The following is a 61,087-nucleotide window of genomic DNA, read 5'->3' as shown; positions in this document are numbered from 1 at the left end:
TTGCCTCTCTCTCTTCTGTCTCTATCTTCCTGCACCGTCCCCCTTCCTCTCTCTTCTGTCTCTATCTTCCTGCACCGTCCCCCTTCCTCTGTCTGTCTTCTCTCATTTTCCACCCCTCCTTCGCTCTCGTACCTCCATCCCCTCATGTTGGGTCATGCTGCCCCCCTCAGACAAACATAGCGGCAGACACTCAACGTGCTGAGAGAGAGAGAGAGAGAGAGAGAGAGAGAGAGAGAGAGAGAGAGAGAGAGGGAACACTAAGAGAGAGAGAGAGAGAGAGAGAGAGAGAGAGAGAGAGAGAGTATAGTTACAGAAAAGAGGGCAACAAGAAGGAGATTGAAGAACGGAGAGAGTGTGAGACAGTAGTGAGAGAGAGCAGAGCAGAGCGACATCTCTAATGGACAGTCACCCAGCAAACTCAGGGTTTTCCTCACACTCACTCAGCCATGAAATACTTTAAGGACAGAAGGCATGTCACTGAGGACACTGAGGACTCACTGAGCCTCTTTGTATCAGCGGCCAATCTGTAGATTATTACTAATCTTGGATTATTTCACAAATCACCACTGTTGCAATGAATGGGGACTGCAACACACAAAAAGGAAGATGGTAATATGCTTTGTGTTAATAGAGTCACTTTTCAATGTACTAAAATGTTTATCATAATATATAATATCTGAAATTATTTTTAGACAAGATTTGGATATTTTCAGAAGTAGTCATCTCTGTATATAATATTTGAACTGTGATGCTGTCCTATTTGAGAGTGTATGTTGAACAACTACTAGGTGTGTTGGGTGTCATGTCCGTGCCCTCGAGTTCACCATGATATCCATCCATGTTGTAAGTGTGATCCTTGTTTAATTCCAAATTTCTATATCTTAAAATCTAATTATAATATGCAAGTCTTAAATTGACAAAGGAGTTTTCATATTCTGTGACTTTAAATATCTCAGATATCTTCTAATGTTATTGCGGGTGCAAATGCAAGATATGATCCCATATATGATGCAATGTAATAATGTATTAGTATAGCCTTAGTTAAATTTACATAAGAATGTACTTTCATTTGATTCCATTTATAAAGTATCCAAAATCATACTGTATTTTGGGATACTACAAACACATATTTTTACATTCCATTTCAAAATATGATGGGAGGATGATGTTGTTTCCCTTTTGCAGACAGTCTTATAGAGACCATCCTTGTAGAAATTGTGCTTATATCATATATTTATTTATTCATATTACGTTTCATGTCGGACAACATAGTATACATTGTGATTCTAGCATAGCTTCCATAGAAGACTGCACCCCACAAGTCCTTTTGGGATTTATAAGGGGAGGGTTTCAACACACTAACACGCTACTGCTTTAGAGTTAGAATTCGGGCCAGACAATTATTGGTTGAGCCATTATTTGACTTTGTTTTATTTTATTATCATGTCAGCAATTAAGCAGCCGATGTGTCGTAATTATAGCGTCCCTAATTTGGGCATGTCATTATAGTTAAAGTTAAACCTTACGTAATCAAATAGAAACATTACTTTTTCGGTTAAAATAATCTGTAATCCGTGGTCTAGACTCTATAGGTCTCCGAAATGGGGATCAGCATTGGAACCAAAATATCTGCCATTGGTCTGGCTCTAGCAAGCACTATGATGTCTCCCTACTCTATCCCCACACACTGGCATGATGTAATTTTGAGTTAGAATGCATATTACATGGAGGAAACAATCTGAAATGTAAGTGTAATTTCCAGTGAAGGCGAGGAATGGAATGGAATTTTCACCACATCATCATGAAAACATCATGACAGTTGCATGGGATTGGAAATGGAATGGAACTTGGAATGAGCATAACATTTTGTAACCCCTTATACTGAGAATGTGTTGGCCATTGATAAAGCCAGACTGGAATTTCTCATGAGAAACCGTCTGAATGAATCTATTTTCCCTCAGTTCCCTGTGTTTAACAGCTACTCAGTTCCAACTTCCTAGCATGGGTGTGCCTTGTGGATAATATTGATTTTGTTGGGCCGCTGACTAAGGGGACATTATGTAAAGTTGTCAGAGTGCAACTGAATTTTAAAAAAGCCCGCCTAGAACACTTGTACATTTGATTTGGCTGCAAGTAAGGCTATACTATATGTATCTGCAGTGATTTTCCCGCCTGGCTTCCTGCATATTTGCCATGTCGTTGAAGCCAGAATCCATTAACCTTTACACCTAGTCTATTCCTGTTTTGAGTGTGACCTCAATGTTTGGGAGTTAGCTCCCGTGTTGACTGGGTTAAACACTGGATCTCTTCTCTGGCTGCAGAAAAGGCAGACTTGTACTCCGTTGGTGATTCAATGGAAATACACAACAGTCAGCTCAACAGCAAATCACCACTTGGCCTTTACATATGGACTGTTCCTCTACATTACGTGAGCTTGGATTTTAAAGACAGGTTTGAAAATATTTAGTGTTTTTTATTTATAATCTATCATTTAAGTATAAACTATTAGATGTTTTAGATGTTTAGAGGTTTATATGTGATTATTTAGGCCTAAAGCTTCATGCTCAACCATATGCAACAACCTGTCAACAATGTACTAGATGTTCAGGTCCACACATATGGGCAGGATCCCTGGGCATGTTATGGTTGTGACACCCACCCACTGTCCACAGTCCGACAACCCACAAGGCAATTTTAAAATAAGATACATAGAAATTGTCATTTCGAACTAAAATGCCATGGTCAAGAGTTGTGTATAATATAGTGTATAGTATACTGGAAATAATTATGTGTTTGCCAGTGTATCTTACAGGATTGAGATAATAGTTGCAGTATATTTATTGTGATTTCTGAAATGTATTCTCACCAAGTTGTGTAACCTATGACATCAAGTTGTTTTGAATCAGTGGGCGACAGTGTAGCTCAGTCTAGATGTCTGGAATCTCAAAGTGTTTTCACCTGTTATTACTGTAGCTAAGTGATCATTTCTGGTTGTTTGTTATGAAATCTCCTGGTGTGAGTTACATTAAGCACAGCTGTGGGCTAATTACAGATGGGATGAGTAAGCTAGTGAAAGCTAATCCACACTTTGATATAATAACACTCCTCTCTCTCTCACACACACACACACACACACACACACACACACACACACACACACACACACACACACACACACACACACACACACACACACACACGTGCAGCATTACGTGCACACACACACACACTCATTCATACATGCACAGTTAAGACATGCGGTAACACATACACATGCCTAATTAATGGTTCGTCTTACAGTGGTGTCGCATGCCAAAAATGTTGCTGATCTACTCGCCCTGGTCCAGTGCTTATACAGCGAGTCTCTCACTGACGCCCTGCCGAAGTCCCATCCACTGCTCACTAGCAGCTTTTCCCACTGTGTGCGAGGGTTTACAATTCCCCAAAACGATGTAACTATTCACCGACGCAAAGCCTGCTAGACCTTGGTAAAAGTCTATTCTCAAAGCGTCTCATGTCCCCAGCTTCTCTCTAAAATGCACTATTTTAGTCATTAAATAATATGAATCCAACCAGATCGGCGCAGGCAAAACCCGGAAATGCCGTAGCAGAAGGCAGAAGGCTTTAACCTTTTCCCATAGCATGCTCATACATAAACGCAGGGCTCCCTCCGTAACTCCTCTGACGTGTTAATGACATAAACACAGGCCCAGTGACTGCCTGATGACTACTTTGAAGCCACCTTCAAAACCGTCTGCCGATCAAGGCTGTCACGATAAGAGTTTTCTTGCCACAAGGGCTGTTTCCCTGATCCCAGTGAAGCTACTAAATATACTGTTTGGCTGCCTCGGTGCCTGAGCGGTCATGTACAGTAGGCCTTGTGTTTATATCCGACCCCAAGTGCAATTTGGCACAGGCCCATACCCGGGCGTCGATGTGTGTGTGTGTGTGTGTGTGTGTGTGTGTGTGTGTGTGTGTGTGTGTGTGTGTGTGTGTGTGTGTGTGTGTGTGTGTGTGTGTGTGTGTGTGTGTGTGTGTGTGTGTGTGTGTGTGTGTGTGTGTGTGTGTGTGTACTGTGGTAGAGAAACGATTACCTCAGTTAAAATGCGTGTTGTGTTTGTCATGTTGTGACTTTTCTCTTTCAATCAAGCTGAATTATGGTCTGAATCTACAGGTTTCAAAGCAGAAGCACCCATCCATGCATTTTGGCTCAGGCAAATTGTGTTTCCCACTGAGCTGTTGTATAAGACTCTTTAACAATCCGTATTGTCTCTGTCAGGACAAAATATCCCCTGGAACTGATTCCAAAATACATTATTTCCAGTTGAATTATTTTCCTGTTTGACTCAAAAGGAATTTTCTGGCTAATGTTTCCTGGACTATACCAGCCCTGATTTCCTTTCCATCTCCCCAGTTGACACCTCCTACAGTACAATTGTGGTTATCTATACCAGACCAGTCAAATTAAATCACTCTCGGTTATTCTGGCCAACTGTAGACTATAGTGGTTGTATACTCCTGTATAATTCCCTGAACATATCATATACCTTAAACTTGAGAATTCATATTCAACATGAGATTACTTTCTCTTACCATGAAGGAATCTCATATGTTTTATCAGTATTGGAACATTTGTCACCAGGATTCCCCCTGAATGTGACAATGCAGGGTGTGTGCCATTCCAATTCCTTATCGATTGTTCACTGGATGGTCACAGTGTTGTCTGCGTCAATAATCTACTTACTATAGAATTAAATTATCCCTCAGATGACCAAATCACTGAGGTGAGCTAACTTTGTCCTGGTCATCATCAGTATATCCTGGGTAGGGAACTACAGATTTAAAAATATGTGGTAGTAGTGATTATGACACCCACACCCCATCACCCACTCTGCTGATTCTGACTGTATATAGTGGTTATGACACCCACACCCACACCCCATCACCCACTCTGCTGAGTCTGAATGTATGTAGTGGTTATGACACCCACACCCCATCACCCACTCTGCTGAGTCTGAATGTATGTAGTGGTTATGACACCCACACCCCATCACCCACTCTGCTGAGTCTGAATGTATGTAGTGGTTATGACACCCACACCCCATCACCCACTCTGCTGAGTCTGAATGTATGTAGTGGTTATGACACCCACACCCCATCACCCACTCTGCTGAGTCTGAATGTATGTAGTGGTTATGACACCCAACCCCATCACCCACTCTGCTGAGTCTGAATGTATGTAGTGGTTATGACACCCACACCCACACCCCATCACCCACTCTGCTGATTCTGACTGTATATAGTGGTTATGACACCCACACCCCATCACCCACTCTGCTGAGTCTGAATGTATGTAGTGGTTATGACACCCACACCCCATCACCCACTCTGCTGAGTCTGAATGTATGTAGTGGTTATGACACCCACACCCACACCCCATCACCCACTCTGCTGATTCTGAATGTATATAGTGGTTATGACACCCACACCCCATCACCCACTCTGCTGAGTCTGAATGTATGTAGTGGTTATGACACCCACACCCCATCACCCACTCTGCTGAGTCTGAATGTATGTAGTGGTTATGAGACCCACACCCCATCACCCACTCTGCTGAGTCTGAATGTATGTAGTGGTTATGACACCCACACCCCATCACCCACTCTGCTGAGTCTGAATGTATGTAGTGGTTATGACACCCACACCCCATCACCCACTCTGCTGAGTCTGAATGTATGTAGTGGTTATGACACCCACACCCCATCACCCACTCTGCTGAGTCTGAATGTATGTAGTGGTTATGACACCCACACCCCATCACCCACTCTGCTGAGTCTGAATGTATGTAGTGGTTATGACACCCACACCCCATCACCCACTCTGCTGAGTCTGAATGTATGTAGTGGTTATGACACCCACACCCCATCACCCACTCTGCTGAGTCTGAATGTATATAGTGGTTATGACACCCACACCCCATCACCCACTCTGCTGAGTCTGAATGTATGTAGTGGTTATGACACCCACACCCACACCCCATCACCCACTCTGCTGAGTCTGAATGTATGTAGTGGTTATGACACCCACACCCCATCACCCACTCTGCTGAGTCTGAATGTATGTAGTGGTTATGACACCCACACCCCATCGCCCACTCTGCTGAGTCTGAATGTATGTAGTGGTTATGACACCCACACCCACACCCCATCACCCACTCTGCTGAGTCTGAATGTATGTAGTGGTTATGAGACCCACACCCCATCACCCACTCTGCTGAGTCTGAATGTATGTAGTGGTTATGACACCCACACCCCATCACCCACTCTGCTGAGTCTGAATGTATGTAGTGGTTATGACACCCACACCCCATCACCCACTCTGCTGAGTCTGAATGTATATAGTGGTTATGACACCCACACCCCATCACCCACTCTGCTGAGTCTGAATGTATATAGTGGTTATGACACCCACACCCACACCCCATCACCCACTCTGCTGAGTCTGAATGTATATAGTGGTTATGACACCCACACCCACACCCCATCACCCACTCTGCTGAGTCTGAATGTATATAGTGGTTATGACACCCACACCCACACCCCATCACCCACTCTGCTGAGTCTGAATGTATGTAGTGGTTATGACACCCACACCCCATCACCCACTCTGCTGAGTCTGAATGTATGTAGTGGTTATGACACCCACACCCCATCACCCACTCTGCTGAGTCTGAATGTATGTAGTGGTTATGACACCCACACCCCATCACCCACTCTGCTGAGTCTGAATGTATATAGTGGTTATGACACCCACACCCCATCGCCCACTCTGCTGAGTCTGACTGTATATAGTGGTTATGACACCCACACCCCATCACCCACTCTGCTGAGTCTGACCTGCCGTATGGGAACAAATCCCTGCTGTGCTGACCAATGTGAACAAATCCTTCTGTCCTTTGTGCCATATGCTCGCTCCTTAGCTGTCCTACTTTTTGTCTGAGTAAAGACAATGCAAAAACTTGCTTTCAACACACCATTGTCAGAGTGACTGATTACACTGGTCAGTTTACAACTTTACATTTTGATTTAGATTTTAGATTTTGATTTTGATCTCTTTTAGCCTTTCGGCTAATCTTCCAAGAGTCCAGAAATAAATTATAACATTACGAAATACATTATATTACATTACAAAATAGTACATTGCATTTCAAAAATACATTTCAAATTGCACTGATGCTAAACGACAACAGTGAGTCAAATATTACAGCGTAACAAAAATACCTACACCTCTAATCCTCAACTCATACAGCCGCACACACTCACGCACACACAGGCACAGCATATGCCTGCCCACAGACAGATACAGTTCATTCACCTATCTATCGTGGACTATGCATGGCAGGGTCGTCCTCTTCCCTGAGCCAGCTGAAAACCTGACCGCATACCAAAACAGAAATTGGAACTGAAAAACAAAGCTTAACAGAAATCACAACATAATAGTGAATCAATAAAAGCAATCCCAGCTATAATGATGAGTTCCATAATTTAACTGCCCTAAAAATAAAAGATCGGCTTCCCATACTAGTTTTTATTTTTGGTAGAACATAAATATCTTTGTGTCTTGATCTTGTGTTGACCTGATGTTTCTCGCGAACTAATGTTAATTTATTCTTTATGTTTACTGGTTTATTAGATGTTTTTATTTTAGAAATCAATGCAAGAGACTGTTTTCTTATGCATTCAAGGGCTGTGGGCCATCCCATTCTGTTATGCAGTTCACCCGTGTCTATTTTATACCCACATCTTAAGACCATTCTAGTGTGATCTGTAGTCTTCTCATATCAGTCTGAGCTGCATTTCCCCATACTGCACAGCAATAGTTTACGTGACTATAAATCAAACTACAGGATATTAGCCGCAACGTCTCTTCAGATAGAAGCCCTGCAATTCGCCCAACCATTCCTGCCATTTGCATTACTTTTTTTAGAGATATCTGTTGTATGAGCTGTCCATGATAAATTGTTTTGTATTTTAATTCCTAGTAGTTTGACTTCTGTGACCTCATTTATCTGTACCCCTCCATAAGATAAGTTCCATGGCCCTAACCTATTCCTTTTTCTGTTGGTGCATATGACCATATTCTTAGTTTTATCAGTGTTCAAATTTGTTGTTCTCAACCCATTTAACAACGTGTTTAAAATCATTCGCCAGGTGCTCGTGCAACTGAGTTTGTGATTCAGCTACTGCAGTGATGGTTGTGTCGTCAGCGAACATGTGTGCATTTGAGTTGGTTAGTACTACTAATGGAAGATCATTTGTGTATATAATATATACATAATATAATATAATAATACATTATCCCTCATCAGACTGCTAGCATCAGCTGCCAAGGCATCAGAGCCTATGTTGCCTATGGTATTCTAATTCTAATATTTCAGCTCACAATTACGTATCTAAAAAATCACACCTGTGTGAACTGTGAAGTGAGGGGCGCTAATATAATAAAGTAACTCAAAGGACGATGTAATGGTAATGTAAAATAAACGGTGCCAACACAAACATTAAATTCTCTTTATTGTTAATGGCATTTAATGTTTGTGTTAGGGACAAGATGATGTACATTTTCCCTTCATTGTCAATGGTGTTTTTAAAACAAACATTGAACTAAAAACAAACATTAAACCTGTATATAGGAGGGGCTAGTTCCCTAAAAAATAACAGAATATTGTGTAAACCTTATTGTCCTTGGGTGGTTTCACTCTGTAGATTATTCATACAGCATCTTGAAAAGGTAGAGCCATTTGATACAACTGCTTCCGAATCCACACACAAAGTGTCGCCGCAGTAATTGACAGGGAAATCTGAACAATGAACTTCAAATAACCATACACCCTAATTCTTCATTTACACAATTACATTTGGAGAATAGCATGTGTTATATTGTGCTGTAAACAACCTTTTCCTGTGCTTAAGTAGCGAACACAGCTTCTTGCATTCAAATCCTGGCTGTTAGACTGACAAGTAATATGGAATGTAAAGCAGCCTTATTAGAGAATAGTGGAGTGTAGCCCATCAGGTTTTAAGTCTTTGCGTGGGTAATTCACCTGACGGAGTCCTTTGTAATCCTAAACAATCCTAAACAAGTGTCTCTAAACAGTGCAACTTATTCAAGATGAAAAATTACAAACATGCAGGAAATGTACTTATTTGTATGCTGATTTAGAGGTCTTATCAGTGTTTACAGAATCTTTGATGCTATGCCGAATATCATCGGTCATGATTATTGCATTCCACAATCTCAGACATGAGTTTATAGGAAAGAAAGGATGAGAAATGAAGACATATAGCCTCATGGCTCTTCTCAGTGTTGGTGCATGGGTCGGGTGGTGATTAAGACTGCTGTATTTAACTACCATAATTATACTTAGATCTGCATCTAGGAATCTGCTATTATTTGGGGCTCTTATGTTTTCATACTTTCATATATTAGTTATATATGAAAGTACCACGTATTGGCCGAAACATTGTTTGCACATTAATGCCTGTGCAGACTTTATTCTTATATGTTCATTTTGTGTCCTGCCTGCAGCAGTGAACAACATGGATATCCCCTTATCATCATACTGACGTGGGCGACGTCATAGACTGGCCTGGACTCCATATTTGGGCATGCGTCACATTAAACTCCATATATGGGCATAAATGGATACAGACAGACATATACAGATTTCTCCAAACATGAGCATAAAGGGGACACAGACAAACGGGTACAACAGGTATTGCATAACTGAGTGGGGCATTCCCATTTTACATCGTTCCCGACTTGTATCGTTCCAAAGTGTAATCCTATATATTAAAATTGGCTTAGGCCGGCAGGCGGGCCCCTGACGTCATGCTCATGTCACCATGACTCAGTCATAACCATAGTAGAGTGTGTTGATAAGCATTCACCTCAGAGCGTAAATGATGATGATATATTATTTCCAGTTATTCCCAGTGTTTGAGTCTTATTCCTGGAATGGACGATGCCTAGCCTAGCAAATGGTATTCGACAGACAGAGACATTTAAAATGTCTTGACTACCGCTGCAGGACATCCTATCTAGTAATGTGAGCATAGCCATTTATTTCAGTGGCTGAGTGAAAGAGAGATCCGTGTTTATATAGAGCAGTGTGAATACACAGCAACTGGATGCCAGCCTGGTTATTCCGGGTACTAGGGAGATCTGCTTGTACAAGATCCGCATGCACTGAATATTATTAGGTGCTAGGGGGTTGCACAACTTCTGGCTTGTAGCCCATAGATCAGTCCAAATACTCTATGATGTACCTGTATGATGTACTTATTTTTAACACAGAGATAAAAAATGAATTCCCTTGCCAGAGGGTCATTAGTTGATGGAGTCTATATTAGAAAATAGAAATGAGTTGACATAGTACTGTATACCATATCTTATGCAGCTGTTCCTAATGCAAGCTCTGCATGTTGCAGCTTGTGTGTGAGTGTCTATGTGAAATGAATGCATCTCATCATGCGTACGTAGTTGCCTTTTGCACGTGCAAATCATAGAGTTATATATAAACTAGAGAGTGGACAGCCCTGCCCCCAGCTATTCATTTCAATGGAAGTTGCTCAGTGGCGTTTTAAAGCACCCGGAAGTCTGACGGAAGTACTGTTAGTGTTGGCTCAATATAATTGGTACTATGAGAGTACCTCAAGCTCACGCACTCCTCTGTGGTACCTCAACGTTACGTCATCTCGCACGTTTACAAAGCAAAGACTAGGGGTGGAAAAATATAATATCACAATATTTTTTCAAGCATGTTATTATCACGATAGTTTTTTGTTTTTAGTTATTGTTCAAGTTACTTAACAGTACAACCACCTACAAGGTAGCAAAAACTAAAAGAGCATTCTGACCAAAATACTTCTCAATCTTGGCTAACGAAACCGTATAGTATAAAAAAATATAAATTAAGGTATATAACTGCAAATCATAGAACGTGCACGATACGATATTTATCACCATATTATTGCCCACCCCTCACAAAGACCCAGCGGCGCGACCCTCTCTTGCTCGTGCATGTATTTCACCCGCCTGCAGTTCCAGCTTTGACCAGTAGCGCTCTGGGCTTCAGCGCTGGCCAGCCGCTCTGGGGGCTTGGTGCGAATTAAATTATTGTAATTCACTCCAGGCTATGCTGTATTGAATTTTCGTCTGTATTGCATTATTTTTTATTTATGTGCCCTGCTGTTACTGTACTTTTCCCTCTGGGAAAATAAAGTCATCCTTGGACTTTTGGACCACTAAGCATTTGCGCCCTGCCAGTCAGCGTATTAAGTATTCAGAGCAGCCTGGGATGTGTGCAAGTGTGTGGCTGTACACGCACGCACGCACGCACGCGCGCACACACACACACACACACACACACACACACACACACACACACACACACACACCATGCATCGTATTAATTAATGCAAGAAGGAAACATGCTAGCCAACCAGCATAATATAAAGACACATGCTAATGCTAATTTGTGCATGCTCACATAAACACGGATGAGCAATTGCTCATAGTCATAACCTTGTGCATAGTCATGCTGCTGACTCATGCAGCTCACCAGGTCAGTGGCGTGTTACGTTTGTGCTTTAAATCTCACTGTCATTATTATGTGAGCACTGAGCATTAAGGCCTTAGCTGGTTTGGCCTTCCAGTCTTTGTGCATTTGTTCATTTATAAATGTATCAGTAATTCAGTCCTGCCAGAAGACCCATCCCATGAATGTGTTTTCAGGTCACTTACAGGTCATTAAAATACTTGGGATTTCCACGGTTTTATTGCCCCCCCCAACAGACAGCACGCACGCACGCACACACATGCACGCACATGCACACAGACACACAGACACACACACACACACACACACACACACACACACACACACACACACACACACACACACACACACACACACACACAGACACACACACACACACACACACACACACACACACACACACACACACACACACACACAAAGCCAGCCTTTTATTGACAGCACACTATTTTAGTCTTGAGCAAGTGTTAGGTGTTATACACAGTCATCGTCTTCATCCATATTGTCCTCTGTGTCCGTCCTCTCCCTATTTATCACCACATTGCAATGTTTCAGTGAGGTGTGGACTGGAAAACTGTCTGGAAATGATGTAATTGCGTGGGATTTGACCTGGCTGGAGAGTCTAATGTTTCATGGGTTGGTCATGAGGCTGAACAATGGAAGATCCATGGGGACAAACATAAACACTGTGTTTTTACTTGCGCAAGCAGAGCGCACAAGTACTGTAATCGGCTGATCGGCCAATCAGGGACCACCATTCTTTTTTCTTTTCTTTCTACTTTTTATTGAATTTGAATCAAACATACATTTAAACAAAACGACTATGACAATTGACAATACATACAACAAAAACAAAACAAAACAATATACGTACAATACACACAAGGGGAGATATCTGCCTCTTCTCCTATTGATGAAGGGACCACCATTCTTTTGGTGATATGCTGGGTATGTATGTACAGTATGTATAATAATAATAATAATGGATTTTATTTATAATGCACTTTACATTCCTCGGAATCTCAAAGTGCTACAGGTAAAATACAGAAAAAGATAACATTACACGATTAAAATGTACTGTATGTATGTATGTATGTATGTATGTTGGGGTAAGAATGGTGGTCCCTTATTGGCTGTTGAGGGTGACGTAACTAAGGTACATTTCAAGGTTGGTATTAGGTCAGTAACAGGTCTAACAGCAGTTGTAATAGACATTAGTTAGAAGCAGTACTTGTGCGCTCTGCTTGCACACAAGTAGGCCATGTATGGCCTACTTGTCTTGTATACTGTCATAGCTGTACCTCATGCTTGTGCGTCCATGTGTGCAATGGCAGGTAATTTAGGTGGACCCAGTTTGCTCAGTGCCACATTAAGGTGAAACAAATGCGAGAACTTTGATCTGAAATGTAGCTTGAGTGTAAGTGAGACAGAGAGATGAATGTGACACAGAAAGACAGATACAGATACAGTAAGAAGACCACTTTTATGTAAAATACATCTTAATTTTGGTGGTGATGCAGATGAGTCTGAAACTTGAAATATAGCTTGAGAGAAAGATAAATTAGAATATACACAGATATACGATACAGGAGTATGCAAAGGTAAAAAATAATTCATAGCCCACTTTATATTAAGACCCATCAGGATCTTGTGAATTAAGCTAAAATAATATTCAGTATGTTTGAAAATATAAGAACTCAGTCAAACAAAGATGGACATCGAGAGTTTGCAGAATAAACCTTGACATCGTTCCAAAGACTAAGAGGGCTGCATTCCTCCCCCTGACAGGTGCAGAACAAACAGATGAAAAACAGACAGCAGTGTTTGAGCCAAAGGTAGTCTGAACTTAAGGGACCAGATTGATCACACCCAGATTCACCCTTCTATTTCCTTATTCTCTTATATTCCTACACCGCTATCTAATGTAGGCTACCTCCATCTGCATAGCTGTGAGCCTTTGACTCACTACATTTCTCCACCTGGGTCATTCATTTTTGTAAACTCCTTAGTGTTGTGCCGTGAATTGATATGGAGCCATTATTTAATGTCATTGGGAACATTTATTTAACGTAAATGTTCCCAATGACAAAGATATTGTCCATGGATCTATTTTTCCAAATGTGTTTTTCCTTTGTCTATATGAATCTAAAATATATTAATCTTTGCTTGTAATTGGATGGAATGATTTAGATCAAGCGTTATTCACGTTTTAAGATTTTCGATCTGATCGGCTAAAATGGGGGGGAACATTTTCAATGACGTCCCAACCAGAAATGACATAGAATGTTGCCCAACAGACGCTCCCAGCCTGTGGAGCGATGTGATCGGTTTTGATATGAATAAAAAATCTCCGTCCTTTTATTAATCTCCATTCTGAGCGCTGGGCATTACTATTTGATAGGACGGAGAACTCCATTTATGCCGCTCGGGGTGTTAACATTACACACAAGAAACATTTTTGTTTAGTCCTGTTATTTGTAACCTGTGCACTGACATGAATCCTTCTCATGGGTCATAACTCATAACACATAGCTGAGATGTAGCTGCCACATTCGTACCACGACCCCACATTCACTCTTCTTCTTCCATCCCACTGCCACAAATCTCCCCACGGTGCCTCAAACATGCAACTACATATACATTAACCCCTGGGTCTGCCAGTGTGGCCTTCGTTGGTCTAAATAAAGCAGGGCCTAAAAGTGGGTGGTGGGCCACGGGTTCGGGTCAAAGAGAATGTGAAACCATAAACCCTGATGAGGCCTAGGAGCTAGCCTTGAGACCAGACCAGACAACACACCAAAGTCTGTTTACTGGCAGACTGACTGAACTTATGTTTAAAGAGGGAGATCAGAGTGTTTGAGTTTGTTTTGCTAATGTTCAGCTGCTGATGGTGTGGAGGATGAGTGTTGTGTGCTGTGAGCCTGTGAGAGAGGGGTGGGGCTGAAGGGTTTTGATGTCAAGTCTCTAGTGTGTGCCACCAGGGTTTAAATAAACAGAAAGACCAAAAAAAGATTCACCCGACACGACATCAACCACCTTTCACCTGTTGTTCCTTAAACCACTTCCTCCCTTGTTTCTCCAGAACCCTGATTCCGTGGAGGGGTTGATTCAGAACATTCTGTCGGCCCTCTATCCGCCCTTTGAGGCCACCGCCCCTGTAGTCCTCGGCCAGCTTTTCCAGGTCATTGAGGGTCGTTACCAAGGTGACGCCCTCCGGTGCTTGTTGGACTTCCTGGTCCCAGCCAAGCACATTTTGGAGAGCGTGCAGCAAGCCGCATGTGTGAGTGGGTCATCTTTGTATTGTTGTGTAGACAAACATGCATGCACAGATTTTATATAGAGACTGTACATACCACACAGATGACAGACAGACACACACACACACACACACACACACACACACACACACACACACACACACACACACACACGCACACACACACACACACACACACACACACACACTTAGTTAAATAGATACTAAATGCTGAAGAATTTAGCTGCTTTTATGATTCACAACACAGAATCCACATATGTACAGTAATTAAAACTATTCCTTATTAAATCATATCCTCTCCATCATTTCAGGCACAGTTCTCTGATGTGGTCTTCCTCTGTGAGGGCTGGCCACTGTGTCTGCGAGACCAAATTGTCATCCACCTCGCTCCAATCAACTCCCTGCTGCTCCGCCCTGGCGACTTCTTCCTGCAGGTGGTGCCGTTCTGCAGTCAATCAACTCGCATCGTGGTCTGCAGCCTGCTAGAAGAGGAGGGGCTTAGGGTGAAAGTGGTTGAGGAAACCCCCATTGCAGAAACTTGCTACCCTTGCATATTCACTTCTGATTGGCTGGAGGAGATCAATCGGGACCGCCATGGAACGCCTCTCAGCCAGTGCCTGCTCGCCACAGAGCAGGGTGTGATAAGGTTACCATGGGAATGGGTGGCTGTGCCTGAGTTTGTGGAGGTGCCGCAGCGAGCCGAGACTATTATGGCCTCGGCCCGCCCTACACCTCTACCTCGACCTCTTCCTCTGTCTCATTCTTCGTTCTCTCCTGCGGCGGCTGCTGCTCAGAATTATCAGACAAATCCTTCACTACATCTTTTATCCGCAAAGGAATCCCCGTCTAATCAGTGTTGTCCTCCTACAACCATCCTGTGTTCTCTGCCAACAGCCAAGCAGGAATCGGCAACAGAACGTAGTCCACATCCCTGTGCATTCTCAGTGGAGACCAGGATATGTCCAGGAAAGCATGGCATCGCTGTGTCACTCTGCCTTGTGGAAAGTAGCACTGCTGCTTCATCTAGACTGCTTAAAGTGAATGACACTGAGTCAAAGCCGATTGGCTGGGTGTCTCCTAATACCTGGGACAGTCGCTGTCCTGGTACAGGTACAGCCAAAGCTAACCAAAGTGTAGATTCAACTACAAGTATTAGGGAAAATACAAATAAATCTGTAGGCACAGATAAAAGCGAAAGTACACTTGGAAGTGTAGATTCAAAGCAAGACACAAACCTACTTGGTTCAAATACAAATAATTCAGCAGACGGGCTCTGCAGCATAAACATTGAAGAAGGGGAGTACATTGATATACTACAGGCAGCTATGCTTTTTGGTGGAGCTCGTGCACTGGCGCAACAAGCACAACAGCAACAAAACCAAGAACAAATGTACGATCCGCAGTCACTGACCCAAACACGGATACATCCTCATGCACAAATAATGCAGTCACAAACGGTGACATGCACGCAAGCGACATGCACGCAAGCACGGCCGCACTTGCTACAGCAAACTCCAACATATTCACAAACACAGCCACCTACTAAAACACACACCCTCCCCCAAAGTGAAGCCGGACCCCCACCGGTCCTCGACCATTCCTATCAACAGGATCCCCACCATCGCCTGCATTCCCACTCTCCTGTCAGCCACAGCGAACCGTCTCACTGTGTCCGCACCTTACGCTTCTCAGAGGAACCTTGTACCCCATGTATGACAAGGAGACAGGGTGGGAAGGTCTCCCGAGCTCAGGAGCTTAGGTGCAGATACAGAGACTCCTATCAGGCTGCCATAGAAAACCCTGTGGCCATTGGGAGGGAGAAAGAGCCCCACTCTTTCTACACACTCCCCGTTTTGGACGAGGATGGGTATGATTTTAACTCATCGTGTGAGGGGAGGCAGGTGCCACCAGAGAACGAGAGGAGAGGGTATCCATGGTATAATGCCCAGGGTGGGTGCTGTGATCCTGGGATTCAGAACCAGACAACTCCCCCTGCCTGTGGTGTTGTCTGTAACGAATCAGGGGAGAGGAACTCTGTACCATGTTGGACACCTGGAGGTGATAATGCTGCTGTTCGTATTGACTCAAATGCATTGAGATGTGATGGAAAAACGGACCTGACAGTTGACCCTCATCCTTGGCGTTTGGATGAAAGGAAAACAGCACCATGTTGGGAATCCAGGGATGCTCACTCCTATAACATACCTCCTGGTGTTGTGCATTATCAGGAGGTTGAGACAAAACATGAGACAAATGTAGGTTTTGGAAGAAATATTAACCCTACAACATCCCAAAGAGTTTTGTTGAGCTCAAATGATCCCAAACGGATAGACATGAACTCTTTTAAGCCTTGTGTATTACCGCCGAATGCAAGCAGCCTTTCAGAGACAAATGCAAACATTGTTAATCCTCATAGAATATTGCCAAACAGATTGAACCCTACAGGGATGAATTCAAGCATTTGTAAAGTATTGGAAAATAACAGTGATTCCTCAGAGGTTCATGTCAACATTGCTAGACTTCGTGGGTTGTCACAAAACAGACCTGAAGCCACAGAAGTGGACAGAAGATGTTCATCGCTGTCCACCACAGTTGTGGATACCTCAGAGAAGTGTGAGGTTGTCGTGGTACACGGTCAAAATGTTCGAAAGATAGACACTGTCTCTAGTACAGAGGAGGTGCCCAGGCTACATGTGGTCAAATGTAAAAACACCACTGCCTTTAGGCTGGTGTCACCCCAGATCAACAGAAGGAAGATATTCAATAAAGGTATGGTTTTATGGAAGTTGTCAGTTTGTTGTATTGGTTTTATTTGTGTTTTTTGAGGGGCACTAGCCCCTCCTGTGTCTAACTTTTGGTGTGTGTCCACAAACATTAAATTCCCATTGACAATGAATGGACAATATTACATCATAGTGTCTGAGCAAATAGATGATAAGAGCGCCCCTCACTTCACATGGTGGGTGTGATATTTTTCTCATTGAAACCATTGTATACCTTTGTCTCAGTTTATTCGCTTGTTCAATACTTGAGCTGAGGCCATATACGGTACTATTGGATTCTGTTGGGTTCTATTCTAGTCTGCTCTGTTCATCTTTGTGTTTCTCCTTCAGTTTGTCTAACTCAAAGGTAGACAAACTGAAGGAGCAACACAAATATGAACAGAGCATAGCAGACTAGCGCTCAAAGTAGTCAGCATTAACGGATCTTATCAATTTTACCATCACACTATAGCCCATCCTGTTTCTCATGAAGGCAACGAGCCAGAAAAAGCTGTCAGTGGGAATGCACAAGTGACTGAGAACAAGGAACAAACCTATCCAGCTCCAACAACAGTGAACCAGACAACACTCCAACCTGAATTGATTCTACCCAGACCAGACTATCTGCCACTGGCATGCCCAGATATTGGAACTCACCCCCTCTACCTGGGAATAGCATGTCTCACAGGTTGGCAAATTTGGTTTGTTAAATAAGAAAACGTACCGGACATGTTGGCGAAAATGTAACTAATTTGGACAGTTGATTTTTCATATCCAAACGAGTGAAACTGCCGGGATCATTTGTGTATTTTTGGAACACAGTTCTTATTTGACACGAGATAAAATAGTCTATGGGTATGGGGACTCAGAATGGGGGGAAAAAACACGACCCACGTTGGATGTGTAAAATTACGTCAGACTTCGGTGCTCTATAATAAACAACTTTAAGAAAACTCATAAGGCTTTTATTAAAGTTCTTAGGCTCATACACTCAATCTAGTATTATTAACCAAATAAGCATCTTATCAGGACTTATAAGGGCTGTTTTAACCGTAAATGAATGCTTATTGCAAGCACCTTTATTATAAGTTGTTACCACTAAATTGACAAAATGTCCTACGTGGCAGTTACCTTAAGAGAAAGTTACAATATGACATTTCTCCCTCTCTCCCTCCGTCCCTTGGAGGTCAAGGAAGAACGCTGGTCGCTGGTGATGTCTATGAAGTTCTTCACTGACGGCATCATTGTTCATATCAAGATATTCTCTGGATATTTATCTCCTGTAATGTAACTTTTTCTCCCCCTCTCCATCACCTTTAGGAGGCAGAGACAGGACAGGAAGGGCAGTAGTTGAGGTCTATGGAGACCACCAGGGATGGAGGTCATTTGTAACTAACCATGAACTCAGCCAAACACTGCTGTACTTCCACTCTATCATTAGGTAAGTAGAAACATATTTTGGATGTTTTAATCTTGCTCTGCTTATTAACTTAATTAAATTAATCAATGAATCACAGCAAAGCGCTTAGTCATTTGGTTATGTGAACAAGCATGCACTTGTGTCCGGATAGCTGTACTCTAGCACATGAAAAATAGGATGCTGTGCCTGGGAGAGACACACTTGACCTCGGCCAATACCGACAATAAGCCACGTACTCACATACTTATGTGAAAAAGCAAACAAATTGTTTTCCTTTACAAGAATATGATTGTAGTTGTGTACTGTATGGATACCAATGTATTGTGAACATTGAACAATGGCCAGTTCTGAGTGTTTGTGCAAACACAAACATTGAATGCCATTGACAATGAATGGCCAGTTTTGAGTGCTTGTGTAAACACAAACATTGTGTAAACATTGAAGACAAAAGTGAGGATGCAAATTGTGATTGGCCGGAATGAGATGATGTATGATGATAAGAGTGCCCCTCACTTCACAAAGGTGTGATTTTTTATTTTTTATTCACTGTATCTGTATACGTAGGAGAGAGACCAGAGAGCTTGGAATGACAGTTGTAGTTGACGCGAGGAAGATCCCACCACCACCATACTTCTTTAAAGCCTTGACGATGCTGCAGGTACTGTACTGGACACAAACCTCCTTTTATCAGCACTATTGCTACAGTCCAGAGACGAATTGTGTTGATTGATTCATTCTTTGTTTTTGCCTGGCTAGATTTCAAAGCATATGTTGTCTTGTCTTCATCAAGTGACTAACACCTATATCAATTTCTTCCTCTATTGTACCACTGATTGTATGAGCTCCATTTACTGAATGAATTTCATCAGTGAATTACCAGCCTGTGTCTTTGTTTCAGGAGCAGACACCCCAAGTGGTACACCATATGGTGGTGTTGGGAGAGAAGGACATCAGCCATCGACCGGACAGATGTCCGGGCATACAGGTCAGACTTATACTGTAGTTTGGTATTTTTTAAAAGGACAGTGTGTTGCCCACTGAAAGTGTAAAATGTGACTGTTACCTTTTTTGTTTTTTTTGTTGTAATTGCAGTGTAAGAAGACACAACAATTCTGTATACAACATTATATTATTGTGCATTGTGTTACATTTTGCATTTATAGTTGTGTAATTTAATGAAGGCCACAATGTATGACCATTTTACGAAATTACGTGTCAGCACAGATGACAGCATTTAGTCACAGCTGTAATTACCGTATCTGAATGGCAGTATAATTACTTTGAAGTTCAAACATATTGTGTAGTTGTGTAAAGTTGCTGATGTTACTCTGTCATGTGTTGTGAAACAGACTGAAATAGTGACTTCAGTGAAGGCCTTGCACAAGATGGTGGAAGCAAACCAGCTGACTTCGGGTTTGGATGGAACACTTCCCTACAGCCACCGTGATTGGCTGGACCTGCACCAGGTGGGTACCTCATTAACTGTGTAAAGTTTATTTTATTTTATTAGAAGAAGTAGGTCGGGAGTGGCTTATATCAATTGACTATTCAACTAGTCGACTAGTACATCCACTAGTCGACCTTGTTGGTACTAATTGACTAGAGTTGATAAGATTTTTTATTTTTATTTATTTTTTGCAGGCCTCAGGATCAGGTAGATTATAGTTACAGTATAGTCACCAATGTACACAGGTAAACTAGACAACTAGTAAGTTAATGCCCTATCAGCCGGTAACACGCAGGAGTTTATCCCCGTTACAATGCGCTAGACCCCTGGGAGATGGTTTGCTGAGGTGTAGCGCCACACCTACCATCAGATCCCAATACTTCCCGCACGACTTGCTGCACCAAGCCGTGCTACTCATCCGCTGAGTTGGTGGTGCACGGGATCGAACCCATGAACTTGTGGTACGAAGGCAAGAGCTCTACCGACTGAGCTACCCGGACACTTAATTAAGCCGGATATGTTATTAAGACTCCACAGATTCTTCCACAGTCACCCGGCTTGGCTGAGCACTCAAGCAAATGTGTTTTGAAGTGGGAAGTCGGCAGGGGATGGCGATCTCTGTCGCTGCACTAGCGACTCTTACAGGTTGGTCGGGACAGCTGTTTAGCAGGGAGCAGAACAGGAAGTAATACCGTGTTCCTCTGCACACGTCAAACCCTTCTTGTGAAACGTCTCACTCTTATGTGAAAAGAAGTGACTGGTGACTCCATGTGTATTGAATGAGACATGGTTGTCTACAACCCTCCCCAAAGACCAACAAGTAGGGGTTGTCAGTGACTACTATACACACAGGGGATTGACTCAATTGGGGGGAAATGGAAAAAACAACGGCAACCGTTTTTTGAATAAAACAATAATATATATTCTTTGCTTTACAAAGTTTTACAGTATCTGTGCATACCTATATTTAACATCTGTAAAATATTCTATTCTTTAGAAACTTCACCCCTTTGTGTCTGACCTGCATGAGGCTGCTGCCCTGCTACAGAAAGCCATCAGGAAGTTGGAGGAAACCCAGAAGATTGACACTGTACCGGTACCAATCTTTATAAATACATTTTTAGCATTTTACACAATACACAATTGTGCAATATACTGCTTGTACCCGGGAGCAGTATGGGTTAGCGCCCCAGCCTGTGTCTTCCGTGAGGAAGAAGCCCAACAAACCCACGGTGAGGCCTTTGCAAGGGGGGCCATGCAAGCCTCAAGCGGAGCCTGCGGCACCACCAAGGGCAAGGTGGAGCCTGCGGAACCGTTGCGGCTTGAGAATCCACCATTCCTGAATAAAGTGCCTGGTGCTGGGAGTCTGGTGCAACGCACAGGGCCTGACCTGGTGAGAGCAGGAGTGGACCTGGTGAGACGTAGGAGGGGCCCGGACAGGTGTCAACCCACAGAGCCTAGTCCTTCCATGTGCCAGAATGGTACCTCCCAGTCCCGGCAGAGTAGTTCAGGAGGAATGGATTGTGTGGCCCTGGTTTTTCCCTAATGGGACTTATCGAGGGTAGCTACTGGGACGTAAGTCGGGACTTGATCACTCCCGGCTGGGTCATGAGGGGTATGATGTTGTATGATGTTGCGAGACCCGAAACCCCGATGACCTTGGGATACATCACTGAGGATACGTCCCAGGTGCATCCATTTATGTATGTATTTTGTTATAGTAGAACTTTGCGTATCCAATCCAATTAGCCCTTCACTAAGTCCCTCCCCAACCCATCCTAGTCCAATAGGCACGTTAGCAGTGAAGAAAGCTTGACCTGCATAGCAACCGTTGCTAAACTATTTGGATTGGCATTGGACAATCGCTTTTTGGGGTGGGATTTAGTGAAGGGCTAATTAGCTTGATAATAGATTCTGTACTGTAGTAGTTTGTGTTGGTGAGTGCAAAAACGTTAATACAAACTTTCGCTAGTGCTCAATGTTATGTTACAACCAGTGTGTTTCTGTCTACCTTTAATAGAATGTAAAGCAGTGCATAATGGATCAGAGAACTCTGATGAGGGACGTTCTGCAGGACAGCCGATTGGTTGGCTTGCAAAGAGAAGGCGGGGCCAATCTGGCCAGGCTGAGGAGGGAGAGTGACATGAAATACCCCCACTGTGAGGACTTCAGGTAAACACCCCCACAGTGCAGAACCCATTGCCAAGTATGGTGTTCACACAAGGAATGTATCTCTGTAGATGGTAAAATCCTCAGCCACTCTTAACATGTAACCATTTTGGTTACATGATTGTGCACTCTCAGTACACTCGATTACATTAACATCGATGATTTGACTGTGTATTGTTGCTGTATTTAGAACAATTTACAGGACTATGAACAAACAGGACTATGGCGTTGCTTCCCAAACTTTATTCCTTGGATTGTGAGCTTGTAGATTGGCTATTTTCACTATCTTTGAAATCTTTTAAATAAATAAACATAAAAACAAACAATCTATTTAAATTCAGTTCAATCCAAAGGATCTTTATTGGCATGAGAAATGTGCCAAATTGCCAAAGCAAGTGTCAAGCAATGACACTGTTGGACTGATTTCACATTGAGTTGTGAAAGATTTTGTGCAACATGTTTAAGTGTAAAAAATGTAAAAATAATTTGGACTACCTCCGAAAGTACAAGGCTTCAAGTAACCCTTGGTGCCTGGACATCAGCTTGTCCAGTATAGTATACCATTGAATACAGTATCGTGCATGATATAATGATTCACACTCAGCCTGAGAACAAACTGTCTTGATCTTGAATCCAACCAAACTCATTGACTATTGAATATGCTTTCTCCTTACCTTGCAGCAATGCAGTGGACTCGGTGACCAGTCTGTACAACCATGTAGAGGAACAGGCTCACTTCCTGGTGCAGAGGTCCAACGTGGCACAGGAACACCTGGAGTACCTGCTCCGCCTGAGAGAGATGGAGGGACACTTCACACAGGTACTGGCAGTGGCAAATAGCCTTTACCTGAGCACTTGTAATGACAGACTAGTCTACTTCCCAGCCCATAGAGCCCCATTGTGAACCTGGACATGTTGAGTACACCAAGGTTTTATGTTAGAAATGGTCGTTTTAGCCAATGGCGTGTTTTTTGTGCAAAACTAATGCTTGGAATGGATTCAGCATCATGAAATCCCCTTAGCCCTAGATTAACATGTCACATGCTACATAAAGCATGATGAAATTTTGACTTTTTTGCCTTCTACAGGTCCATCCCAACGAATTAGAATAATCTGAAAAAGTGCATTATTTGCCATAATAAATAAACTTTCATATATTTTAGATTAATTACACAACAACTGAAATAAGTCAAGCCTTTTATTGTTTTAATATTGATGATTATGGCGTACAGCTCATGAAAAAAAATCCTATCTCAGTGAATTAGAATATTTTACGAGACCACTAAAGAAATGTTTTTTTAAACAAGAAATGTCGACCATCTGAAACGTATATTAATGTATGCAGTTACTACTTGATCTGGGCTACTTTTGAACAAATGATTTCATCAATGGGGTGTGGCATGGAGGTGATCAGCCTGTGGCACTGTTGAGGTGTTATGGAAGCCCAGGTTTGCTTTGATAACAGCCGTAAATTAATTTGTATTGTTCAGTCTTATGTCTCACACCTTCCTCTTGACAATACAACCAAGATTCTCTGTGGGGTTCAGGTCAGGCCAGCTGGCTGGCTGGACAGTTAAGCACAGTAATACCATGGTCAGTACACCAGTTACTAGTAGTTTTGGCACTGTGGGCAGGTGCCAAATCGAGCTGGAAAGGAAAATTAGCATCTCCATGAAACTTGTCAACATACTGAAGCACACAGTGCTGTAAAATATCACAATAGATGGTTGTGTTGAGACTCTGGACATGGCAAAACACAGTGATGATTTAGGCCATGTTATCGGCTGGTGTTGATCCACTGACTGACTCATGACTGAACATTTAACAATGGTTTCAACACAGCCATCTTTTTAGAGTACATTGTGCTTCTAGTTATTGTCTTATCTAGGTAGTCTATTTGAAGTGCTTATGACAAAACTGTTTTACTTATACTGGGGGGAAAATGAAAAAAAAAATCAGGTTTTATTATCTAGCTCTGAAATCCAGATGTGTCTGCAGTTAATAAAATCGCAACTGGGGCAAAGATTCTAGTGAAGTCTACATAAAGTACATAAAGCACATCTTCAGGACCACACTGGATGGTTACAAGCTCCTATGGCCTTTTGTGTTATCCTTTTAACCACCATTGTAAATTGTACCTCTGTCTGTACTAATTATTGCAAACAAAGTATTCAATCATAAAACAAATGCCATCCTATTGCTGAAAGATCAAGGAGTGGTTTGATGCGGAGGGACAGCGCCACCTGCTGGAGGCTGCAGAAGTCGAGGACTCCAAATCCAGAGTAGAACAGACACTGAACAGCTTCACCGCCTTCCTCATTGAAGCCAATGTGAGTCTCTTTTGTGTTGAATTGTAGCTGTAATATGAGTCCCTGTATTGTATGTCTGTTTAAGTCCGCAATGTCCTACCAAGGATATGAACCAGGATCTCTTGTCCGAGCACCGAAAATTCTGCTGTTAAACTATTAACAGAGCTTGTTTAGATTTTAGGTTTTATTTATTAGCACATACCAAATGTAAAACAGAAGAAAGATACATACATATATTGTGCAGGAGAAGTTAGAACTTCCGAGAACTTCTGAGTCAAGAACTTCCGTTAAAAGTATATACATTAAAAATACCAGTAATACATTCAATGTTTAAATACATGAAATACATTCACACAGACATCATATCTTACAGACATGATATATATTTCAAGCATAAGACGGGATATTATTTGAGCTTCATGCAGTACCTCTTGTCAACCAGTGGTGGTCCGTCCTATCTGACAACAGAAGAAACAAAGGAGACCATGTACAACCAATGCAGTTGTGTTAGTTATATTGTGTTACTATACCTAACCATAGAGATTGGTTAAAATAAAAGTCATGGATTGCAGCTTTAAGAAAGATGGAAAGAGAAGTATAGTGTGAAAGAAGGGCTTCCCGCTTAGTTCATGTAAGCATACTTCATAAACTTACATTTGTACCATGAGACAAACTTGTTATTGTATTGTAAGATAAATTAACCTTCCCTCATATTATATTAGTCTAACTCAGTAGCATCAACCAATCACTGAAAAAACAGTCTGACTCTAACTCACAATATAACTAACCTCACGTCACCAGGCTTTCCACCTCGGAGGAAAGCCTGGTCTGTGTTGCTAAATTGCTGTGTGATCCGTCCGGGAGCGGATGATATGTTACGTCATGTTGTAGTCAGAACTTCCTTTCCGGAAGAATAATACCTTCCCAATAAAAGCCTTGATGCTGCGTAGTTTCTCTAATTTCTAGAGAGTATTTTGCTTCCTTTGTTAACCTTTGTTATCCCACAGGGAAATTATATTTTCATCGCAGGCTACGAGACGCTTTTATTGGTAATAAGGTATTATTCTTCCGGTTTGAGGGAAAGGAAGTTCTGGTTTGAGGGTTCCGGCCTGATGACTACAAAACGATGACTACAACATGACATAAGATATCATCCGCTCCCGACCGGATCATAAACCTGAAAAGGAATGCTGCCCAGGCTACAATAGAACTAAAATGCAAATCTCTCTCATACACATTCTCTTCCTTCAGGACCGTAACCACCATGCCATGGCTTTAATGTCAGAGGCAGAGAGGCTTCAGGCAGATGGATTGTCCTACCCAGAGACAGAGGTCTTCAGGACCTTGGTCCGCACTTTCAAGTCGGACCTGGGGAACTTCCTGTCCAGGGCGGAAGCCTGCTGCCGGGAGCTGCAGATTATGGTCAACGTGTGCGACTTCTGTGAGCAGGTTGGTGGGAGTCCTTGCCAGGGAGATCTCAAATGCTTTTGAGATTTTAATCCACAATGAGTAAATGTAGTCCTTCACTGGAAACCAGTGTACATAAAAGGGTACGGTTCTAACCTAGATAATTTGTTACCATTATTTTTGACTGCCAACGTTCTACACGGTACGTTCTGTATTTCATTTCTTGTTTTACTGTTCATGTTGTTTCTTACTTTTTCATTCGTTAGATTTTTTGTCAGCGTAACAAGTAACATAATATTTCAGATATGTAAGGGGACAAAAAAGAAAAAAAAAACATATTGCACTGCCCAAGGTCGCTGCTGTAATCTCTACCTCTGTATCTTCTATTAGGCTACAGCACTGGCTATGGAATGCAAAGAGTACCTCGACCAGAATCAACCCAACACCCACCCAGTACAACAAGATCCTAACACCAACGCCACCACGCACCTACCTCATACCCACGTCACACAAGACCAACACCATGAGCATGACCATAACACAACCCCACACCATCAATTTAACACTCAACCGTTGCAGTACCAGCAGCAGCATGACCATAATCTGAACACCCTCCCAGTGCCAGAGTTGGGACCTACCACTCCTGACACCCCACTGATGGGTCATCATGACCCCACCCTTCTCCAGGCTTATGAACTCCGGTTCCTACAATTCAGCCACGAGCGATTTCAGGTGGTCAAGGCCCAAGCTTGCTCCCTGCGGGGCTCCAGGGGGATGCGGGTCTGGAATGTTGCCTGGCTGAAGTGCCAGGAGGCCAAGCAGCAGCTTCAGGAGAGCATGCAGGAAGTGAACGAGGCCTATGATCAACAGCACCAGACTGCCTGGTGTGACAGCCACAGCGCTGAGGGAGACCTTGATGGTCAGACGGTGTCACCTAGTGGTCAGAATATGGCACTGCAGTCCACCCCTGGGCCAAGACACCCTCAGTGGGAGGGAATCATCACAGGGACAGTGGACATGAGGAAGAGAAGGCCAATCCTGGGGAGCAGCAATACAAACTCCATAAGTGAAGCCTTCTGTGATTCTGCCAAACCTGAGAATATGCTACCTAGCTATGATGTTAGAACCACCGAGGGGTCCAGGGTCAGTCCTGACTCGCCCCACAGGTAACATTATTATTATTATAATAATAATCAATGCTATAATTCACGCCACTGAATCTTTGTGAGTGTCTGTCTGTGTCACAAACCTTGCGTGTGTGTCTCTGTCTCATATACATATAACCCTAAGGTGTGCAAAGCCGTTTCCGAGAACTAAAACATCACGAATATGTGTAACTGTCTGAGAAAGAGGCAGAAATTCTCAGTGTGTTTGGGCTCTCTTATTGGCCAATCCAAACTGTCAGCTTCACTGATTGGCCAAGCTTTGCATAACATTTGTGCCACATAGCAGTGCAAATAATAATGCATTTTAATAAAGAAAATGTAATAAAATAAATATATAAAAAATTACTTTTGATACAAGTACGTTTTAAAAAGTGTTTTAAAATAAGGCGCCAGTCATTAGATAATGGTTAGTCCTTAAAAAAACTGTTTCTTATACATGTGACAATTTCAGTCTAACAGCCCGTAGCAAACAAAGTCAACGTTTCAGGTAAATATATTTTGTGGCACATTGTGCCACATTTGTCTTTTAAAGCTGCTCGTTGACCATCTCTTCACAGGTCGCCCAGGAGAACAGAGAGAGAGAACAAGAAGAGGGAGGTTAACAACAGGGCAAGGCGTGAGAGAGATGCCGCTGCTCTCTCTCAGTCGCACACCGTCGGCTGCCAGTGGTTCCCATGGGGACGAGGTTTGGGCACCCGGTCGGTGAGCGAGGCCTCGTGTTCCACTGTCGTAGCGTCACCGGCGGCGGCAGGGTCCGGGTCGGCAGCACCCACTCTGCCAGAGCCGCTGGCTCCAACGTCATCACCCTGCTCCCATCGCGGCCAGCCGTCATGTCGGATCCTCCAGGAGGCACAGAGGTTTCAGATCTCCCGCCACGGGAGCTTCTGCTCGGAGGAGTCCTTTGTAGGAGCACCAGGAGCTGCGGGAGGTCATGCAGCCATGTCCTGCAGTAAAACCTCCAGCCTGCCCGGTGTCAGCAAATGTGAGAGCTCAGTGTGTGTGGCCAGTGCAGAGGAGAGCACCAGCAATGCACTGTAAGTTTATGATAAATGGGTGACGTTCTGTGTGCGCGCACGTGTGTGTGTGTGTGTGTGTGTGTGTGTGTGTGTGTGTGTGTGTGTGTGTGTGTGTGTGTGTGTGTCTAACCTACTTCATTGATTGAAACACACTACTTTACGTCTTTACCCATGTGAGATGGTGACATAATTTTTCTTCATCTGTCTCTAAGCTTACATTGAAGTAACACAGGTACAGTCTAGCCAACAACACCTGATCTATTCTATTCTATTGCTGTATATCTGCTGAGATTATATCTGTGTTGTTGATTTATTAAGTGTGTGTGTGTGTGTGTGTGTGTGTGTGTGTGTGTGTGTGTGTGTGTGTGTGTGTGGTGTTTTATTTATTCTTATTTATTCTATATCCCAAAACCATCCTATCATTGCATGCCAGAAAAGCAGTAAATATAAGTCACGTGTTTCTCTTGCCTCAACAAACATGTAGTTTCTGTCTGTGATTTGTTCTCATAACAAATGGTTCTGTACTTACTTGTACTTACAGGAGGCTACAGCGTGTGTTGGAGGAGTTGGTGTTCACAGAGAGGGAGTATGTCCGCTCCTTGGGCTACATTCTGACCCACTACCACCCTCTGCTGGACAGGCCAGACATTCCCCAGGACCTGAGGGGGAAGAGGGGGGTTATCTTTGGTAACCTGGAGAAGCTTTATGACTTCCACAGTCACTACTTCCTCCCAGAGCTGGAGTCCTGTCAGCGACAGCCTGCACTGGTTGCACGCTGCTTTCTCAGACATGTGAGTATAGAGAGATAGTGTTATAGAGTATAGAGCATAGACTGTAAAAAATATGGACAAAGCGTTCCGCGGGTCTAACATGAACATAAAATGAAGCCTGTCAGTCCTTGCTAGATCCGTTTGGGCCCAGCTGGCCCATTGGCTGGTCCAGACAACGAGGCGGGACTTCCCCCCTTCTTCTTCGTTGGTTTTTATTTTGACTCGAGTGGGTGGGGGATCCCGTTCATAGACTGTAACGGTAGCCACGCCCCTAAGAACATGCACGACTTTATGGTAATTTTTTTTATAAATGGGACCATCATTTTCCAAAAAAGAATATTATGACATTAGAAATGAGACTTTAAACTAGTGACTGGAAGCAAAAAGTATTCATGACCATGTTTATTAAGGTAATACAGTCTAGGTGAAGTTGGGCCCAAATACATGGACTTCTATGGGGCTATGGGTTTTTTTGAGCCCAATGACAGCGCCACAACAGGCCATTATATGAACTTTCATTTCCTTAGTGGCTTCACAAAATATCTGTCTGACTGCCCCCCTGGTATAGAGAGAGATAGGAGTCGGACCATACTGGTGTCCATTTAGGCCACATATTGTACATAACCATAATCCACATAATTGCTTTCTTCATATGTTTCCATTTGCTTCTTAAGTGGACACATGCATACACACAGACATAAAAATAGAAATATTATATACTGTATATGCTATGTGAGAGTTGTCGGTAGCCACATTGTCTGAATCTTTCTTTGAACTGGATTCTTTGTGCAGAGCGAAAGCTTTGGCCTGTATGCTCATTACAGTAAAAACAAGCCCCAATCAGACGCCCTGATCCTCCACCGACGCCACGACATCTTCAAGGTCAGCCTCTCCCTTTGCCCCCTCTTCTTATGTGTTTAATTGTCAACAAATGCCATGTAGTGAATGCATCTGCTTTACAATTCTAACCAGAAGTGTGAAGTTCATGCAATATTCACATATGCGGTACTGTACTACCAACTACAAAGATCCAAGGCACTACTTTTGACAAATCACATTGTTTTCTCTCCTAGAGAAAACAACAGGAGTTAGGAGATATGATGGACCTGTCATCCTACCTGTTGAGACCCATACAGAGGATCAGCAAGTACAGCCTGCTGCTCTTGGACATGTTAGCCCTGACAAGCTCACACAAGACACATGACGTGGTCCACGATGGTACACGTGGCCAAAGTGTTTGTGATTCGAGTGTGTGTGTTTCTGAAATGATGAACCAGGAGAGGGAGAAGTCTGAGATCCAGGCTGCTGCAGACCTGGTTCGGTTTCAGATGCGCCATGGCAACGATCTCCTCACCATGGACGCCATCCGGGACTGTGATGTAAGATAGCCTTCAAGGAGTGGACAGAATAACTGAGAACTTAAATTCAAGAGATGAATTGAATCAAGCTCTCTTCTCTTCTCTTCTCTTCTCTTCTCTTCTCTTCTCTTCTCTTCTCTTCTCCTCCAGGTGAATTTGAAGGAACAGGGAGAACTCATTCGCCAGGATGAGTTCACTGTATTTTTCAGGAAGAAGAAATGTGTCCGCCGCATCTTTCTCTTTGAACACCTCATTCTCTTCAGCAAAACCAAGAGAACTGACGTTGGCAACGATGTTTACGTCTACAAACAGTCTTTCAAGGTTTGTTATACACAGCGTAAAAAAAAACATGCTTTGTGTTCGATGGGAACATTAAAGACTCGGCTGGAACCATAACATTTTGTTCACCATTTTGTTCGCCACTCTCTACTTTCTGCAGACATGTGACATTGGGATGACACACAATGCTGGGGTCACGGGTCTGAGTTTTGAGATCTGGTTCCGCCGGAGGAAGAGTGAGGATACTTACACTCTGAGAGCATACAGCATGGAGGCAAAGAAAGCCTGGACCACAGACCTGGAGAGGATCCTGTGGGAACAGGCTGCCCACAATCGAGGTAAACATGTACAGCATGTAGTGTTTTGTGTCACACTATCTGTGGGCATTAATGGTATGTGTTGGAAAAGGATGTTTGTAGTCTCTGTAGCAATATACCACTGTATCTGTGAGTACAGTAACAGTATACTGTATTCAAGTTGTTAAATGGATTAATACAAGAGTGAATTAACAAGTTAATCAATCAAAATAAATATACAAAAATACAAGAACGACAAAAAAGACAATTAACTGAAACGGTATTGTGTGCTTACAAAACTAACTAAATTCATAAAGAAAATGTCCGTAGTTTTAAGTAGTCATTGTCAATGTATTCTATAGCCTTTTATTTTGGTTGTATATTATGTAATCCATCTTCCATTTTATTATCTGTGCCAGTTTTAACTGTGAATACCTTTTTTTTAATGATTTAATGCATACCACATGATACAAATTAAAAACACAAAAACTAATTCTAACTAACTCACAAAATAAGACTAAACTACCATGCCCACTTTAAAAAAACCGAATTAAAACTAACTGAAATTGATGAAGTCTAAATGAAATACATTCAAAACTCATGACAAAACTATAATAACCTTGCCAATCAACCCATTGAATTATTAACTAATGACTACATATTTCCAGAGCTGCGCATGCAGGAGAGGGTTTTTATGGGAATGGGCAAGAAACCATTCATGGATATCCAACCCAGTGAAGCTGCCATTTGTGACCGTGCTGTCAACTATGCTCTGCCTGGGAGAAGTAAGTAGTTTTACAAATGACACAATAGACCAAAGAAGGTTCTATTGACAATATTCACATGAAGGTCCTTTTGCTCTTACATGAATATGTTCAGGTGGAGATACAAATCTCCCGACAGCACTTGATGTTTCCTAAAATCTCTAATTTACTAAACGTAACTAAACTAACTATATTTTACTTACAGCAGCTAGGTATTGTGCTTATTCACCTGCCATATTAATATCTCATGACATCTATTGTTTATGTTTTTTTAGTCCCTGTGGCGTGTTGTTCACACAGGGGTTTAGAATACCCACGGCCTCACTCCATTGGCTCAGGCAGCACGGCTTCCACCACTCTTAGCCAATCATCCTCGTCATCGGGTCGAGGCTCGTTGCCCCCTATTGGAAATCAGTCGCAAGGAGTGGAAACCAATCACATTGGCTGTTCCTCCCCTGAGGCAGTGACTGAAAATGAAATGAACAACCATCATCTTTATCACCATCATCTTCATCATAACTGTGAACAGCAGAAACCAAATGGCTATCTTCTGAGTGAGTTTATTCCCCTTTGTCTCTGGCTTCCTTTGCCAGCCCTAGCCTTTTGGAGTCCTGGTAAAATATTTCTCTACCCTATCGTTATCGATTCAGAACTACAGTATATAGCACTCTTTATAAATAGACATTTTCTAGACTGTACAATCACAAATAGCCATGATCCATATGCAATTCTCTCCAGCTGTGACAGAATTAAGCAATATTGGGTGTGCCTTACCGTGATTATTGGCACGACAGCGTCGCTGCAGGAACGAGGCTGTAGCCGATTTCCGTAAGCAGCGCTGAAGTGCCAATAGTCTTGGTAAAGCACACGCTCAAGTGTAATATTGCGCTTATATAAGTTGCATTTAAAAAAACATGTCAACTCAATTTCATTGTAACTAATATATTGGATAGAAATTCATGATTTTGTAATGCTAGATTTAGCCAATACGACCGCATATGTCCCATGCACTAGCCAGTCAGCTGGCTGACTGTCATGCTGGTTTGAAGCACGGGTAGATGGCTATTTCAACCAATAAGATTGCTTCCTCGATCGACCTGTTGTATAATTGTGCATTTTGCAAGGCATTGTTCCAAATTGTATCATACTAATTCCTTGTTATGTTTATTATGTGTGTATATTTGCATCTAAATCTAAAATAATCGAATTGTTTTCTATAATAAAAAGGCTTTATATCTTGTGCATTTTGTGTTTTTCTTATAGTGGACAACACGGAATCCTCAGGAGAACATGTCAGCCTCTTTGGCAACTCAGAACACAGCTGCCTCTCTGCAATTGGTGGAGATGTAATTGACGCCTCCTCATTTGCGTCCCATTCGTCCAAGCCCCGCCCATCACTCAGTCGAACACCTAGCCTGAGGACAAATGAGTCACCGATGGTAAACAGGAAAAGAATTGCACCCAAGCCACCAGGCCTGGCTACTTCTCAGGTACAAACTAAAGAATTATAATGAGATCTTCCATCACCATCAGTAAATGCTGCTTTCTTAAAGCGACACTTCACCCTTTTTGCAAAAAAAATATATATTAATGACGTTTAGAAAATGTTGAACACTTTCCTGGGGTCTTTATGTGTGTAATACGGTATGTGGTTTAACATATTTTAGATTTGAGCAGTGAGCCTAGTGTCTCTGATGTCATGGACACTGGGCTCACTTCCTTCCTGGAAGTGATGGTGAACTGCTCCTCGTTGTGGATAGGGGTAGGGCTGTCTTACTGAGACAACATGTAGTCCACGAAGTAATTGAGCCCAGTGTCCATGACATCAGAGACACTGGGCTCACTGCTAATATCTAAAACCACATATTAAAACACATAAAGAGTCAAAGACCCCCAGGAAAGTGTTCTAAATTTTTCTAAACGCCATTAACATTAACATACAGTATGGATACAGACCAAAATTCTCACATTGCAAATGCTGGATGTATTTTAATAAGCCCTGGTCCCATGAAAAAGAACGTCTGTACTGAATACAGGAAGATGTATGTTATATTGCTGAAGCTGAAGTTGTAGCTTTGACACAGATTTTCCCAGATGATAACTGCCATCAAGTACAGTATTTGAAACTGAAGTCTATAATTTCTTTAATATCTGATGTGTGATATCTTTTTTTGTAACAGGGCAATGACGTTGTCATTGGAAAATCAACAGAGGTTTAAAGTGTGGATATTCTGCTATTGGTAAGTGTTAAAGGAGCTTCCGGCTTACTGTATGTTACACTGCTACAATAATCCAAATGATGCGATGCAGCCAGATCTTGATGCAAAATATATAAATTATAAAATTGATTATAAATGTCGCTCTTCCTACCTTGTTTATTGACACCTCATTGTACCGCCTATCTGGCTAGCTAGTGGCGCTATAGCTATGACGTAGCCGGCACAAGCCAACCGCATATCGGGAGGCGGTACAATAAACGGTTTATAAACCGAAGAAGAACCGAAGAATGAAAGCGACATTTTTAATCAAACATGGATTAAAAATACTTAACTGCTTCCGCGACACAGGAGATATCCGCAGAGGTATGTATAGGTACTTATAGTTCACACATTCAGAAGCCCTCACAAGAAAAAACGTCGTCATAGTGCGCAGATTGACTTAATGCGGAGGATGTTTATGTCCGCGTTCCAACATCCCCATTCGAAAATTGAGTAATGTACAGGGACCCTACGTAAAGCGAAATCCAAATTTCATAAAAGCTTTATGGAGGGTTCCGAGAGGGGCTAGGGTTTCCATTGAAGCAGAAAAAGCTGCACACTCATCTGCTCCAAATGTTATACTTTATTGACGTTATTGATCGAATAAGTATAACATTTCTTTTCTATTTTTCTGATGTCACTTTTGAACCCAGCACCTCTACTAAAGTGATGTGCGTTTTCTATTAGTTTTTCCATAAGCAGATGAATGAATTAACACCAAAAATTCCACAAACAGTGGTAACCAGTGGTCAAAAAACATTGCCCTTCCGAGTCAATCCTCCCTACCCATGCCCGTGAACCTGGTGCTTATATAGACCACAGGCACAGCGCCACCCCAATGACCCATGGTTACACAAATTAATTTCATACCCATTTGGCTCCTACAGTAAGAAAAGGCATAATATCATCTCTTTATGATGCAGTATGTGGATCTGATACGCTTGATGTTGTATAATTTATGTCCTTTCAGATCAGTGTCCATTGAGCATTATCGAAGTCTACTGGTCACCCTACATTTCCTGGAGGATGGAGGGATGGATTCACTTCATCCAAACAAAACCGTTCAATTATAACAGGCTATTTTGGGAATCTACTTCATTGCAGCTTCTATCTGTGACTCGGAGGAGAGAAAGGAAGAACCTGACATAGACCTTTGGTCATTTTTAACTGCCACTGTTTGAATTCAAATTGCCGTTTCCAGCCAGTCAGTGACATGAATATGTGGTCTGGTTCCGTAACAAGAGAAGAGATGGGACTGAGGAGTGATTACCTGCTATAAGTGGAGGGATGCAACTCTCTCTCATTTGAGCAGACTGATTTTATTCAGCAAGGAAGAATATGCTCTTTTGTGGAGGCAGACAGGAAATGTGAACTCAAAGTGAGTTTCAAAGTAAACCCACAACATCCTGAAAACATGCTTTGTTCTCGGAGACCTCTGAACCTTTGGCATACCCAACATTGGCATACCCAACATTGATCTCTTTGCATGTGACTCTGTCAGCTGATGGACTGAGCCTGCAACCATTCTCAAATGTTTTTTACAGTACAAAGAAAATAAAAGGTATGTTTGAGATACCAGACAGCGTACACTACAACCGAAGAAACATTTGGTAAGAACCACTTTCAGTTGTCTATTTTGTGTCACATTTACAAATATTTTAAGTGTGTAAATGTATAGAGCATGTTTGTTAAAGAGATTTAGATATATGCATATCTAATTAGTTAACACATTTATTTTACTGTCAGATCCACTGTACTGTACCTCCTGTACAATTATTTTTAAGCAGGGATCAAAGATGATTTTGTATTTGCTATTTTTTTTATTTATTTAATGTATTTGAAGCTTTTTATACTGCTGTTTTTTGGCAAGTTTTCTCTTTGTTCATATGGCTTTATTTGTCCTGACTGAGATTACTACGGTAGTCCTTTCTTTGAATAACTCATGGATATAAGGAGAGACCACTACCCACCCAAAAGGCCTTTTTGTGGCAGAGAGGGTGAGTTTAAGAAGTGCACACCTGCCAAAAATCAGACTAATAAGCTGCTCTGGTGATTTAGCACAGGTAACAGAATTTCTGGGAGACTGGGATGAAATGTGAAGCCAAAGCATATCACAGACCCGGCATAGGATTACGACCTGGCTGAAATGGATCATGGACACTTTATTTGTGGTTTAATATATTTTGTTATGATAAGAAAGCATGCCTGTAGGATGTAAAACCACAGCATCTGTAACGGCAACCTTTTTTTGGAGATGGATGACGCTGGGTCTTGATTGTATTTTCCACAGGCATGTTCATGAGTCCAGCACCAGAACTTCTATATATTTGCACTCCAGCCATCTGTATGTCCTTCTGAGATCTTTTCGGGTACATGGCTCCTACACAGTAAAATCCTCCGTGTAAATGTATCAATTTGTAACTTAGAATCTAACCATGTTTCCATCCGGTTGCTGTTGTATACTCTGATTACTCTCACAGTTAGATTAAGACTAGTTAGATTAAGTATTTTACTGTGTGAACCATATCAAACTTGGTATAATTATGGTTACATCTAGGGAAGGAGGTGTGTGACGGGTCAAGAGTAGGTCACTCTGACCATAAAAGCATTATTGACTTTTTTACCGATATCCCAATATTGTCCAACTCCTAATTTCCAATACCGATATCAACCGATTCCAGTGGTCGAAAAAGTACTCAAACTATTTACAGTACTTAAGTAAAAGTATAAATACTGCAATATAGAAATACTGTTACAAGTAAATTCAACGTGTACTTGAGTAAAAGTACAAAAGTATTGGTTTCAAAATGTACTCATTATGCAGAATGTCTCATTTCAAGTTTTCAAATGTTTAAATGTATTAAAGTCATTTGAAAATAGCAGATATACAAGCTCACAATGTGTCGCATTGCAACACACTGAGCTTGTAGATCTGCTATTTTCAAATGGCCAAAACATAGGGCTGAAATACATGTAGTGGAGTAAAATACAATAGTTGCCTCTGAGATGTAGTGGAGTAGAAGTAAAATAATTGGAAATACTGAATTAAAGTGCAAGATATGTACCTCAGAATTGTAGCCTACTTAAGTAGGCCTACAGTACTTAAGTAAATGTACTTACTTACGAAGTACTATCACTATCACTAAGTACATCACATAGATGTTGAGGCATATTTGCCAGTGCAGTTAAGCATAATTGCCTTGATGCCTGAGATAACGAGCACCAAGGAGGACCAGGTGCACACTGCAGTGCACAGACACACAGCAGTGCTGTAATGTGAAAAGCCCATATGGACTATTAAGGATTACTGTGAATATGGTAGGCTCACATTTCATACCACACACGCCATACAGTAAGAACTCATGTAACTTTAAAAAAACTTATTTTCTTTTTTACCTATACCGAATACCGATATTTTCCAATATACATTTTGTATGCATATCGGCCGATAATATCAGGAGGCCGATAATATCTGACATCCCTGCAATATTAAGATAATATTCAGAGAGACCGGTCCTGGTGTTATCAGTCAGCCATCTTTATTTTAGAACTACCTGTGTCCCACAGGGGGCAGTCTTATCTCTTATCACAACAATCCCTAATCATAATTTATTTCCTGCAATACTTGGCCTTTCTCAAACACAAAAAGGGATGGGTTAATCATGGTATTCTTTACAGAACTGTTTTTAGTGTGACAGGTTTCTCCCTCTGTAACAAGCCAACACACAACTGCATGGCTGCCCTAAACTTTTCCATTTCATGGACATTCAAATTGACTTTGACTTGGACCTCCAGTTCAAATAATTAACCCTGATATGAAAAGATGTGAATTTCAAGTTAAGTGATTTTTTGTGAATTTAACACCTGGAACTCCTTTGTCGATCCCTGTGGTCCCCGGACCCCACTTTGAAAACAACTCCCCTAAATCACCCGGACAGCTTCCGAGACAGATTTGCAGGTCCCCTGTCGTTTGGCAAAGCCACAAGGCTCTTTGCCAGAGAAATCCATTTTTTCTCGTTAGTCCATTGTCACATATTGTTTAAGTTTTGCCTTTTGAACAGTTAACCACTTTCAACTGGGTGTCCCTATTTTGGGCATGGCATTATGGTGACATTTCTTTATTTTTAATTCTACCTTTGTTTTTTTGTATAGGGCTTAAGTGGGCACAAATAGACAGTCTAGTGATATTTTAATCTGAATTTTGAGTTCCGTAAATGGGTCTATAATGTTCAGCTAAAGGGAGGCTCATACAACAGTTCAGAGATGGGGCACAGACCACTTAATATACTATTTGGGGTCCATCTTTGGTTCCAAATGCATCAATTTACCAGCTTTGCCATTGTGAAGAATGACGACAAACCTATTGTACAGTATAGTTATGATTGTAATGAAATACGTGATCTTTGTAAGATCATTCATGTTTCATTTTTATGTTGTCAGTATTTGGCCATGATGCTGTTTTATTTCTTCCTCAGAACCACTGTAACAGTAAATGGCAGGCATTCTTGCGCTTTCTCTCACATTTCACTCACACATGCCGTCACTCTACTTTAAAAAAAAAAACGTTTCTTCCTTTCAACTCACTGTGAACTATCAGTAACTTGGGGATGTGAAACCACACTAGCATGACTCAAATTTGCCGTAGCAAAAATGACACTTCCCTATTCCAGAGAGAGTACCATGGGAACTTAGACATGATTACAAGACTCACAGACTGTCATGCATTGTGGGGTTGAGTTTAGTCTAGTGTCTTATGCAGTTTGTCTTCTCATGACTTATTATATGCTATGTTTTACTCTAGCCCACTCTTTGAGCGCAGGTGCTCTTTGAAAACCAACAGACTCAAAAGGTAATGACCAACAAGCTGACGTGTTAATAGTGTTACTTACTGTAGGGATAGTGTTTTCAGCAAAGCGAGGATTATTTTAAGATTCGGTAGTTGGCTAAACATAGCATAGATTGCAGGACTAATATAAGTGTAATTCTAACATGAGTTCAGCATAACCACTGTGTCATGTTATTGCACAAGTGGTTGATTGATTATAAATGATTATAATCTATGTTGTGTTTTATGATTCCAGCTTTGTTTAACTTAAAAGTTTTGTTTAGTTCATTAATTTGCTAAATAAGAAAGATTTGTGATGTGATTTTATTTTTTAGTGTCACAGCAATATTCTTGCAACAACACCCAAATCAAAGTGAAAGTTTTTCCACAGTTTTGTTTATTCAAGATTTCAGGGTATACAGTAAATCAAATAATATAACAATATATGTGACACACCCATACGGAACATACCAAAAAGATAACATATATAAATGTCATAACCACCATATGCAAAATATTGTGGTAGCATATAAGAAAAATAAATGGTATAGTCCTATACTAACAGTGAAGTGACACTGATAGTTGTCAGTAACCTGAATCACATAATTCACATAACATGAATCAAGTTTTGAAACAAAGTGAAACTGAAAAATGAAAACTCCAAAGTTCACCCAGCAGTCAAAATGCTGACCTGATTAAGTTTGTAAAAAAGAATATGTTTGCATTGTAAAGAAAATTGCTGAATTATTTCAGTGAAATCTTCTGAAAAGATACATTGTAAAATGTAATTTATTAATCTTGTAAAAGTTTTGATTTCTTTATTATTACTTTTGACTTAAATCTCAGTAAATACATGCTGTAACAACTACAAATATACTATAAATTATTCATGGTGAAAAATGTTTTGCTGTAATATATGTTCCTACTCTTTCTAAAAAAAAACCTGTGTAAACACAACCTTGGCCATTCCTTCTCATCAGGCTTTGAGGTCCATTGTGTAGTAATCTGTGCATGCTGTGGTTTCTGAAGCGTGATGGTATATGGAGAGAACGGACGTACGTTCTCTAACACTAATCAACCCTTTCCAGCTCTGGATAAATGGAGGGGATTGTTCAGCCATTATGTAACTGGGACAACCCTCACATCAGCATCCTACATCCTATTTCTGGGCAACAAAAAAATGAGCTAAAGCTACATTGTGCAATACCTGAAACTGTTCCCCTGCTGGCTGGCCATGGTCTATGTTTATTGAACCAGAATGTTTGTCTCAAGCCAAGTTTATCTGTAGCACATTTTAACAACACGGCAATTAAAGTACTTTACACAACATTAAGAGCAAAATAAACACATTACAAAAAAGATTACTTTTTTTAATGGGTTTATTTTGCTCTTAATGTAGGCCTAATACAATTAAAATAGTTATTCAAGTGTTACAAGAATAGAAACTAGGAATACATTTAAATAAAACAAAAATAAGAGGATACAATTACAGTGCAGCACAAGAGTCATGTAAAATATGGAAGACTGGGATTTCAGGCCCAATACAGTCCATCATAAAACATTTAAACTTTTAGGCTAGATAACAGTATCACAAATTCGTAGGCTACTTAATCAAGTTGTGCGTCTGACAGCATTGCAGAATGTCAACAAACTTCTATGGAAACATACTTAATGGAAAATAATACAGGTTCTTATTCAGATAAATAAATAATAGTAAAGTGAGCCACAGTGTTCCGATAAGAGATCTAATAAATATGCAGTACTTTAGGGAAGTAATGAATAAATTAAGTTCAAGGGAAAGTAGGTCTACACTTTGTTTTAGCAAAACAAAAAAGAACAATAGTTTTCTAATTAGGCTACATTCCAATAAAGAAATTCCCATCATTCAGCAGAATGGGCTCCGGAGTTCGCTCCAATGGCAGGATAAAGAGGACGGGGGCTGAACCGCTATTCTTTCAACCCTTTCTGACTAAAAACGTCACAGAGGGGAAGGATCCTGGACATGCCGACAGGGGGACCTTCCTGCTCAGATTTCACATGCTACAAATATCCCTCACTGGCTGTTAGTCCGTAGGGGCCACGATTAACGAATAAGTTCTGTTTGCAGCTGAAGAACTCACCACATACAGAAGCCACTATATACAAGAACGTAACTGCAGATATGACTCAAGGTAAAACAAGAGCTGTCTTTCAACATTCAAAAAATATAATTTTAACTTTTGCACGTGTGTTTCTCTGTAAAATCATAACTCAGCAGAGAGTGCCGGTAGCAGGTGTCAGGTTTATAGTTGTATGAAATGTGGTCAGCAGGAATGTTAGGGTGACATTAGATAACACTCACATGTTGAACTAACACTCAGTTCATGAACTAAGTACAAAGTGGATCAAATTTACCTTGAATTTTTTATTTATTATAAGCCTACATGTTTTAATTAACAAAATATATCAGTGGAACTCAAAATCTATTCACATGCTTTTAGTAGGCTATGTTTTATATACACCAACCACTGTATTACTTCATTGTAGGACTACAATCTTTCTGTTTCATTTTTTACTTGAGCAAGTTGAATTGCTTAAATAAACTTGCCTTGTTCTTTGTTCTGTCCAAAAAGAAGCTATGGATATCGAGCGCTGGGATTTGGAGATTAAAGCCAACAACATCAGCCACCACACCGAGCTGAATGGAGATGAGCGTTTGATCGTCCGAAGAGGACAACCCTTTATTGTGAACTTATATCTGAAGCCTGGTGGACAGAAGTTCACCCCTGGCAAAACTAGCTTCACCCTCATAGTGGAGACAGGTACCAGCAATGTGGCTCCCACAGAACATGCTAGAGAGAGCGAGAGCGAGAGCGAGAGAGAGAGAGAGAGAGAGAGAGAGAGAGAGAGAGAGAGAGAGAGAGAGAGAGAGAGAGAGAGAGAGAGAGAGAGAGAGAGAGAGAGAGAGAGAGAGAGAGAGAGAGAGAGAGAGTGTGTGTGTGTGTGTGTGTGTGTGTGTGTGTGTGTGTGTGTGTGTGTGTGTGTGTGCGCGTGTGCGTGTGTGTGCGTGTGAAAGAGAGAAGCAATGACTACATGTTTTATATTGGTGTGTGTGAGGTCTGTTTAGTCTCTTGAGTGACACGTTGCTGGATCATGTTGCAGAGACAATACTTTGTCCTTAAATGTCCACACACCTTGTTGAAGCTCCTAAAATATTTGAATCCTGTGGAATGTGTTTGGAATAAACTTGTTGGAGTACATAAAGAATAGAAAGTGTGTGTGTGTGTGTGTGTGTGTGTGTGTGTGTGTGTGTGTGTGTGTCCATACACTGTGTTCATCTCACTGCCTGCTCACTCCATCAGGTCCCTTACCCAGGAAAGAGTCCGACACAAAAGTTTGCTTTGGTCTGAGAGACTACACAGTCGACACGGAATGGAGTGCGTCCGTCAGTAATGGTCCCACAGAGGACGCAGTGTCTGTGTCCATCAGTTCCTCCCCCAACGCCCCCATAGGACTCTATTCTCTAACTCTGGACCAGGAAGGAACAAAAACCAGACTTGGGGAATTCATCTTGCTCTTTAATGCTTGGTGTCCCAGTAAGTACTAAACTACACGCATGTGTGTACACAAACACACACACACACACACACACACACACACACACAATTCTACCACCAGTAAGACGCCTGAGGGCGAGAAGCGACCTCGCCCCGTGCACACTGCACACATCCGCCTCATTGACGGCAGACTGCTGGGCGAGCACTGGCACTTTGGCTGCCAGGCGCGGCTGCACTAATAACTTTGGGGCAGGCCCGTCTAGAGTTTGAATGGACAGGTGGGCCTGTTGAGAACTTTAGTTTTCGCCAGCTGCCGGGTTCGGCTGCACTAATAACTTTGGGGCAGACACGTCTAGAGTTTGAAATTTGAATGGGCAGGTATAAGTCAAAAGGGAGACATCAAAGAGGAAGGATGGATGGAGAAGGATCAACATATGGAATGGAGATCTAAGGGTTTGAGATTTGAGGTCAGATGTAGAGTTGCTGGCCAATATTGATGACATCAGGGATCTCCATATATGGGCTTAACTGTGACTGCAGGTCGCATTTACCTGATGATGTCACATGATGTCACGAGAGCTGGGCACCATATATGGTGCCCGACCAACACACCAACTGACGGGAAATGCGATTCTATAGTTAACTGCGACTTTTGGCCTTTGGCCTGTGGCCTGTGTCTATGCACACTTCCTTTATTTTAGCAACAGCCCTTTTGGGCACTTTGCAGGAACAGCAGCAGCAGTGAGGGGTTAAATGTCTTGCTCAAGGGCGCCTCAGTAATTATAATGAGAAGAGGACAGGATCATCTGCTCTATTGATATTATTTGATGATATCGCAATTATCAGAAAGGGGATTCTTAGCTTTCTAATGATGCCAGTGTTAAGTTACCCATTTTGACCTGAGATCAGATTCTAAAAATGTCTTCTACTTCCTGACAGTTTTCTGAAAAAGCTATGTTTCTATGTCAGTCGTTCGATTTTTCAAAAATAGCAGACCTACAAGCTCGTAGCGCGCCACTCGGTGGCGTGCTATGAGCTTGTAGATCTGCTATTTTTCAATAGCTAAAGCATAACATAATGCTAACACCAAAAGGGGTTCCCGCCCAGAATGGGTTTACCGGTACTTTTAATGTTTGTGCTCAATGCTGTTTTGTTTGTACTTGCTCATAGGAGATGCTGTTCACATGAGGAATGAAGAAAAGAGGCAGGAATATGTTTTAGCTCAACATGGGTTTGTCTATAAAGGCACACCCAAGCGAATCAAGGGGACACCATGGAACTTTGGGCAGGTATATTAAACAAACTCATCTAGATTACCATACTTTATTTTATTTCATTTTTGTCACGCTAACCTAAGCTTGTAGTTAGGAACCAGCGAAGCAGGAAAGCAGGCAGCGGGAGTCGTAGAAACGATACTTTTACTAAACTTTAAGGCAACGCATGATTACGCCTCGCAGGGCAGGAACAACAGAAAGTAATACTAAGAAGCCACACAGTACAAACTGAAAGCCACACAGAGAACAGGAAGGCAATCAGTTAAATACCATTGTCCACACATAGGCCTGACTCACACGGTCACAACAGATTGATGTATAGCTGATGCATGATACTTGTTTACTGATGCAAGCTCTCAATGCATTTCCAATGGGAGTCACATGGTTTGACACAACATTTTTATTGTATGAGGCGGAGGGGGGCAGTCGAAACACAGCCGAAAGCCATACAACAAAAATGTTGTGTCAAACCATGTGACTTCCATTGGAAATGCATTGGGAGCTTGCATCAGTAAACAAGTCTCATACATCTAGCATGCATCAATGTTGTATGCTAGATCGAAAGGTGTGTTTGCAGGAGTCTCTCAGGTAGGATGGGGGCGGGGAAACACAAACAGGGCAGGCAGGGGAGAATGTGGGTGGCGGTCCAGGCAAGGCACGTTCTGGGACAGAGAGGCAATTTTAGGAATAGCAAAAGTTTTCATTCCGATATTCAACTTTTAAAACATTCAACAACACTAAAATGTAGGAATCAAATCCCTTTTATACCAAAGTGTGACAGAACAAGTCTGATAGGGACACAAACTATTGAAGAGCTTTTATTTGCAAATGTGTCCATTTCTTTGCAGTTTGAGACCGGTATTCTGGATGTGTGTCTCAAGATCTTGGATGAAAATCCTAAATTTGTGGCTGATGCTGATCAGGACACTTCTGCCAGGAGGAACTCTGTCTATGTGACCAGGGTGCTGAGTGCCATGGTGGGTCTGTGTCTGGTCTGTGTAAGAGTGTGTGGATCAGTGATTGGATGGAATGATTGATGGATGCAAAGATAGACAGACAGAAGGCAATGCAAATTTATTTCTATAGCACATTTCAACATTTCAAGGCAATTCCAAAGTGATTTACATAAAAATATTAAGAGCATTAAGAAACATATTATAAAAGAGCACTTTAATACACTTAGTAAAAAGTTCAAAGAGTAGAACATTTGAATAAATTCAAATAAAACACAGCAGCACAATAATCTAAATCCTCAACAACGTTGCAGGAGGTTTTATGGATTATCTGGAATGTGAATTGAATGTGCACCATATTAGTCTGTGAATAGTATAATTCTTTACAAAAAAAGGGAAAAAAAGAAACGAAAACATTGCCAGGATACCCCATAAATTGCTGTTACTCAGATACACACTGTCTATGTGACCAGAGTACTGAGTCTGTTTAAACTGGATGGATGGATGAATGGATGGATGAGTGAATGGCAGAGTATAATAATTAGGGAGTTAGTGGGTAGACCAGTGCACTGGAACCATCCTGCACTTAGTGAGCCCCATGTAACCAAGCTGTGAATAGTCTTTTGAGTCGTTACAAAAGACGTTACCATGGTACCACAGCAAGCACTCAGTGTCTGCCCTTTCAGATTATCTTTTACTACTGGATACACTCTTCAGAGTTTCTCTACACCCTGTTGAAGTTGAAGAAAAGAGTTTAGATTTCTGGGGGTTCCAGCGGGTCCCCTGCAGCAAAATGAGGAACAGTTTAACCATTTAAGCCCTATTTTATCCATCATCAGAAAATGAGTTGCGCAAGCTTGTAAATCGGAGACTATTTTTAAACATTTATGAAGATATTTGACTATAACGACCAAAATAAGGACCCATATTGAAAGTGGTTAATTTCACTTATTATTTCACTGGCTAGAAGTTAGTCCATCGTGAGAATGTATAAGAATGACTATTCACTTTCACCTTTGTACTAAATCAAATTTAACAACAAGCATCTTGTTAACACATATCGATTTTGTCGTGAACCTGTTTGAGAACTAGGCTACTTCCTTAAGGAAGACCTTATAAAACATGACTCATGATAGCCACACAGCCTTACGATGAATCTGAATTCCAGGGCTATTTCAGGTCAGCTTTGACAGCCATGGTGGTAATGTGCTCTATACTTAGACTGTTAGACTGAACTGTGTATACTTCAAAAAACAATTTAACAAATAGATGTATAGTATGTATGAGAATATGATGAAGTTTACTTGTGATATACCAACATATGGTCTACTCTACATCTTTCCCTCTCTAACTTGCCTTTCAATCATTCTGTCTGTCTATGTGTCTCGTTCTCTCTCTCTCTCTCTCTCTCTCTCTCTCTCTCTCTCTCTCTCTCTCTCTCTCTCTCTCTCTCTCTCTCTCTCTCTCTCTCTCTCTCTCTCTCTCTCTCTCTCTCTCTCTCTCTCTCTCTGCCCTCAGATCAACAGCTGTGATGATAGGGGTGTGTTAGTGGGGAACTGGAGTGGTGACTATGAGGATGGAGAACACCCAGGCCACTGGATAGGCAGTGGAGACATCCTAAGAAAGTGGGCCGAGAGTGGCTCTGTCAGCTATGGCCAGTGCTGGGTCTTTGCTGCCGTTGCATGCACAGGTGTGTGTGTGTCGTGTGTGTGTGTGTGTGTGTGTGTGTGTGTGTGTGTGTGGATTTTATCCAGATACACTGTGCATGGGGTAGTCATTCATTCATTCATTAATTCCAATTGTCATTAATACATCGATCGGCTTTAAGGGCAACCAATAAATGCACTATAACCACTTGCTCCTCCTCCACACTTTTCAAATCTGACTCCCATCATGTTTCACATTTTTCCTGTCCCTGCTCAGTTTCACTCTCCTATCTAAAGTAAAAACACCTGCATGTTTCTAATCTTTGTTGCCTCATAAAATTGCCCTTTATCTTGACCCTAAAATAGTATCTTACCATTGAGCCTATCTGCTTCCTGTCTGTCACTTTATTTGATGTTTGTATTGCTTAACCTCCACAAGACTAGAGTTATCTCAAGTATCTTTTTCAATACCCCATTTGTTGACGTGTGACTTTCCCTTCTCTCCGCAAGTGTCCCGGGCACTGGGTATCCCCTGTCGAGTGGTTACTAATTTTGGATCAGCACACGATACGAACGCCAACCTGTTAATAGAGAAATTATACGATGAGGACGGGAAACCACTTGATGATGATGATTCTATATGGTATGTGTTTAGTTACAGTATATTATTAAGGCAATGTATACTTTGTTGTACGGCCATTTTAGTTGTTGACAATCCGTTATTTTAACCCAGGGGCACAATCGCATGACAAAGTATATGTTTAGTTACTTCTCAATCTCTCTCCATCTATCCATCATCTGTCTACCACAAACCTAACAGAACAGCAATTTTCAGTATATTTCAAATTAAATAATCTATTAATGCATTGTTATGTACCTTATATCTTAAAAACATGAACAGGAACTTTCACGTGTGGGTGGATAGTTGGATGAGGCGACCTGATCTGGGTCCAGAGTTTGATGGATGGCAAGCCAGTGACCCCACCCCACAGGAGAAGAGTGAAGGTGACACACAAAACAACATTTTGAAATGAACTCGTACATTTTTAAGTTGACGATATTTTGACTTTTGTTGCCTGTCCGTTGTTCTGTTTTATCTAATGTAATAGATAAAGTTAACGGATTTCTGTATGTCTGTGAGAATCAAATTAGAATACCGGTAGAACGGAATAGAAAGTTGCATTCTATGTTTGAACTATAAAGTCTGTCTTTGGTCTCTGTGTGTCTGTCAGGTGTGTATTGTTGTGGACCTGTTCCTCTCAACGCCATCAAAGAAGGTGAGATGACCAAGAAGTATGATGCCCCCTTTGTTTTTGCTGAGGTGAGTTTGTTCCACAGCTTCTTGTATTACATTTGAAGGAAAACACCATAAATGGGTAGAATATTTAATCCTGCATATTTTGTAATAATGGAAATTAATTAAAACCTTAAACGTACAGTATTTATTTTTCCACTAACAAAAATGTAGTAAATAATCAATGTTGATAACATTTCTTTTCAAAACATACAGTACTGAGGAATAATAAGTATAACTGACATAGCTGGAAAATGGTAACATTTAACCACTGGACCCACTGAAAACTCTCCAATTAATTTCTCCCATATTCATAGAATCAAAGGTTTTGTCATAGCTTGATTCTAGGCTTAAAATAATTGTTAAATAGTTTTGTAAATCTCTAGGAAAAAATTATGGCCGACTTTTCAGTGGGTCCAGAAAGCCACGCCCACTGCTATGCTCTATAGTCTATATACTTTGTTGTAGTCAAATAGTGAAGATCTGTAAGCTTACAAGGCACCATCTTGCTACATGTTGTGAGCATGTACATCTGCTAGTTTTGACATAATGTTAAAGGAGCAACAGTGCCACCATGTGGAACAAAATGTATGACTGGTTATTTATGTTTATGCCTATTGCCTAGTAGGACTTCCTCACTAGGAATCATGTATAGTATACCATGACATGATAGATATTGATTTTTTGTCACAATGCTTGGAAGACATACAATTATTAAACTGTGATATTTATGCAAAAATAAGTATTGTCTTTCCACAAGCTTATACATGTAGGGCCTACATCCATCCATTGATGGATCATAGGCCTGTACAGTAGTCTACATACAGTATATATATTTATATTTAGATATCCCTAATGCAAAGGCTGATGATCCATTTTGTATCCTGATTGAGTAATAATTTAGACATTTTAAATGTTTTGTTTTGTTTTCAAATGTCTGACTGATGACATCACTATCAGGATGTCATCTTCATGATTGTATTTGTATTTGAAACCAGGTTAACGCTGATGTTGTGGAGATGGTGCAGCTCGCAAGTGGAGAGCTTTATCAGTTCAGTACAGAAACCAAATCTGTTGGAAGGTGCATCAGTACCAAGGCTGTGGGCAGTGATACAAGACAGGACGTCACACACCAATACAAGTATCCTGAAGGTACTGTACGGGCCTACCACTCACGCACGCACGCACGCACGCACGCACGCACGCACACACACACACACACACACACACACACACACACACACACACACACACACACACACACACACACGCACTCATTTGTTTTTTCAAAATGTTTTTCAGGGTCAAAGGAGGAGAGGCGGGTCTTTGAGAAGGCTCGACACACCAACAAGCTTCAGCAGCGAGGAGAGGAGCCAGGCATCCAAGTCAAGGTTCTCTATCAGACAGACAGACAGACAGACAGACAGACAGACAGACAGACAGACAGACAGACAGACATGAATTAAAATGTAATTCATATAGTAGAGAATGAGATATTATGAACACTCAGGAATTTTCTGTGCAATATTATTATTATATTTTATTCTTAAAGAACAATTTTAGCAGCTTGGACATTATATTTATACTTTATACTTATATTTGTTCCATTCTACCTTTAAGATCAAGCTGGCTGATAACATGACCTTGGGCTCAGACTTTGAAGTGTATGCTCGCATCGCCAACAACACCATGGAGGCCAAGGTCTGCAGCTTCATGCTATTTGCCTTCACCGTCAGCTATGATGGTAAACGAGGAGAGCCCTGTGGATTCACCTCAGAAAAAGTGGAGTTGTCAATTGGGGAAGGTAAGTTATAACCACTTAAACCCTACAGTATATACTTGACCAGGATCCCACAGGAGTGTCGTTTCTCCGCTCCTTTTTTCCTCTTGACCAAATCTCTTTGCAGAGAATAGGTGATCTGTCACATCAGAGAGGTTTGATCCCTGAGCTGGATCCCTGCATGGACAGGTCGAGCCCAGACCCAGGGGCCAAAACGTCAGGGGGCTCTCTAAAACATTGGGCCAACTTAGGTGGCAAACTGAGACCCACTTATTTTCAGAAGCTGAACTAAAAATATCCCACACGTAGAGATACTTTTTATGAACAGGCAAAGTAAGCAATTCAAGATTGTCCAAAGGACCCCATTGGATTTTTCTTGTGAAAGGCTAGATATTTCGTTTTGCTGTCCTTGTGTGGTTGCCCAGGGCCCTGGTCCATACTAGAGAATAAATTTGTTGTTGATGGCACATGGCCAACACATTCTCACATTCTTTGCGTCAAACGCTTCAAATGCATGACGAGTTGGACAGATTTGACCATGCAGCACACAGCACCCGTTTAACATGCCTATCGCATGGCGTGTTGACAAGGACATGACGATTTACTGCCTATATCGGCAGAAGTGGACTTTGCACCTCTTGACAGGGCTCGGCCAACAACTCGCTTGGGGATGCCTTTACAGGGCTCCAGTCCATCTTGTTTTAAAACAGCGCTAATGGCAACCTACAGTATGGGAGTGAGTGAGTTGACAGTTCAGAGTTCTATTCTATTAAACTGTGTAGTGTTTAGTTAGTTTGAAGTATCATAACTCTACCCATACTGATGTTCTTCTGATGTTGGCGGTACTGGATATGAGTCACAACCACACAGCATGCCTTCTCACTTCCCTTGTAATCTGCAGCTCTCTCTCTCTCTCCACTGTTTAAGTCTAGTAAACATGAAAGATTATAAGACCATTTCTATTAGTGATGCACTTTTTCTGTCTTTCCTCAGAGAAGCACACCCCCCTCAAACTGAAATACACCCATTATGGTCCAGCGCTCACCCCTGATAGAATGATCAAACTGTCAGCCTTTGCCATAGACAAGGAGACCAGGCAATACCACAAGGCTGACAAGACCATTGTTCTGGATGAACCAGATCTAGAGATTAAGGTATGGAAGGATTGATAGAGGCTAACACAGACTATTAAGACGTGAATGGTGGTTGAATCAGGCTGAAGAAAAAGAAAGGAAGCAACTTAAGCAAGCACTCAGTTGAGTAGTTCAACGTAATAATATTTTGGGCGTACAGTTGTCCACTGTACCACGACATCAAAGACACATACTTCCCACAGCATTGGTACATAAGCAGATTCTGATTTTCAATTTTAGATCATTTGTCTCTCATTTTTGTTTTAATTGTATTGTTTAACTTTTTGCTTTGGCAATGTAAACATATGTTTTCTCATGCCAATAAAGCCCTTTGAGTTGAATTGAACTGAATTCTGATTATCTTAAAAAACAGCTTCTGGGCGAAGCCACAGTGAACGAGTCTACAACAGCAGAGCTATTCATGATGAACCCTCTACCAGAGCCCCTCAAGGACTGCTGCTTTAATGTTGAGGGAGTGGGCCTCACACAGGGCAAGATGCTCACAATGAAGTATGTCATGAGTACTCAGTTCAGAGAACTTGAATGTCAATCCATTCACTGTGTAAATGCAAAATGTGGTTCTGTTACAATAACATGATTCACTGCACTGGTTATTTGCAATGCTTCCTGCCTCTATTATTTCTCTTTTCTAAAAAACATTTTCCTATACCCTTTGTTTATCTTTCCATTACAAATATTGATTGATATAGGCTACTGTACTTTAATAATGACATCAATGATAATAATGTGATGTCTCGTCTCGTCTCGTCTCTTCTCTTCTCTTCTCTTCTCTTCTCTTCTCTTCTCTTCTCTTCTCTTCTCTTCTCTTCTCTTCTCTTCTCTTCTCTTCTCTTCTCTTCTCTTCACATTCTGTTCATCTTCCTCCAGGGTTGGAGCTGTGGGTGCCAAACAAGAGGCCAGGGCCAAAGTTGAGTTCACTCCAAGCAGTGGGGGAAACACTGTGCTTTTCGTGAACTTTGACAGTGACAAACTGAAGAACATCCAGAGCTCTATCAAAGTTGTGGTCAAGGACACAGAGTGATGAAATGTATCTCAGGGAAAGGGACTGAATATGAGACAGAATGCATACAATTTACCCCAGACTAACACAGAATAGATCTGACAAATTTACACTGAATTTAAATAATTAATCATTAATATCAAGAAATGTATTCATATAAATAGCAATACATCCACATATTCAACCATTCTATCTCTTATCTTAGTCAGAGGGACAGATAAAGCCCTTGTTCTGATGATTAAAGAATAAAGACATGATGGTATATGTGCTATGGAGGGCCTTGTAATTAATTAAAATACTTTTAAAATGTATTCTAGAACAATTTAGACCATTTAGACTTCGTTAGAGGTGAGGCAAAACCTGGCAATATGCTGAATAAAATGCAATTACTCATAGCCTATAGAAATAGATTGTTGTACTGCTTGTATAAATTGTACAATGGAGTCAGGACTCAGGAGTCAGGAGTCAGGACCAATGACTACAATTGGTGTCCGATCAGCATTAATTTACCCATAGGGAGTTATGGGCCTTGGATTTCAGAAAGGCAAATTTGTAAGATAGCCTGCCTGCTGTAAATAAGGCTAAAATACAAGCAGAATAGAGGCTATGTGGCTATGTGCATGACATCATCAATCCCGGAAGTTAAGTGGGAACGCCTACTGAGTGGCCAAAAATGACTTTCTGGCCATGACAGCCCATAGCCTACATTCAAACAGAAAAGTTGTATTTGATTGCATTAAACAACGTTAAACAACATTAAACTCACTTTGTCACTCACTTTTCCACTCGATTTTGCCATTCACTTTCTGAATCACTGTATATGTTTTTTTCCCCTTTTTACCTCCTCTATGATGATTTCCTATTTTTGGCTATATAGAAGTGTATATTCGTATGTCTCTAAATGTTTTGATGAATTGAAAATGATGGGCCCTTTTGTACATTATATTCAACAGGTACAGAGGGGAAAGAATGTAGGCCTACAGCAGTGATACTCAACCTCAGGCATGCGGGCCACATCAGGCCCGCGGGACCATTATGACTGGCCCACCAATGAAAATCTAAAAAAAAGAAGAAAAAAAAATCTGGAAAATGAAATAAAAATAAATAAATCTGAATTACTACATGAATTACATTATTATAAGTAATACTATTAGAGTTGTACTATTACTCGAACGAAAATAAAAGCTTGGGGGGGGGGGGAGATGCAATGCAAATGAAAGACATATACTGTGTATCCCTATTCCCTGACATAATTTTATAGCTAAACGGACAGAATTCTATTTTATTTGAATGATGAAACCCAGCTGCCATTAATAGTTGGAAATGGAAATTGCGGAAATTGCGGAAATTGCGGAAATGGTGGAAATGGAAATTGCGGAAATGGTGGAAATGGAAATTGCGGAAATTGCGGAAATGGAAATTGAGGAAATTGCGGAAATGGAAATTGCGGAAATTGCGGAAATGGAAATTGCGGAAATTGTGGAAATGGTAATTGCGGAAATTGCTCTTCACTTATAGCTATCTATTTTCAGGTAGATTGTTTTATTTTACTCAGTCAGCCATATCACTACTAATTTTTTTTCATGAAAATGGAGTTTCTAGGTCAAAGTGCTTTTTTGACGTGCCATAACCTGCCATTGAGCCCCATTATACATTTCTCAAATTTGAAAGCACTATATCTCTAACTATGAAACATTTCAAAGATTCCTTTTCAGGCAAACATGTCCACCGTAAGATGAACCTAAGTAGGCTAAAATGGGGTTTCTAGGTGTAAGTATGTAGGACTAGTAGCATGCCAAAGTTTGTGCTATTGCCATAGAGAATGCATTGGGCGTTTAAGTTAAAAAACTCAGAAACTATAAAACATTTCAAAGTAAAACTTTCCAGCATGTGTCTCCACATTAAGCTGAATAATAAAAAGTGTGAATGGAGTTTCTATAGGTGAAAGTAATTTTTGACGTGCCAATGTTTGCCATTGAGCCCCATTGTAAATTTGAAAGCACTATATTTCTAAAACTATGAAACATTTCAAAGATTCCTTGTCAGGCAAACATGTCCACCGTAAGACATAATAAAAAGTGTGAATGGAGTTTGAAACAAATGAAAAATCCTCGTTTTTCATCATTTTGGACCATGGGCTATAGCCCATATCGTACGGCATACTACAGCACGCCGTTTTTCATCATTTTTGAGGATTTGAAAAAAATAAAAAATAAAAAAAAAACGATGGGTTATAGCCCATGTTTTTTGAAATTTTGGAGAAAAAACATTATCCTCGTTTCTCATCATTTTGGACCATGGGCTATAGCCCATATCGTACGGCATACTATAGCACGCCGTTTTTCCTTTTAGGCTCCAAGCCAAATTAAAAATGGAATGAATATTACCATCCCAACTCCAAACTCAGTGACCGAATCCAGCTTGCACTACTAAATTGCTGGGCAGGAATCCTGTGACTGTGCAAAACAAATGCTTGGAATGGATTCAGAATGATGAAAACCACCTAGCTTGACACGTCACATGCTATTTAAAGCTTACTGAAATTTAGAACATTTTGCCTTATATTGGTTGTTGATGGTACCCCAACTTTCAGCAGCTGTCGAAAATTCCCCTAGGGTGGTTGAATATAAACCAATGTGGGATATGTTAGTAGACACCTTTACAAACACATTGGTGAAGAAAGTTCTTGGTAAGAAATGTATTCCCAGATTTGACTGGTAATACTGATAATATATTCCCTGACTATAAAGGCATAAAAAGCCCAAAATACTGTAAATCTTAAAAGAATATATAATAATAATGACCTGCTCCACATCTTCTTTCATATAGTAGTATTTTGACATTTCACGTTTCATAAACGGTAAATAAATTCCAAACATGAGCAATTGATGTGAAATGCGTACAGGTTAGTGTAGACCGCTTACAGAGTGAAGAATGCATGTAGCCTAAACCGTTTTAACGAGGTGTCAAAAAACTGATTTTAAAATATATCGTGTTCTCCTGATACTGTAAACTTTACAGTATCAGGAGAACACGATATATTTTATCGTGTTCTCCTGATACTGTAAAGTTTAAGTTGTAAAGTTTAACGCTCTCTCTCTCTGCATTTAAGTGAAACAACTACAAGTAATATATATATTTTGGAAAGGGGTTCTAGTAAAGTGAACAACACCCTAGCCTAAACCCCTCTGTTCACTGTTACATTTGAATAACAGCACTCAAAAAATGCAATGCAATCAGTCATTGCAACTGACAAAACAATATGCACTTATAAGCAAAGAGGCTACGAGATGTGTGTGTGCTGGTGAATGTCTACCAAAGTGACATAAAGAGGAACCAGAGAGAGAATGCTAATTCTTAAATTGTAAAGACAGTGTCTGCTACCATGCTACTGTATGTTTTTGCAGGGTAAGTACAACCTAAGGCAAATAATGTAGCACATTTGTCATCAGTGCAGATGGTAGAGGGGTACAGTGTATTAACCCTTTTTCTGAAATAGGCCTACCTATGTTTCTGTATCAGTGGTGCTCAATATTTCATGTCAAGGACCCCAAAAATTATCTGTGTTTGGCCATCGACCCCCATCTGAAAACGTTGTTCCAGGAACATGTTTCAGGCACATTTTCACGATTTTCAAAAATAGCAGACCTACAAGTTCATAGCGTGCCACTCGGTGGCGCGCTATGAGCTTGTAGATCTGTTATTTTTCAAAAGGTAAATTATAACATAATGTTTAAAACACCAAAAGGGGTTCCCACCCAAAAAGGGTAAAAAAAATGATTTTAATATTTTTTTACTTTGCATGCCTGATGTAGCCACCATATTTAATGAATAAAAAGTTTGGTTCCAGGGATTCCGGAACTCAGGAGGTTGGAATCTGATCAGGTCTGCAGTCAACCAGCCGAGAGACGCCGCTGCCTTCCTCGCGATGCCCCAACGAGGCTGATGACATGTTGGGGAGTGAATTAGCTGGTTCGGAGCTTAATTTTCCGAATGGCTGAAAGCATTTTCTCTAAAGTATTTACAGTATTTCTGAGAGCATTCCTCTATAGTTCTAGGTAGTTTATACCATTTAGACCTGAGGACGATTCTACAAATGTCTTCTAAATCATGACAGTTTTCTGAAAAACCCCATGTTTCTATAATAAGTGGTTGTCAAACTATTTCATGTCAAGGAGCCCCAGAGTTTTCTGTATTTGGCCGCCGACCCCCATCTGAAAAGATTTGAGTTGAAAACGTTCGTTCTGAAAGAATATAATTATATTCCAAGATTTGCGACACATCTTCACAATTTTTGGGTTATTTTTCATCTATCACTAGATATATGGACATACAGTATGATTGTTTTTATTGAGTCTGTAAATATCTTCTGTCATATACTCATATTGTATCTTGGATCAGCCGGCCCTGTCCAGCTGGTACAGATTGATCTATATGTAGCCCAGTGGCATATATGCCTGTAGTTCTATGTAAATCCACCAGGTGGCACTGTCACTTTAGGAGTGCCATGTTCTGGGGGTCAAGGGTTACACTGAAAAAAACGTCTTGAATAATAAGAAGCAACCTGCGTTTGTGGGGTTTCTTTGAGAAGATCTTGATGATTGTAAACAAGAGGTGAAAGCTGAACTAGTAACTATAGTAACTCAACTTGGTTGAGTTTCTGTGTCTTTGTACTGTCTTGGAAAGGGGTGAAGCTTGGGGGACCAGTGTTTGCTCAGTGTGTGAGTTGGCCGTTCCTCACACTGTTTGTGATAGAGCCACTACCGTATTTAGTTTAGGTTTATTTTATGTTACAGGCTTGCATGCCATATTTGCCAAACTGTGGCATTCTTTACACAAATAAGATACACCAACACCAACTTCTTGGGAAATAAAGAACCCCAATATATGTCTGTGTCCTGTGCCCTATTTGCCAGGTTACATATAAGGCTATTATGGGCCATTAGATTGTTTTATTACTGTCTGGAAGTATATCAGTTACCTTATCCCTCTTCGCTATACCAACATTTCATTGCATATTCCATAGGATAATGTTAATTAAAATGACTCCTATATCTCTAGACTTTCCATCTACATCCCTCTCCACAACTATTAATAGACTACCACAGTGTGTGTGTGTGTGTGGTGCACACAGCTGTGATGATCAACAGTGGATGATCCAATCACTTATCACTCTGACCAACGGACCAATGACGGACGGACTAGTTGAACAGGTGACCGGATCCAGTGGCCGTGGCTTTGGATTTAAATAAGTGGCCATGTTGTTTCCCAGCATGCAGTTTGGTTTGGGAGCCACTGAGCTAGGCTGGTTCACTGACTGCATGCTTTCTGGGAGCCATGCTGTTTGTTCCAAGGTATGTTTGAGAAAACACGGTTTTATCCTTGAACACTGTTGTATAAACATTAGAGGATTGAACACTGTTGTATAGACATTAGAGGATTTATAGGACGTTATTGTGACACTAAATGGACAATGTCAGAAACACTTGTGTTTGTTTGCCCCCCTCCATCAAACACAAATGTTTGGTCAAACCATGTGCCTCCCATTGGAAAGGCATTGAGGCGGCCATCAAACACAGGCAGAGCACAGAACATGTTTGTGTTAATGAGGCCTTGGGCCTCTATCTCACAAAAAAAACCATTTGTCTTGTCTGTTTAATGGCCGCCCCAATGCATTTCCAATGGGAGGCACATGGTTTGACCAAACATTTGTGTTTGATAGCCGTGTTCTGAACCCCCTCCATGAAACACAAATGTTTGGTCAAACCATGTGATCTACAAGCTCACAATACATTGTGATGTGACACATTGTGAGCTTTTAGATCTGTTATTTTCAAAAGGCCTCAGTAGAGGATAAAGTGAAATATCCCTTTATTATATGAATTTTACAATGTATGAAATCTGGATAAAGTGTAATGTTTTTTTTTTTTTGTGTCTTACAGGTTAATCATGTGACCTTGGTGTCATGTGTGACCTTGGATGGGGTCATCAGGAGATGGCTGGTATTGCTAATAGAGTGTCTACTCGGTTGAGCTGAAACTTCTAACGGTGTCAACGAACGCTCTTCCTGAGATTACGAGGCGAACGGTGACGATCGGGACGTATTGTGCCATACAACCTTCGCGGCTCTATTAATACCGGCTATCTTCAACCGAGCGACGGAAGCCCCACCACGGTACGTACCGGGATTGCATGTGGCTGTAGGGGAAACTAGGGCAAAATGTCATCCTGTAGGCCGACAACTAATGTTTCCTATTTTCCCTGTCATTTCAGAACGTGAAGCTGACAAGGCGACGTCTGTATTGAAGGTACGAACTCTATGCTGTTGCCGCTGCTGGGTGCTGTTAGCAGTGGAGGTTGGTAATGAACCTTTTGATTCCTGCTGCTTGTGTAAGTGGGCTACATGCTACCATAGGCTACCGTAGGTTGTCATTTGCACCGTGTATCGTTTCACATCATTTGTGTATAATGCCACTCTACATCACATGCCACTATGGGCTATGTGATGTTTGTGTAGGCATGTGATTTATTTATCGTTTAACATAATTTACGGGTAAAGCTTTCACGTCACATCACATATGTATGTTCTGTTCTAGTGTCTCCTTTCTCTTCTTTGCTTTTAAGAAAGTTATTTATTTTGGTCGTCTCATAAAAAAACCCACTTTCTTTCTCCTTGCCTATCTATTGCCCTAGTTCTTCACTAGTGGACTGTGTACAAATGTGATGTGACTTATGTCCGGTATCATTATGGTAGCATGTAGCCTGCTTAACACTGTTTACAGCCTTCTATGCTGTAGATCTGTCCACACTAACAGGAAGAACATTATGGCAGATTTTCTTCCTTGGTTAGTGTGTTTTGTTTAGTGCTGATATTTAAGGTAAGTGGGCGTAGTTTATTATCTTTGGCTGTCGGGCAGAAACCTTGTATCTCCATAGTTTTGTAATTTATTTACTTGGTCATGCTACAGTGTCACACACTAAAGTAGCAAATAGCTGATCTACAAGCTCAGGATGCAAAGATCATCCATTATTGAATATAACCTATTTTTGTATGTATCGAACCATTTAAGTATAAACAAGAGCTTGTGACTAAACATTGGAACACAGATTTATTATATTAATAATAAATGTAATCTTATCACAGGTTTTCTTTTTGTGTCCAGTAACTGTTTTGGACGTGCACGGTTTCTACCCCGACCTTTCATCTCCTCTTCTATTCTTTGCTTTAATAAAGTTATTGTTTTTTCTGGTCTCAGAGTTTTTAATCGCATTTTGCTTCATATAAAGTAATTTCTTTCTTTCCTATCTGTCGCTAGTTCTTCACTAGTGTATGTGGTGCGTGTGTCGGGTCGTGTCTCGCGTACAGTTTCTAATCATTTGAATGGAGCTGTATGTCGTTTCACGTCATTTGCGTTGAGTCATTTGCCGGTAAAGCGTCATCACGTCAGTTCACATCAGATATGAACACAGGCCACGTATGTGATGTGCATTTATGTGATTTTTCTTGTGATTCATTTTCACAGTAATTGCGGATAGCTCGTCTGTGTCGTCGCACGCCATATGAATTTTGTTCATTGCTGTTGTGTTCTAATCCGTTGTGTTCTCATGCTGTATATTGCTGACAAATACTGGGGTCCAAAGAATGCTTCTGCCATTGCATAATTTGCACCTCGTATAATTTGTCAATCGTCCACAAATGGCATAAATTGTAATTTTTTTAAATGTGGGCAATTATTTTGAAAACACTAAATATCAATTTTAAAATAAAAATGTATAAAACAAGGGACAACTGGCTAAAAAAACTTGCACCACGAAAACCTAAGGCCAACTGCTTGGGCAGAGACTAAGAATCTTTTTGTTTTGTTCATGTTCATAAAGCGCTCCAAGTGCTTTAAGTGAGAAGTCCAGCAGCAAACCTCTAGGTCATAAGAGCATTGTTTGTGCTATATTATCAGATCCAATTTGTGAGTATAAAGCTTCATCTAAGCCCACATCACATATGAACACAGGCCCGGTATGTGATGTGTGTTTATGTCTCGTATCATTTCACATTGGTGAGTAAGGCTTCATCACGTCATCCCCACATCACATGATGAATTTAGGGTTAGGGCTAGGGTTAGGTATGTGATGTGGATTGATGTGATGTATGTCTTTTATAATGTGCGAGTGAAGCTTCATCGTGTCAGATCACATCACATTATGTGGTGTGTATTGATGTGATTTATTTATGCTGCCATTTGCAGCTAAAACTTAATTCATGCCGGTCAGTAGGCGAGGCATTGACGATGGGCCTATGACCCAAAGGTTTTCTGCTGCACTTTTCACTTTTAGCACTTTGCAGCTCTTTATGAGCACGGAAAAATAATATTTTCTTTATGTCTGAGGAGTTTTCCTTAGTCTTCTTCTCGATTTCAATTGTAAGACATAATCATGGCTATCATTTATAGTCCATTATGATTCAAATTATTATGAATGTGATTGCTTTTGGACCTGTAAATTACAACAAAACAAACTAAGGCACTGGTGTGGTACTACTGGTTTACCAGAATGGGGTTCAACTCCCTGCGGTGCCCTCAATTTGTTGTATTTACATGGTTCATTTTCTGCTCATTGTTGCCTTTTCAGAGATGATAACCCCCAGGTTCTTTACTGCGTTTGTACTCTCTACATTTGGGTTACAAGTCTATTTAGGGACAAGCCCGAAGGTACTCTTGGTTTTCTCTTCTCCTTCCACCAAAAATGGCAGTCCACGGTCACACTCGGCAGTCAGTTGGGGGTTGGGGGTCCATATTAGAAGTCCATGGAACTTTTTTCAAATGCTCGTTTTTCAGTATGCCGTTTTTCATTTTGGAGGATTTGAAAAAATAGACTAATCATTCCAAGATCATGGACTATAGCCCATGGTCTCGGAATGATTTTCGTTCCATAGTGAGGCGGCATAGCTAACCGATCGTTCATTTTATGACGTAAGCGCCAAATTTGGCAGAAGTTTTGACAGATATATTGGTAACGAAACTGGATATTGGGCCATCCCAAATTCGTATTCTGGTGGGTGTGGCAGCCATTTTTCAAAATGGCCGCCAGCGGTTTTGTCAAATCTTCCTAAACGTCCCTCTAGCACAGGGATGTCAAACTCAAATACAGTGGGCCAAAATAAAGTAATTGGTAGAAGTCGAGGGCCGCACTGTGTTTCAACACACGGGCATCGCGGTCAGGAGGACGTCCCAGGCAAATAGCAAAAAAGTTAATGCATTTAAAACAGTATTATGGTGGTCCGTGCAATATACCAGAGGGCCAGTTCTAATAA

At 41.2% G+C, this 61,087-nt stretch overlaps 2 protein-coding genes across 3 annotated transcripts; both read left to right on the top strand.

The window, feature by feature from the left end:
- Positions 1-378: 378 nt before the first annotated feature.
- LOC308315025 (pleckstrin homology domain-containing family G member 4B-like) lies at positions 379-36,779 on the top strand. The gene is made up of 25 exons (XM_080762849.1): positions 379-609; positions 14,703-14,900; positions 15,209-17,666; positions 18,132-18,347; positions 18,980-19,100; positions 19,644-19,737; positions 19,978-20,064; positions 20,429-20,545; positions 21,524-21,622; positions 22,547-22,698; positions 23,377-23,515; positions 24,903-25,025; positions 26,256-26,453; positions 26,802-27,577; positions 28,135-28,611; positions 29,135-29,384; positions 30,156-30,245; positions 30,437-30,742; positions 30,872-31,042; positions 31,161-31,338; positions 31,965-32,081; positions 32,336-32,614; positions 33,324-33,550; positions 34,241-34,300; positions 35,289-36,779. The coding sequence occupies exons 1-24, from the start codon at positions 607-609 to the stop codon at positions 34,277-34,279; spliced, it is 6,915 nt and encodes a 2,304-aa protein (XP_080618975.1). The 5' UTR covers positions 379-606; the 3' UTR covers positions 34,280-34,300; positions 35,289-36,779.
- A 4,407-nt stretch (positions 36,780-41,186) lies between these two features.
- LOC308315443 (protein-glutamine gamma-glutamyltransferase 2-like) lies at positions 41,187-52,541 on the top strand. 2 transcript variants are annotated; one of them, XM_080763416.1, is made up of 15 exons: positions 41,187-41,314; positions 41,759-41,944; positions 42,485-42,718; positions 43,850-43,968; positions 44,802-44,930; positions 46,425-46,596; positions 47,063-47,195; positions 47,454-47,557; positions 47,785-47,873; positions 48,845-48,998; positions 49,149-49,237; positions 49,467-49,650; positions 50,620-50,780; positions 51,133-51,269; positions 51,648-52,541. In XM_080763416.1, exons 1-15 carry the CDS (start codon positions 41,305-41,307, stop codon positions 51,799-51,801), a joined length of 2,055 nt encoding a protein of 684 aa, XP_080619542.1. In that variant the 5' UTR covers positions 41,187-41,304; the 3' UTR covers positions 51,802-52,541. The 2 variants fall into 2 exon arrangements, with proteins under 2 accessions (XP_080619542.1, XP_080619541.1); XM_080763415.1 differs by having other exon boundaries at positions 41,194-41,314; positions 41,756-41,944.
- Positions 52,542-61,087: the final 8,546 nt, after the last annotated feature.

This window comes from Protomyctophum bolini (genome assembly GCF_963924005.1).
Source record: "Protomyctophum bolini genome assembly, chromosome: 5".
Classification (NCBI taxonomy): Eukaryota; Metazoa; Chordata; class Actinopteri; order Myctophiformes; family Myctophidae; genus Protomyctophum; species Protomyctophum bolini.
Note: the sequence above shows the minus strand (reverse complement) of the source record. Positions and strands in the feature narration are given on the sequence as shown.

What these genes read in the sequence shown, in the direction of transcription:
- LOC308315025 (XM_080762849.1), top strand. An exon ending in GCGTGCAGCAAGCCGCATGT is followed by an intron (nt 14,901 to 15,208) that starts GTGAGTGGGTCA and finishes CCATCATTTCAG; the next exon opens with GCACAGTTCTCTGATGTGGT. An exon ending in GGGAATAGCATGTCTCACAG is followed by an intron (nt 18,348 to 18,979) that starts GTTGGCAAATTT and finishes CATCACCTTTAG; the next exon opens with GAGGCAGAGACAGGACAGGA.
- LOC308315443 (XM_080763415.1), top strand. An exon ending in TGCTGCCGTTGCATGCACAG is followed by an intron (nt 46,597 to 47,062) that starts GTGTGTGTGTGT and finishes TCTCTCCGCAAG; the next exon opens with TGTCCCGGGCACTGGGTATC. An exon ending in AACCAGATCTAGAGATTAAG is followed by an intron (nt 50,781 to 51,132) that starts GTATGGAAGGAT and finishes CTTAAAAAACAG; the next exon opens with CTTCTGGGCGAAGCCACAGT.